This window comes from Macaca mulatta, chromosome 20, assembly GCF_049350105.2.
Source record: "Macaca mulatta isolate MMU2019108-1 chromosome 20, T2T-MMU8v2.0, whole genome shotgun sequence".
NCBI lineage: Eukaryota > Metazoa > Chordata > Mammalia > Primates > Cercopithecidae > Macaca > Macaca mulatta.
Window position 1 is genome coordinate 38,673,495 of NC_133425.1, and position 72,089 is coordinate 38,745,583.

The following is a 72,089-nucleotide window of genomic DNA, read 5'->3' on the forward strand; positions in this document are numbered from 1 at the left end:
TGTAACTCAGTGAGATGAATTAACAGAACACTAAGCAGTTTCTCAGAAAGCTTCTTTCCAGATTTCATCTGAGGATATTTCCTTTTTCACCATAGCCCTCTATGGGCTTCCAAATATCACTTTGCCAATTCCACCAGATCTGTCTTAGCGAAAGGCTTCTTGAGGGGAAAGCTGTAACTCTGTGAGATGATTTCACAGAACACAAAGAATTTTCTCAGAAAGCTTCTTTCTCTTTGTTATCGGAGGATATTTCCTTTGGCCCAATAGTCTCCAAAGGGATCCGAAATATCTGTTCTCAGATTCCACAGAAATAAGGCTAGCAAAGAGATCCACGAAATACAGATGTAACTCTGTGAGATGAATTAACAGAACACTGAGCAGTTTCTCAGAAAGCTTCTTTCCAGATTTCATCTGAGGATATTTCCTTTTTCACCATAGCCCTCTTTGGGCTTCCTAATATCACTTTGCCAATTCCACAAGAATTGTCTTTGAGAAAGGCTTCTGGAGGGGAAAGCTGTAAATCTGTGAGATGATTTCACAGAACACAAAGAAGTTTCTCAGAAAGCTTCTTTCTCTTTGTTATGGGAGGATATTTCCTTTGGCCCTATAGTCTCCAAAGGAATCCGAAATATCTGTTATCAGATTCCAAAGAAATAAGGCTAGCAAAGAGATCCAGGAAATACAGATGTAACTCAGTGGGATGAATTAACAGAACAATAAGCAGTTTCTCAGAAAGCTTCTTTCCAGATTTCATCTGAGGATATTTCCTTTTTCACCATAGCCCTCTATGGGCTTCCTAATATCACTTTGTTAATTCCACAAGAACTGTCTTAGCGAAAGGCTTCTTGAGGGGATAGCTGTAACTCTGTGAGATGATATCACAGAACAGAAAGAATTTTCTCAGAAAGCTTCTTTCTCTTTGTTATCGGAGGATATTTCCTTTGGCCCTATAGTCTCCAAAGGGATCCGAAATATCTGTAATCAGATTCCACAGAAATAAGGCTAGCAAAGAGATCCACGAAATACAGATGTAACTCTGTGAGATGAATTAACAGAACACTAAGCAGTTTCTCAGAAAGCTTCTTTCCAGATTTCATCTGAGGATATTTCCTTTTTCACCATAGGCCTCCAAGGGCTTCCAAATATCACTTTGCCAATTCCACAAGAACTGTCTTAGCGAAAGGCTTCTTGAGGGGAAAGCTGTAACTCTGTGAGATGATTTCACAGAACACAAAGAAGTTTCTCAGAAAGCTTCTTTCTCTTTGTTATCGGAGGATATTTCCTTTGGCCCTATAGTCTCCAAAGGGAACCGAAATATCTGTTATCAGATTCCACAGAAATAAGGCTACAAAAGAGATCCACGAAATACAGATGTAACTCAGTGGGATGAATTAACAGAACAATAAGCAGTTTCTCAGAAAGCTTCTTTCCAGATTTCATGTGAGGATATTTCCTTTTTCACCATAGCCCTCTATGGGCTTCCAAATATCACTTTGCCAATTCCACAAGAACTGTCTTAGCGAAAGGCTTCTTGAGGGGAAAGCTGTAACTCTGTGAGATGATTTCACAGAACACAAAGAAGTTTCTCAGAAAGCTTCTTTCTCTTTGTTATCGAAGGATATTTCCTTTGGCCCTATAGTCTCCAAAGGGATCCGAAATATCTGTTCTCAGATTCCACAGAAATAAGGCTAGCAAAGAGATCCACGAAATACAGATGTAACTCTGTGAGATGAATTAACAGAACACTAAGCAGTTTCTCAGAAAGCTTCTTTCCAGATTTCATCTGAGGATATTTCCTTTTTCACCATAGCCCTCTATGGGCTTCCAAATATCACTTTGCCAATTCCACAAGAACTGTCTTAGCGAAAGGCTTCTTGAGGGGAAAGCTGTAACTCTGTGAGATGATTTCACAGAACACAAAGAAGTTTCTCAGAAAGCTTCTTTCTCTTTGTTATCGGAGGATATTTCCTTTGGCCCTATAGTCTCCAAAGGGAACCGAAATATCTGTTCTCACATTACACAGAAATAAGGCTAGCAAAGAGATCCACGAAACAGATGTAACTCTGTGAGATGAATTAACAGAACACTAAGCAGTTTCCCAGAAAGCTTCTTTCCAGATTTCATCTGAGGATATTTCCTTTTTCACCATAGCCCTCTATGGGCTTCCAAATATCACTTTGCCAATTCCACAAGAACTGTCTTAGCGAAAGGCTTCTTGAGGGGAAAGCTGTAACTCTGTGAGATGATTTCACAGAACACAAAGAAGTTTCTCAGAAAGCTTCTTTCTCTTTGTTATCGGAGGATATTTCCTTTGGCCCTTTAGGCTCCAAAGGGAACCGAAATATCTGTTCTCAGATTCCACAGAAATAAGGCTAGCAAAGAGATCCACGAAATACAGATGTAACTCTGTGAGATGAATTAACAGAACACTAAGCAGTTTCTCAGAAAGCTTCTTTCCAGATTTCATCTGAGGATATTTCCTTTTTCACCATAGCCGTCTATGGGCTTCCAAATATCACTTTGCCAATTCCACAAGAACTGTCTTAGAGAAAGGCTTCTTGAGGGGAAAGCTGTAACTCTGTGAGATGATTTCACAGAACACAAAGAAGATTCTCAGAAAGCTTCTTTCTCTTTGTTATCGGAGGATATTTCCTTTGGCCCTATAGTCTCCAAAGAGATCCGAAATATCTGTTCTAACATTCCACAGAAATAAGGCTAGCAAACAGATCGACGAAATACAGATGTAACTCTGTGAGATGAATTAACAGAACACTAAGCAGTTTCTCAGAAAGCTTCTTTCCAGATTTCATCTGAGGATATTTCCTTTTTCACCATAGCCCTCTAAGGGCTTCCAAATATCACTTTGCCAATTCCACCAGATCTGTCTTAGCGAAAGGCTTCTTGAGGGGAAAGCTGTAACTCTGTGAGATGATTTCACAGAACACAAAGAATTTTCTCAGAAAGCTTCTTTCTCTTTGTTATCGGAGGATATTTCCTTTGGCCCAATAGTCTCCAAAGGGATCCGAAATATCTGTTCTCAGATTCCACAGAAATAAGGCTAGCAAAGAGATCCACGAAATACAGATGTAACTCTGTGAGATGAATTAACAGAACACTAAGCAGTTTCTCAGAAAGCTTCTTTCCAGATTTCATCTGAGGATATTTCCTTTTTCACTATAGCCCTCTATGGGCTTCCTAATATCAATTTGCCAATTCCACAAGAACTGTCTTTGAGAAAGGCTTTTTGAGGGGAAAGCTGTAAATCTGTGAGATGATTTCACAGAACACAAAGAAGTTTCTCAGAAAGCTTCTTTCTCTTTGTTATGGGAGGATATTTCCTTTGGCCCTATAGTCTCCAAAGGGATCCGAAATATCTGTTATCAGATTCCACAGAAATAAGGCTAGCAAAGAGATCCAGGAAATACAGATGTAACTCTGTGAGATGAATTAACAGAACACTAAGCAGTTTCTCAGAAAGCTTCTTTCCAGATTTCATCTGAGGATATTTCCTTTTTCACCATAGCCCTCTATGGGCTTCCTAATATCACTTTGCCAATTCCACAAGAACTGTCTTTGAGAAAGGCTTCTTGAGGGGAAAGCTGTAACTCTGTGAGATGATTTCACAGAACACAAAGAAGTTTCTCAGAAAGCTTCTTTCTCTTTGTTATCGGAGGATATTTCCTTTGGCCCTATAGTCTCCAAAGGGATCCGAAATATCTGTTATCAGATTCCACAGAAATAAGGCTACAAAAGAGATCCACGAAATACAGATGTAACTCAGTGGGCTGAATTAACAGAACAATAAGCAGTTTCTCAGAAAGCTTCTTTCCAGATTTCATCTGAGGATATTTCCTTTTTCACCATAGCCCTCTATGGGCTTCCAAATATCACTTTGCCAATTCCACCAGAACTGTCTTAGCGAAAGGCTTCTTGAGGGGAAAGCTGTAACTCTGTGAGATGATATCACAGAACACAAAGAAGTTTCTCAGAAAGCTTCTTTCTCTTTGTTATCGAAGGATATTTCCTTTGGCCATATAGTCTCCACAGGGATCCGAAATATCTGTTCTCAGATTCCACAGAAATAAGGCTAGCAAAGAGATCCACGAAATACAGATGTAACTCTGTGAGATGAATTAACAGAACACTAAGCAGTTTCTCAGAAAGCTTCTTTCCAGATTTCATCTGAGGATATTTCCTTTTTCACCATAGCCCTCTATGGGCTTCCAAATATCACTTTGCCAATTCCACAAGAACTGTCTTAGCGAAAGGCTTCTTGAGGGGAAAGCTGTAACTCTGTGAGATGATTTCACAGAACACAAAGAAGTTTCTCAGAAAGCTTCTTTCTCTTTGTTATCGGAGGATATTTCCTTTGGCCCTATATTCTCCAAAGGGATCCGAAATATCTGTTCTCAGATTCCACAGAAATAAGGCTAGTAAAGAGATCCACGAAATACAGATGTAACTCTGTGAGATGAATTAACAGAACACTAAGCAGTTTCTCAGGAAGCGTCTTTCCAGATTTCATCTCAGGATATTTCCTTTTTCACCATAGCCCTCTACGGGCTTCCAAATATCACTTTGCCAATTCCACCAGAACTGTCTTAGCGAAAGGCTTCTTGAAGGGAAAGCTGTAACTCTGTGAGATGATTTCACGGAACACAAAGAATTTTCTCAGAAAGCTTCTTTCTCTTTGTTATCAGAGGATATTTCCTTGGCCCTATAGTCTCCAAAGGGATCCGAAATATCTGTTCTCAGATTCCACAGAAATAAGGCTAGCAAAGAGATCCACGAAATACAGATGTAACTCTGTGAGATGAATTAACAGAACACTAAGCAGTTTCTTAGAAAGCTTCTTTCCAGATTTCATCTGAGGATATTTCCTTTCTCACCATAGCCCTCTATGGGCTTCCAAATATCACTTTGCCAATTCCACAAGAACTGTCTTAGCGAAAGGCTTCTTGAGGGGAAAGCTGTAACTCTGTGAGATGATTTCAGAGAACACAAAGAAGTTTCTCAGAAAGCTTCTTTCTCTTTGTTATCGGAGGATATTTCCTTTGGCCCTAGAGTCTCCAAAGGGAACCGAAATATCTGTTCTCACATTCCACAGAAATAAGGCTAGCAAAGAGATCCACGAAATACAGATGTAACTCTTTGAGATGAATTAACAGAACACTAAGCAGTTTCTCAGAAAGCTTCTTTCCAGATTTCATCTGAGGATATTTCCTTTTTCACCATAGCCCTCTATGGGCTTCCAAATATCACTTTGCCAAATCTACAAGAACTGTCTTAGCGAAAGGCTTCTTGAGGGGAAAGCTGTAATTCTGTGAGATGATTTCACAGAACACAAAGAAGTTTCTCAGAAAGCTTCTTTCTCTTTGTTATCGGAGTATATTTCCTTTTGCCATATAGTCTCCACAGAGATCCGAAATTTCTGTTCTCAGATTCCACAGAAATAAGGCTAGCAAAGAGATCCACGAAATACAGATGTAACTCTGTGAGATGAATTAACAGAACACTAAGCAGTTTCTCAGAAAACTTCTTTCCAGATTTCATCTGAGGATATTTCCTTTTTCACCATAGCCCTCTATGGGCTTCCAAATATCACTTTGCCAAATCTACAAGAACTGTCTTAGCGAAAGGCTTCTTGAGGGGAAAGCTGTAACTCTGTGAGATGATTTCACAGAACACAAAGAATTTTCTCAGAAAGCTTCTTTCTCTTTGTTATCGGAGGATATTTCCTTTGGCCCTATAGTCTCCAAAGGGATCCGAAATATCTGTTCTCAGATTCCACAGAAATAAGGCTAGCAAAGAGATCCACGAAATACAGATGTAACTCTGTGAGATGAATTAACAGAACACTAAGCAGTTTCTCAGAAAGCTTCTTTCCAGATTTCATCTGAGGATATTTCCTTTTTCACCATAGCCCTCTATGGGCTTCCTAATATCACTTTGCCAATTCCACAAGAACTGTCTTTGAGAAAGGCTTCTTGAGGTGAAAGCTGTAACTCTGTGAGATGATTTCACAGAACACAAAGAAGATTCTCAGAAAGCTTCTTTCTCTTTGTTATGGGAGGATATTTCCTTTGGCCCTATAGTCTCCAAAGGGATCCGAAATATCTGTTATCAGATTCCACAGAAATAAGGCTAGCAAAGAGATCCACGAAATACAGATGTAACTCAGTGGGATGAATTAACAGAACAATAAGCAGTTTCTCAGAAAGCTTCTTTCCAGATTTCATCTGAGGATATTTCCTTTTTCACCATAGCCCTCTAAGGGCTTCCAAATATCACTTTGCCAATTCCACCAGAACTGTCTTAGCGAAAGGCTTCTTGAGGGGAAAGCTGTAACTCTGTGAGATGATTTCACAGAACACAAAGAATTTTCTCAGAAAGCTTCTTTCTCTTTGTTATCAGAGGATATTTCCTTGGCCCTATAGTCTCCAAAGGGATCCGAAATATCTGTTCTCAGATTCCACAGAAATAAGGCTAGCAAAGAGATCCACGAAATACAGATGTAACTCTGTGAGATGAATTAAAAGAGCACTAAGCAGTTTCTCAGAAAGCTTCTTTCCAGATTTCATCTGAGGATATTTCCTTTCTCACCATAGCCCTCTATGGGCTTCCAAATATCACTTTGCCAATTCCACAAGAACTGTCTTAGCGAAAGGCTTCTTGAAGGGAAAGCTGTAACTCTGTGAGATGATTTCACAGAACACAAAGAAGTTTCTCAGAAAGCTTCTTTCTCTTTGTTATCGGAGTATATTTCCTTTGGCCATATAGTCTCCACAGAGATCCGAAATTTCTGTTCTCAGATTCCACAGCAACAAGGCTAGCAAAGAGATCCACGAAATACAGATGTAACTCTGTGAGATGAATTAACAGAACACTAAGCAGTTTCTCAGAAAGCTTCTTTCCAGATTTCATCTGAGGATATTTCCTTTTTCACCATAGCCCTCTATGGGCTTCCTAATATCACTTTGCCAATTCCACAAGAACTGTCTTTGAGAAAGGCTTCTTGAGGGGAAAGCTGTAACTCTGTGAGATGATTTCACAGAACACAAAGAAGTTTCTCAGAAAGCTTCTTTCTCTTTGTTATCGGAGGATATTTCCTTTGGCCCTATAGTCTCCAAAGGGATCCGAAATATCTGTTATCAGATTCCACAGAAATAAGGCTACAAAAGAGATCCACGAAATACAGATGTAACTCAGTGGGCTGAATTAACAGAACAATAAGCAGTTTCTCAGAAAGCTTCTTTCCAGATTTCATCTGAGGATATTTCCTTTTTCACCATAGCCCTCTATGGGCTTCCAAATATCACTTTGCCAATTCCACCAGAACTGTCTTAGCGAAAGGCTTCTTGAGGGGAAAGCTGTAACTCTGTGAGATGATATCACAGAACACAAAGAATTTTCTCAGAAAGCTTCTTTCTCTTTGTTATCGGAGGATATTTCCTTTGGCCCTATAGTCTCCAAAGGGATCCGAAATATCTGTTCTCAGATTCCACAGAAATAAGGCTAGCAAAGAGAACCAAGAAATACAGATGTAACTCTGTGAGATGAATTAACAGAACACTAAGCAGTTTCTCAGAAAGCTTCTTTCCAGATTTCATCTGAGGATATTTCCTTTTTCACCATAGCCCTCTATAGGCTTCCAAATATCACTTTGCCAATTCCACAAGAACTGTCTTAGCGAAAGTCTTCTTGAGGGGAAAGCTGTAACTCTGTGAGATGATTTCACAGAACACAAAGAAGTTTCTCAGAAAGCTTCTTTCTCTTTGTTATCGAAGGATATTTCCTTTGGCCATATAGTCTCCACAGGGATCCGAAATATCTGTTCTCAGATTCCACAGAAATAAGGCTAGCAAAGAGATCCACGAAATACAGATGTAACTCTGTGAGATGAATTAACAGAACACTAAGCAGTTTCTCAGAAAGCTTCTTTCCAGATTTCATCTGAGGATATTTCCTTTTTCACCATAGCCCTCTATGGGCTTCCAAATATCACTTTGCCAATTCCACAAGAACTGTCTTAGCGAAAGGCTTCTTGAGGGGAAAGCTGTAACTCTGTGAGATGATTTCACAGAACACAAAGAAGTTTCTCAGAAAGCTTCTTTCTCTTTGTTATCGGAGGATATTTCCTTTGGCCCTATATTCTCCAAAGGGATCCGAAATATCTGTTCTCAGATTCCACAGAAATAAGGCTAGTAAAGAGATCCACGAAATACAGATGTAACTCTGTGAGATGAATTAACAGAACACTAAGCAGTTTCTCAGGAAGCGTCTTTCCAGATTTCATCTCAGGATATTTCCTTTTTCACCATAGCCCTCTACGGGCTTCCAAATATCACTTTGCCAATTCCACCAGAACTGTCTTAGCGAAAGGCTTCTTGAGGGGAAAGCTGTAACTCTGTGAGATGATTTCACGGAACACAAAGAATTTTCTCAGAAAGCTTCTTTCTCTTTGTTATCAGAGGATATTTCCTTGGCCCTATAGTCTCCAAAGGGATCCGAAATATCTGTTCTCAGATTCCACAGAAATAAGGCTAGCAAAGAGATCCACGAAATACAGATGTAACTCTGTGAGATGAATTAACAGAACACTAAGCAGTTTCTCAGAAAGCTTCTTTCCAGATTTCATCTGAGGATATTTCCTTTTTCACCATAGCCCTCTATGGGCTTCCAAATATCACTTTGCCAAATCTACAAGAACTGTCTTAGCGAAAGGCTTCTTGAGGGGAAAGCTGTAATTCTGTGAGATGATTTCACAGAACACAAAGAAGTTTCTCAGAAAGCTTCTTTCTCTTTGTTATCGGAGTATATTTCCTTTTGCCATATAGTCTCCACAGAGATCCGAAATTTCTGTTCTCAGATTCCACAGAAATAAGGCTAGCAAAGAGATCCACGAAATACAGATGTAACTCTGTGAGATGAATTAACAGAACACTAAGCAGTTTCTCAGAAAGCTTCTTTCCAGATTTCATCTGAGGATATTTCCTTTTTCACCATAGCCCTCTATGGGCTTCCAAATATCACTTTGCCAATTCCACAAGAACTGTCTTAGCGAAAGGCTTCTTGAAGGGAAAGCTGTAACTCTGTGGGATGATTTCACAGAACACAGAGAAGTTTCTCAGAAAGCTTCTTTCTCTTTGTTATCGGAGGATATTTCCTTTGGCCCTGTAGTCTCCAAAGGGAACAGAAATATCTGTTCTCAGATTCCACAAAAATAAGGCTAGCAAAGAGATCCACGAAATACAGATGTAACTCAGTGAGATGAATTAACAGAACACTAAGCAGTTTCTCAGAAAGCTTCTTTCCAGATTTCATCTGAGGATATTTCCTTTTTCACCATAGCCCTCTATGGGCTTCCAAATATCACTTTGCCAATTCCACAAGAACTGTCTTAGCGAAAGGCTTCTTGAGGGGAAAGGTGTAACTCTGTGAGATGATTTCACAGAACACAAAGAAGTTTCTCAGAAAGCTTCTTTCTCTTTGTTATCGGAGGATATTTCCTTTGGCCCTATAGGCTCCAAAGGGAACCGAAATATCTGTTCTCAGATTCCACAGAAATAAGGCTAGCAAAGAGATCCACGAAATACAGATGTAACTCTGTGAGATGAATTAACAGAACACTAAGCAGTTTCTCAGAAAGCTTCTTTCCAGATTTCATCTGAGGATATTTCCTTTTTCACCATAGCCGTCTATGGGCTTCCAAATATCACTTTGCCAATTCCACAAGAACTGTCTTAGCGAAAGTCTTCTTGAGGGGAAAGCTGTAACTCTGTGAGATGATTTCACAGAACACAAAGAAGATTCTCAGAAAGCTTCTTTCTCTTTGTTATCGGAGGATATTTCCTTTGGCCCTATAGTCTCCAAAGAGATCCGAAATATCTGTTCTAAGATTCCACAGAAATAAGGCTAGCAAACAGATCGACTAAATACAGATGTAACTCTGTGAGATGAATTAACAGAACACTAAGCAGTTTCTCAGAAAGCTTCTTTCCAGATTTCATCTGAGGATATTTCCTTTTTCACCATAGCCCTCTATGGGCTTCCAAATATCACTTTGCCAATTCCACCAGAACTGTCTTAGCGAAAGGCTTCTTGAGGGGAAAGCTGTAACTCTGTGAGATGATTTCACAGAACACAAAGAAGTTTCTCAGAAAGCTTCTTTCTCTTAATTATGGGAGGATATTTCCTTTGGCCCTATAGTCTCCAAAGGGATCCGAAATATCTGTTCTCAGATTCCACAGAAATAAGGCTAGCAAAGAGATCCACGAAATACAGATGTAACTCAGTGGGATGAATTAACAGAACAATAAGCAGTTTCTCAGAAAGCTTCTTTCCAGATTTCATCTGAGGATATTTCCTTTTTCACCATAGCCCTCTATGGGCTTCCTAATATCACTTTGTCAATTCCACAAGAACTGTCTTAGCGAAAGGATTCTTGAGGGGAAAGCTGTAACTCTGTGAGATGATATCACAGAACACAAAGAATTTTCTCAGAAAGCTTCTTTCTCTTTGTTATCGGAGGATATTTCCTTTGGCCCTATAGTCTCCAAAGGGATCCGAAATATCTGTTCTCAGATTCCACAGAAATAAGGCTAGCAAAGAGATCCACGAAATACAGATGTAACTCTGTGAGATGAATTAACAGAACACTAAGCAGTTTCTCAGAAAGCTTCTTTCCACATTTCATCTGAGGATATTTCCTTTTTCACCATAGCCCTCTATGGGCTTATAAATATCACTTTGCCAATTCCACAAGAACTGTCTTAGCGAAAGGCTTCTTGAGGGGAAAGCTGTAACTCTGTGGGATGATTTCACAGAACACAAAGAAGTTTCTCAGAAAGCTTCTTTCTCTTTGTTATCGGAGGATATTTCCTTTGGCCCTATAGTCTCCAAAGGGAACCGAAATATCTGTTCTCACATTCCACAGAAATAAGGCTAGCAAAGAGATCCACGAAATACAGATGTAACTCTGTGAGATGAATGAACAGAACACTAAGCAGTTTCTCAGAAAGCTTCTTTCCAGATTGCATCTGAGGATATTTCCTTTTTCACCATAGCCCTCTATGGGCTTCCAAATATCACTTTGCCAATTCCACCAGAACTGTCTTAGCGAAAGGCTTCTTGAGGGGAAAGCTGTAACTCTGTGAGATGATTTCACAGAACACAAAGAATTTTCTCAGACAGCTTCTTTCTCTTTGTTATCGGAGGATATTTCCTTTGGCCCTATAGTCTCCAAAGGGATCCGAAATATCTGTTCTCAGATTCCACAGAAATAAGGCTAGCAAAGAGATCCACGAAATACAGATGTAACTCTGTGAGATGAATTAACAGAACACTAAGCAGTTTCTCAGAAAGCTTCTTTCCAGATTTCATCTGAGGATATTTCCTTTTTCACCATAGCCCTCTATGGGCTTCCAAATATCACTTTGCCAAATCTACAAGAACTGTCTTAGCGAAAGGCTTCTTGAGGGGAAAGCTGTAACTCTGTGAGATGATTTCACAGAACACAAAGAAGTTTCTCAGAAAGCTTCTTTCTCTTTTTTATCGGAGTATATTTCCTTTGGCCATATAGTCTCCACAGGGATCCGAAATTTCTGTTCTCAGATTCCACAGAAATAAGGCTAGCAAAGAGATCCACGAAATACAGATGTAACTCTGTGAGATGAATTAACAGAACACTAAGCAGTTTCTCAGAAAGCTTCTTTCCAGATTTCATCTGAGGATATTTCCTTTTTCACCATAGCCCTCTATGGGCTTCCAAATATCACTTTGCCAATTCCACAAGAACTGTCTTAGCGAAAGGCTTCTTGAGGGGAAAGCTGTAACTCTGTGAGATGATTTCACAGAACACAAAGAAGTTTCTCAGAAAGCTTCTTTCTCTTTGTTATCAGACGATATTTCCTTTGGCCCTGTAGTCTCCAAAGGGTACAGAAATATCTGTTCTCAGATTCCACAAAAATAAGGCTAGCAAAGAGATCCACGAAATACAGATGTAACTCAGTGAGATGAATTAACAGAACACTAAGCAGTTTCTCAGAAAGCTTCTTTCCAGATTTCATCTGAGGATATTTCCTTTTTCACCATAGCCCTCTATGGGCTTCCAAATATCACTTTGCCAATTCCACAAGAACTGTCTTAGCGAAAGGCTTCTTGAGGGGAAAGGTGTAACTCTGTGAGATGATTTCACAGAACACAAAGAAGTTTCTCAGAAAGCTTCTTTCTCTTTGTTATCGGAGGATATTTCCTTTGGCCCTATAGGCTCCAAAGGGAACCGAAATATCTGTTCTCAGATTCCACAGAAATAAGGCTACCAAAGAGATCCACGAAATACAGATGTAACTCTGTCAGATGAATTAACAGAACACTAAGCAGTTTCTCAGAAAGCTTCTTTCCAGATTTCATCTGAGGATATTTCCTTTTTCACCATAGCCGTCTATGGGCTTCCAAATATCACTTTGCCAATTCCACAAGAACTGTCTTAGCGAAAGTCTTCTTGAGGGGAAAGCTGTAACTCTGTGAGATGATTTCACAGAACACAAAGAAGATTCTCAGAAAGCTTCTTTCTCTTTGTTATCGGAGGATATTTCCTTTGGCCCTATAGTCTCCAAAGAGATCCGAAATATCTGTTCTAAGATTCCACAGAAATAAGGCTAGCAAACAGATCGACTAAATACAGATGTAACTCTGTGAGATGAATTAACAGAACACTAAGCAGTTTCTCAGAAAGCTTCTTTCCAGATTTCATCTGAGGATATTTCCTTTTTCACCATAGCCCTCTATGGGCTTCCAAATATCACTTTGCCAATTCCACCAGAACTGTCTTAGCGAAAGGCTCCTTGAGGGGAAAGCTGTAACTCTGTGAGATGATTTCACAGAACACAAAGAAGTTTCTCAGAAAGCTTCTTTCTCTTTATTATGGGAGGATATTTCCTTTGGCCCTATAGTCTCCAAAGGGATCCGAAATATCTGTTCTCAGATTCCACAGAAATAAGGCTAGCAAAGAGATCCACGAAATACAGATGTAACTCAGTGGGATGAATTAACAGAACAATAAGCAGTTTCTCAGAAAGCTTCTTTCCAGATTTCATCTGAGGATATTTCCTTTTTCACCATATCCCTCTATGGGCTTCCTAATATCACTTTGTCAATTCCACAAGAACTGTCTTAGCGAAAGGATTCTTGAGGGGAAAGCTGTAACTCTGTGAGATGATATCACAGAACACAAAGAATTTTCTCAGAAAGCTTCTTTCTCTTTGTTATCGGAGGATATTTCCTTTGGCCCTATAGTCTCCAAAGGGATCCGAAATATCTGTTCTCAGATTCCACAGAAATAAGGCTAGCAAAGAGATCCACGAAATACAGATGTAACTCTGTGAGATGAATTAACAGAACACTAAGCAGTTTCTCAGAAAGCTTCTTTCCAGATTTCATCTGAGGATATTTCCTTTTTCACCATAGCCCTCTATGGGCTTATAAATATCACTTTGCCAATTCCACAAGAACTGTCTTAGCGAAAGGCTTCTTGAGGGGAAAGCTGTAACTCTGTGGGATGATTTCACAGAACACAAAGAAGTTTCTCAGAAAGCTTCTTTCTCTTTGTTATCAGAGGATATTTCCTTTGGCCCTATAGTCTCCAAAGGGAACCGAAATATCTGTTCTCACATTCCACAGAAATAAGGCTAGCAAAGAGATCCACGAAATACAGATGTAACTCTGTGAGATGAATGAACAGAACACTAAGCAGTTTCTCAGAAAGCTTCTTTCCAGATTGCATCTGAGGATATTTCCTTTTTCACCATAGCCCTCTATGGGCTTCCAAATATCACTTTGCCAAATCTACAAGAACTGTCTTAGCGAAAGGCTTCTTGAGGGGAAAGCTGTAACTCTGTGAGATGATTTCACAGAACACAAAGAAGTTTCTCAGAAAGCTTCTTTCTCTTTTTTATCGGAGTATATTTCCTTTGGCCATATAGTCTCCACAGGGAACAGAAATATCTGTTCTCAGATTCCACAAAAATAAGGCTAGCAAAGAGATCCACGAAATACAGATGTAACTCTGTGAGATGAATTAACAGAACACTAAGCAGTTTCTCAGAAAGCTTCTTTCCAGATTTCATCTGAGGATATTTCCTTTTTCACCATAGCCCTCTATGGGCTTCCAAATATCACTTTGCCAATTCCACAAGAACTGTCTTAGCGAAAGTCTTCTTGAGGGGAAAGCTGTAACTCTGTGAGATGATTTCACAGAACACAAAGAAGATTCTCAGAAAGCTTCTTTCTCTTTGTTATCGGAGGATATTTCCTTTGGCCCTATAGTCTCCAAAGAGATCCGAAATATCTGTTCTAAGATTCCACAGAAATAAGGCTAGCAAACAGATCGACTAAATACAGATGTAACTCTGTGAGATGAATTAACAGAACACTAAGCAGTTTCTCAGAAAGCTTCTTTCCAGATTTCATCTGAGGATATTTCCTTTTTCACCATAGCCCTCTATGGGCTTCCAAATATCACTTTGCCAATTCCACCAGAACTGTCTTAGCGAAAGGCTTCTTGAGGGGAAAGCTGTAACTCTGTGAGATGATTTCACAGAACACAAAGAAGTTTCTCAGAAAGCTTCTTTCTCTTTATTATGGGAGGATATTTCCTTTGGCCCTATAGTCTCCAAAGGGATCCGAAATATCTGTTCTCAGATTCCACAGAAATAAGGCTAGCAAAGAGATCCACGAAATACAGATGTAACTCAGTGGGATGAATTAACAGAACAATAAGCAGTTTCTCAGAAAGCTTCTTTCCAGATTTCATCTGAGGATATTTCCTTTTTCACCATAGCCCTCTATGGGCTTCCTAATATCACTTTGTCAATTCCACAAGAACTGTCTTAGCGAAAGGATTCTTGAGGGGAAAGCTGTAACTCTGTGAGATGATATCACAGAACACAAAGAATTTTCTCAGAAAGCTTATTTCTCTTTGTTATCGGAGGATATTTCCTTTGGCCCTATAGTCTCCAAAGGGATCCGAAATATCTGTTCTCAGATTCCACAGAAATAAGGCTAGCAAAGAGATCCACGAAATACAGATGTAACTCTGTGAGATGAATTAACAGAACACTAAGCAGTTTCTCAGAAAGCTTCTTTCCAGATTTCATCTGAGGATATTTCCTTTTTCACCATAGCCCTCTATGGGCTTCCAAATATCACTTTGCCAATTCCACAAGAACTGTCTTAGCGAAAGGCTTCTTGAGGGGAAAGCTGTAACTCTGTGAGATGATTTCACAGAACACAAAGAAGTTTCTCAGAAAGCTTCTTTGTCTTTGTTATCGGAGGATATTTCCTTTGGCCCTATAGTCTCCAAAGGGAACCGAAATATCTGTTCTCACATTCCACAGAAATAAGGCTAGCAAAGAGATCCACGAAATACAGATGTAACTCTGTGAGATGAATGAACAGAACACTAAGCAGTTTCTCAGAAAGCTTCTTTCCAGATTGCATCTGAGGATATTTCCTTTTTCACCATAGCCCTCTATGGGCTTCCAAATATCACTTTGCCAATTCCACCAGAACTGTCTTAGCGAAAGGCTTCTTGAGGGGAAAGCTGTAACTCTGTGAGATGATTTCACAGAACACAAAGAATTTTCTCAGAAAGCTTCTTTCTCTTTGTTATCGGAGGATATTTCCTTTGGCCCTATAGTCTCCAAAGGGATCCGAAATATCTGTTCTCAGATTCCACAGAAATAAGGCTAGCAAAGAGATCCACGAAATACAGATGTAACTCTGTGAGATGAATTAACAGTACACTAAGCAGTTTCTCAGAAAGCTTCTTTCCAGATTTCATCTGAGGATATTTCCTTTTTCACCATAGCCCTCTATGGGCTTCCAAATATCACTTTGCCAAATCTACAAGAACTGTCTTAGCGAAAGGCTTCTTGAGGGGAAAGCTGTAACTCTGTGAGATGATTTCACAGAACACAAAGAAGTTTCTCAGAAAGCTTCTTTCTCTTTTTTATCGGAGTATATTTCCTTTGGCCATATAGTCTCCACAGGGATCCGAAATTTCTGTTCTCAGATTCCACAGAAATAAGGCTAGCAAAGAGATCCACGAAATACAGATGTAACTCTGTGAGATGAATTAACAGAACACTAAGCAGTTTCTCAGAAAGCTTCTTTCCAGATTTCATCTGAGGATATTTCCTTTTTCACCTTAGCCCTCTATGGGCTTCCAAATATCACTTTGCCAATTCCACAAGAACTGTCTTAGCGAAAGGCTTCTTGAGGGGAAAGCTGTAACTCTATGAGATGATTTCACAGAACACAAAGAAGTTTCTCAGAAAGCTTCTTTCTCTTTGTTATCAGACGATATTTCCTTTGGCCCTGTAGTCTCCAAAGGGAACAGAAATATCTGTTCTCAGATTCCACAAAAATAAGGCTAGCAAAGAGATCCACGAAATACAGATGTAACTCTGTGAGATGAATTAACAGAACACTAAGCAGTTTCTCAGAAAGCTTCTTTCCAGATTTCATCTGAGGATATTTCCTTTTTCACCATAGCCGTCTATGGGCTTCCAAATATCACTTTGCCAATTCCACAAGAACTGTCTTAGCGAAAGTCTTCTTGAGGGGAAAGCTGTAACTCTGTGAGATGATTTCACAGAACACAAAGAAGATTCTCAGAAAGCTTCTTTCTCTTTGTTATCGGAGGATATTTCCTTTGGCCCTATAGTCTCCAAAGAGATCCGAAATATCTGTTCTAAGATTCCACAGAAATAAGGCTAGCAAACAGATCGACTAAATACAGATGTAACTCTGTGAGATGAATTAACAGAACACTAAGCAGTTTCTCAGAAAGCTTCTTTCCAGATTTCATCTGAGGATATTTCCTTTTTCACCATAGCCCTCTAAGGGCTTCCAAATATCACTTTGCCAATTCCACCAGAACTGTCTTAGCGAAAGGCTTCTTGAGAGGAAAGCTGTAACTCTGTGAGATGATTTCACAGAACACAAAGAAGTTTCTCAGAAAGCTTCTTTCTCTTTATTATGGGAGGATATTTCCTTTGGCCCTATAGTCTCCAAAGGGATCCGAAATATCTGTTCTCAGATTCCACAGAAATAAGGCTAGCAAAGAGATCCACGAAATACAGATGTAACTCAGTGGGATGAATTAACAGAACAATAAGCAGTTTCTCAGAAAGCTTCTTTCCAGATTTCATCTGAGGATATTTCCTTTTTCACCATAGCCCTCTATGGGCTTCCTAATATCACTTTGTCAATTCCACAAGAACTGTCTTAGCGAAAGGCTTCTTGAGGGGAAAGCTGTAACTCTGTGGGATGATTTCACAGAACACAAAGAAGTTTCTCAGAAAGCTTCTTTCTCTTTGTTATCGGAGGATATTTCCTTTGGCCCTATAGTCTCCAAAGGGAACCGAAATATCTGTTCTCACATTCCACAGAAATAAGGCTAGCAAAGAGATCCACGAAATACAGATGTAACTCTGTGAGATGAATGAACAGAACACTAAGCAGTTTCTCAGAAAGCTTCTTTCCAGATTGCATCTGAGGATATTTCCTTTTTCACCATAGCCCTCTATGGGCTTCCAAATATCACTTTGCCAATTCCACCAGAACTGTCTTAGCGAAAGGCTTCTTGAGGGGAAAGCTGTAACTCTGTGAGATGATTTCACAGAACACAAAGAATTTTCTCAGACAGCTTCTTTCTCTTTGTTATCGGAGGATATTTCCTTTGGCCCTATAGTCTCCAAAGGGATCCGAAATATCTGTTCTCAGATTCCACAGAAATAAGGCTAGCAAAGAGATCCACGAAATACAGATGTAACTCTGTGAGATGAATTAACAGAACACTAAGCAGTTTCTCAGAAAGCTTCTTTCCAGATTTCATCTGAGGATATTTCCTTTTTCACCATAGCCCTCTATGGGCTTCCAAATATCACTTTGCCAAATCTACAAGAACTGTCTTAGCGAAAGGCTTCTTGAGGGGAAAGCTGTAACTCTGTGAGATGATTTCACAGAACACAAAGAAGTTTCTCAGAAAGCTTCTTTCTCTTTTTTATCGGAGTATATTTCCTTTGGCCATATAGTCTCCACAGGGATCCGAAATTTCTGTTCTCAGATTCCACAGAAATAAGGCTAGCAAAGAGATCCACGAAATACAGATGTAACTCTGTGAGATGAATTAACAGAACACTAAGCAGTTTCTCAGAAAGCTTCTTTCCAGATTTCATCTGAGGATATTTCCTTTTTCACCATAGCCCTCTATGGGCTTCCAAATATCACTTTGCCAATTCCACAAGAACTGTCTTAGCGAAAGGCTTCTTGAGGGGAAAGCTGTAACTCTGTGAGATGATTTCACAGAACACAAAGAAGTTTCTCAGAAAGCTTCTTTCTCTTTGTTATCAGACGATATTTCCTTTGGCCCAGTAGTCTCCAAAGGGTACAGAAATATCTGTTATCAGATTCCACAAAAATAAGGCTAGCAAAGAGATCCACGAAATACAGATGTAACTCAGTGAGATGAATTAACAGAACACTAAGCAGTTTCTCAGAAAGCTTCTTTCCAGATTTCATCTGAGGATATTTCCTTTTTCACCATAGCCCTCTATGGGCTTCCAAATATCACTTTGCCAATTCCACAAGAACTGTCTTAGCGAAAGGCTTCTTGAGGGGAAAGGTGTAACTCTGTGAGATGATTTCACAGAACACAAAGAAGTTTCTCAGAAAGCTTCTTTCTCTTTGTTATCGGAGGATATTTCCTTTGGCCCTATAGGCTCCAAAGGGAACCGAAATATCTGTTCTCAGATTCCACAGAAATAAGGCTAGCAAAGAGATCCACGAAATACAGATGTAACTCTGTGAGATGAATTAACAGAACACTAAGCAGTTTCTCAGAAAGCTTCTTTCCAGATTTCATCTGAGGATATTTCCTTTTTCACCATAGCCGTCTATGGGCTTCCAAATATCACTTTGCCAATTCCACAAGAACTGTCTTAGCGAAAGTCTTCTTGAGGGGAAAGCTGTAACTCTGTGAGATGATTTCACAGAACACAAAGAAGATTCTCAGAAAGCTTCTTTCTCTTTGTTATCGGAGGATATTTCCTTTGGCCCTATAGTCTCCAAAGAGATCCGAAATATCTGTTCTAAGATTCCACAGAAATAAGGCTAGCAAACAGATCGACTAAATACAGATGTAACTCTGTGAGATGAATTAACAGAACACTAAGCAGTTTCTCAGAAAGCTTCTTTCCAGATTTCATCTGAGGATATTTCCTTTTTCACCATAGCCCTCTATGGGCTTCCAAATATCACTTTGCCAATTCCACCAGAACTGTCTTAGCGAAAGGCTCCTTGAGGGGAAAGCTGTAACTCTGTGAGATGATTTCACAGAACACAAAGAAGTTTCTCAGAAAGCTTCTTTCTCTTTATTATGGGAGGATATTTCCTTTGGCCCTATAGTCTCCAAAGGGATCCGAAATATCTGTTCTCAGATTCCACAGAAATAAGGCTAGCAAAGAGATCCACGAAATACAGATGTAACTCAGTGGGATGAATTAACAGAACAATAAGCAGTTTCTCAGAAAGCTTCTTTCCAGATTTCATCTGAGGATATTTCCTTTTTCACCATAGCCCTCTATGGGCTTCCTAATATCACTTTGTCAATTCCACAAGAACTGTCTTAGCGAAAGGATTCTTGAGGGGAAAGCTGTAACTCTGTGAGATGATATCACAGAACACAAAGAATTTTCTCAGAAAGCTTCTTTCTCTTTGTTATCGGAGGATATTTCCTTTGGCCCTATAGTCTCCAAAGGGATCCGAAATATCTGTTCTCAGATTCCACAGAAATAAGGCTAGCAAAGAGATCCACGAAATACAGATGTAACTCTGTGAGATGAATTAACAGAACACTAAGCAGTTTCTCAGAAAGCTTCTTTCCAGATTTCATCTGAGGATATTTCCTTTTTCACCATAGCCCTCTATGGGCTTATAAATATCACTTTGCCAATTCCACAAGAACTGTCTTAGCGAAAGGCTTCTTGAGGGGAAAGCTGTAACTCTGTGGGATGATTTCACAGAACACAAAGAAGTTTCTCAGAAAGCTTCTTTCTCTTTGTTATCAGAGGATACTTCCTTTGGCCCTATAGTCTCCAAAGGGAACCGAAATATCTGTTCTCACATTCCACAGAAATAAGGCTAGCAAAGAGATCCACGAAATACAGATATAACTCTGTGAGATGAATGAACAGAACACTAAGCAGTTTCTCAGAAAGCTTCTTTCCAGATTGCATCTGAGGATATTTCCTTTTTCACCATAACCCTCTATGGGCTTCCAAATATCACTTTGCCAAATCTACAAGAACTGTCTTAGCGAAAGGCTTCTTGAGGGGAAAGCTGTAACTCTGTGAGATGATTTCACAGAACACAAAGAAGTTTCTCAGAAAGCTTCTTTCTCTTTTTTATCGGAGTATATTTCCTTTGGCCATATAGTCTCCACAGGGATCCGAAATTTCTGTTCTCAGATTCCACAGAAATAAGGCTAGCAAAGAGATCCACGAAATACAGATGTAACTCTGTGAGATGAATTAACAGAACACTAAGCAGTTTCTCAGAAAGATTCTTTCCAGATTTCATCTGAGGATATTTCCTTTTTCACCATAGCCCTCTATGGGCTTCCTAATATCACTTTGTCAATTCCACAAGAACTGTCTTAGCGAAAGGATTCTTGAGGGGAAAGCTGTAACTCTGTGAGATGATATCACAGAACACAAAGAATTTTCTCAGAAAGCTTCTTTCTCTTTGTTATCGGAGGATATTTCCTTTGGCCCTATAGTCTCCAAAGGGATCCGAAATATCTGTTCTCAGATTCCACAGAAATAAGGCTAGCAAAGAGATCCACGAAATACAGATGTAACTCTGTGAGATGAATTAACAGAACACTAAGCAGTTTCTCAGAAAGCTTCTTTCCAGATTTCATCTGAGGATATTTCCTTTTTCACCATAGCCCTCTATGGGCTTCCAAATATCACTTTGCCAATTCCACAAGAACTGTCTTAGCGAAAGGCTTCTTGAGGGGAAAGCTGTAACTCTGTGAGATGATTTCACAGAACACAAAGAAGTTTCTCAGAAAGCTTCTTTGTCTTTGTTATCGGAGGATATTTCCTTTGGCCCTATAGTCTCCAAAGGGAACCGAAATATCTGTTCTCACATTCCACAGAAATAAGGCTAGCAAAGAGATCCACGAAATACAGATGTAACTCTGTGAGATGAATGAACAGAACACTAAGCAGTTTCTCAGAAAGCTTCTTTCCAGATTGCATCTGAGGATATTTCCTTTTTCACCATAGCCCTCTATGGGCTTCCAAATATCACTTTGCCAATTCCACCAGAACTGTCTTAGCGAAAGGCTTCTTGAGGGGAAAGCTGTAACTCTGTGAGATGATTTCACAGAACACAAAGAATTTTCTCAGAAAGCTTCTTTCTCTTTGTTATCGGAGGATATTTCCTTTGGCCCTATAGTCTCCAAAGGGATCCGAAATATCTGTTCTCAGATTCCACAGAAATAAGGCTAGCAAAGAGATCCACGAAATACAGATGTAACTCTGTGAGATGAATTAACAGAACACTAAGCAGTTTCTCAGAAAGCTTCTTTCCAGATTTCATCTGAGGATATTTCCTTTTTCACCATAGCCCTCTATGGGCTTCCAAATATCACTTTGCCAAATCTACAAGAACTGTCTTAGCGAAAGGCTTCTTGAGGGGAAAGCTGTAACTCTGTGAGATGATTTCACAGAACACAAAGAAGTTTCTCAGAAAGCTTCTTTCTCTTTTTTATCGGAGTATATTTCCTTTGGCCATATAGTCTCCACAGGGATCCGAAATTTCTGTTCTCAGATTCCACAGAAATAAGGCTAGCAAAGAGATCCACGAAATACAGATGTAACTCTGTGAGATGAATTAACAGAACACTAAGCAGTTTCTCAGAAAGCTTCTTTCCAGATTTCATCTGAGGATATTTCCTTTTTCACCATAGCCCTCTATGGGCTTCCAAATATCACTTTGCCAATTCCACAAGAACTGTCTTAGCGAAAGGCTTCTTGAGGGGAAAGCTGTAACTCTGTGAGATGATTTCACAGAACACAAAGAAGTTTTTCAGAAAGCTTCTTTCTCTTTGTTATCAGACGATATTTCCTTTGGCCCTGTAGTCTCCAAAGGGAACAGAAATATCTGTTCTCAGATTCCACAAAAATAAGGCTAGCAAAGAGATCCACGAAATACAGATGTAACTCTGTGAGATGAATTAACAGAACACTAAGCAGTTTCTCAGAAAGCTTCTTTCCAGATTTCATCTGAGGATATTTCCTTTTTCACCATAGCCGTCTATGGGCTTCCAAATATCACTTTGCCAATTCCACAAGAACTGTCTTAGCGAAAGTCTTCTTGAGGGGAAAGCTGTAACTCTGTGAGATGATTTCACAGAACACAAAGAAGATTCTCAGAAAGCTTCTTTCTCTTTGTTATCGGAGGATATTTCCTTTGGCCCTATAGTCTCCAAAGAGATCCGAAATATCTGTTCTAAGATTCCACAGAAATAAGGCTAGCAAACAGATCGACTAAATACAGACGTAACTCTGTGAGATGATTTAACAGAACACTAAGCAGTTTCTCAGAAAGCTTCTTTCCAGATTTCATCTGAGGATATTTCTTTTTTCACCATAGCCCTCTAAGGGCTTCCAAATATCACTTTGCCAATTCCACCAGAACTGTCTTAGCGAAAGGCTTCTTGAGGGGAAAGCTGTAACTCTGTGAGATGATTTCACAGAACACAAAGAAGTTTCTCAGAAAGCTTCTTTCTCTTTATTATGGGAGGATATTTCCTTTGGCCCTATAGTCTCCAAAGGGATCCGAAATATCTGTTCTCAGATTCCACAGAAATAAGGCTAGCAAAGAGATCCACGAAATACAGATGTAACTCAGTGGGATGAATTAACAGAACAATAAGCAGTTTCTCAGAAAGCTTCTTTCCAGATTTCATCTGAGGATATTTCCTTTTTCACCATAGCCCTCTATGGGCTTCCTAATATCACTTTGTCAATTCCACAAGAACTGTCTTAGCGAAAGGATTCTTGAGGGGAAAGCTGTAACTCTGTGAGATGATATCACAGAACACAAAGAATTTTCTCAGAAAGCTTATTTCTCTTTGTTATCGGAGGATATTTCCTTTGGCCCTATAGTCTCCAAAGGGATCCGAAATATCTGTTCTCAGATTCCACAGAAATAAGGCTAGCAAAGAGATCCACGAAATACAGATGTAACTCTGTGAGATGAATTAACAGAACACTAAGCAGTTTCTCAGAAAGCTTCTTTCCAGATTTCATCTGAGGATATTTCCTTTTTCACCATAGCCCTCTATGGGCTTCCAAATATCACTTTGCCAATTCCACAAGAACTGTCTTAGCGAAAGGCTTCTTGAGGGGAAAGCTGTAACTCTGTGAGATGATTTCACAGAACACAAAGAAGTTTCTCAGAAAGCTTCTTTCTCTTTGTTATCGGAGGATATTTCCTTTGGCCCTATAGTCTCCAAAGGGAACCGAAATATCTGTTCTCACATTCCACAGAAATAAGGCTAGCAAAGAGATCCACGAAATACAGATGTAACTCTGTGAGATGAATGAACAGAACACTAAGCAGTTTCTCAGAAAGCTTCTTTCCAGATTGCATCTGAGGATATTTCCTTTTTCACCATAGCCCTCTATGGGCTTCCAAATATCACTTTGCCAATTCCACCAGAACTGTCTTAGCGAAAGGCTTCTTGAGGGGAAAGCTGTAACTCTGTGAGATGATTTCACAGAACACAAAGAATTTTCTCAGAAAGCTTCTTTCTCTTTGTTATCGGAGGATATTTCCTTTGGCCCTATAGTCTCCAAAGGGATCCGAAATATCTGTTCTCAGATTCCACAGAAATAAGGCTAGCAAAGAGATCCACGAAATACAGATGTAACTCTGTGAGATGAATTAACAGAACACTAAGCAGTTTCTCAGAAAGCTTCTTTCCAGATTTCATCTGAGGATATTTCCTTTTTCACCATAGCCCTCTATGGGCTTCCAAATATCACTTTGCCAAATCTACAAGAACTGTCTTAGCGAAAGGCTTCTTGAGGGGAAAGCTGTAACTCTGTGAGATGATTTCACAGAACACAAAGAAGTTTCTCAGAAAGCTTCTTTCTCTTTGTTATCGGAGTATATTTCCTTTGGCCATATAGTCTCCACAGGGATCCGAAATTTCTGTTCTCAGATTCCACAGAAATAAGGCTAGCAAAGAGATCCACGAAATACAGATGTAACTCTGTGAGATGAATTAACAGAACACTAAGCAGTTTCTCAGAAAGCTTCTTTCCAGATTTCATCTGAGGATATTTCCTTTTTCACCATAGCCCTCTATGGGCTTCCAAATATCACTTTGCCAATTCCACAAGAACTGTCTTAGCGAAAGGCTTCTTGAGGGGAAAGCTGTAACTCTGTGAGATGATTTCACAGAACACAAAGAAGTTTCTCAGAAAGCTTCTTTCTCTTTGTTATCAGACGATATTTCCTTTGGCCCTGTAGTCTCCAAAGGGAACAGAAATATCTGTTCTCAGATTCCACAAAAATAAGGCTAGCAAAGAGATCCACGAAATACAGATGTAACTCAGTGAGATGAATTAACAGAACACTAAGCAGTTTCCCAGAAAGCTTCTTTCCAGATTTCATCTGAGGATATTTCCTTTTTCACCATAGCCCTCTAGGGGTTCCAAATATCACTTTGCCAATTCCACAAGAACTGTCTTAGCGAAAGGCTTCTTGAGGGGAAAGGTGTAACACTGTGAGATGATTTCACAGAACACAAAGAAGTTTCTTAGAAAGCTTCTTTCTCTTTGTTATCGGAGGATATTTCCTTTGGCCCTATAGGCTCCAAAGGGAAACGAAATATCTGTTCTCAGATTCCACAGAAATAAGGCTAGCAAAGAGATCCACGAAATACAGATGTAACTCTGTGAGATGAATTAACAGAACACTAAGCAGTTTCTCAGAAAGCTTCTTTCCAGATTTCATCTGAGGATATTTCCTTTTTCACCATAGCCCTCTATGGGCTTCCAAATATCACTTTGTGAATTCCACAAGAACTGTCTTAGCGAAAGGCTTCTTGAGGGGAAAGCTGTAACTCTGTTGAGATGATATCACAGAACATAAAGAAGTTTCTCAGAAAGCTTCTTTCTCTTTTTTATCGGAGTTTATTTCCTTTGGCCATATAGTCTCCACAGAGATCCGAAATTTCTGTTCTCAGATTCCACAGAAATAATGCTAGCAAAGAGATCCACGAAATACAGATGTAACTCTGTGAGATGAATTAACAGAACACTAAGCAGTTTCTCAGAAAGCTTCTTTCCAGATTTCATCTGAGGATATTTCCTTTTTCACCATAGCCCTCTAGGGGCTTCCAAATATCACTTTGCCAATTCCACCAGAACTGTCTTAGCGAAAGGCTTCTTGAGGGGAAAGCTGTAACTCTGTGAGATGATTTCACAGAACACAAAGAAGTTTCTCAGAAAGCTTCTTTCTCTTTCTTATGGGAGGATATTTCCTTTGGCCCTATAGTCTCCAAAGGGATCCGAAATATCTGTTCTCAGATTCCACAGAAATAAGGCTAGCAAAGAGATCCACGAAATACAGATGTAACTCAGTGGGATGAATTAACAGAACAATAAGCAGTTTCTCAGAAAGCTTCTTTCCAGATTTCATCTGAGGATATTTCCTTTTTCACCATAGCCCTCTATGGGCTTCCTAATATCACTTTGTCAATTCCACAAGAACTGTCTTAGCGAAAGTCTTCTTGAGGGGAAAGCGGTAACTCTGTGAGATGATATCACAGAACACAAAGAATTTTCTCAGAAAGCTTCTTTCTCTTTGTTATCGGAGGATATTTCCTTTGGCCCTATAGTCTCCAAAGGGATCCGAAATATCTGTTCTCAGATTCCACAGAAATAAGGCTAGCAAAGAGATCCACGAAATACAGATGTAACTCTGTGAGATGAATTAACAGAACACTAAGCAGTTTCTCAGAAAGCTTCTTTCCAGATTTCATCTGAGGATATTTCCTTTTTCACCATAGCCCTCTATGGGCTTATAAATATCACTTTGCCAATTCCACAAGAACTGTCTTAGCGAAAGGCTTCTTGTGGGGAAAGCTGTAACTCTGTGGGATGATTTCACAGAACACAAAGAAGTTTCTCAGAAAGCTTCTTTCTCTTTGTTATCGGAGGATATTTCCTTTGGCCCTATAGTCTCCAAAGGGAACCGAAATATCTGTTCTCACATTCCACAGAAATAAGGCTAGCAAAGAGATCCACGAAATACAGATGTAACTCTGTGAGATGAATTAACAGAACACTAAGCAGTTTCTCAGAAAGCTTCTTTCCAGATTTCATCTGAGGATATTTCCTTTTTCACCATAGCCCTCTATGGGCTTCCAAATATCACTTTGCCAATTCCACCAGAACTGTCTTAGCGAAAGGCTTCTTGAGGGGAAAGCTGTAACTCTGTGAGATGATTTCACAGAACACAAAGAATTTTCTCAGAAAGCTTCTTTCTCTTTGTTATCGGAGGATATTTCCTTTGGCCCTATAGTCTCCAAAGGGATCCGAAATATCTGTTCTCAGATTCCACAGAAATAAGGCTAGCAAAGAGATCCACGAAATACAGATGTAACTCTGTGAGATGAATTAACAGAACACTAAGCAGTTTCTCTGAAAGCTTCTTTCCAGATTTCATCTGAGGATATTTCCTTTTTCACCATAGCCCTCTATGGGCTTCCAAATATCACTTTGCCAAATCTACAAGAACTGTCTTAGCGAAAGGCTTCTTGAGGGGAAAGCTGTAACTCTGTGAGATGATTTCACAGAACACAAAGAAGTTTCTCAGAAAGCTTCTTTCTCTTTTTTATCGGAGTATATTTCCTTTGGCCATATAGTCTCCACAGGGATCCGAAATTTCTGTTCTCAGATTCCACAGAAATAAGGCTAGCAAAGAGATCCACGAAATACAGATGTAACTCTGTGAGATGAATTAACAGAACACTAAGCAGTTTCTCAGAAAGCTTCTTTCCAGATTTCATCTGAGGATATTTCCTTTTTCACCATAGCCCTCTATGGGCTTCCAAATATCACTTTGCCAATTCCACAAGAACTGTCTTAGCGAAAGGCTTCTTGAGGGGAAAGCTGTAACTCTGTGAGATGATTTCACAGAACACAAAGAAGTTTCTCAGAAAGCTTCTTTCTCTTTGTTATCAGACGATATTTCCTTTGGCCCTGTAGTCTCCAAAGGGAACAGAAATATCTGTTCTCAGATTCCACAAAAATAAGGCTAGCAAAGAGATCCACGAAATACAGATATAACTCTGTGAGATGAATTAACAGAACACTAAGCAGTTTCTCAGAAAGCTTCTTTCCAGATTTCATCTGAGGATATTTCCTTTTTCACCATAGCCCTCTATGGGCTTCCAAATATCACTTTGCCAATTCCACAAGAACTGTCTTAGCGAAAGGCTTCTTGAAGGGAAAGCTGTAACTCTGTGAGATGATTTCACAGAACACAAAGAAGTTTCTCAGAAAGCTTCTTTCTCTTTGTTATGGGAGGATATTTCCTTTGGCCATATAGTCTCCAAAGGGATCCGAAATATCTGTTATCAGATTCCACAGATATAAGGCTAGCAAAGAGATCCACGAAATACAGATGTAACACAGTGGGATGAATTAACAGAACAATAAGCAGTTTCTCAGAAATCTTCTTTCCAGATTTCATCTGAGGATATTTCCTTTTTCACCATAGCCCTCTATGGGCTTCCAAATATCATTTTGTCAATTCCACAAGAACTGTCTTAGCGAAAGGCTTCTTGAGGGGAAAGCTGTAACTCTGTGAGATGATATCACAGAACACAAAGAAGTTTCTCAGAAAGCTTCTTTCTCTTTGTTATCGGAGGATATTTCCTTTGGTCCTATAGTCTCCAAAGGGAACCGAAATATCTGTTCTCAGATTCCACAGAAATAAGGCTAGCAAAGAGATCCACGAAATACAGATGTAACTCTGTGAGATGAATTAACAGAACACTAAGCAGTTTCTCAGAAAGCTTCTTTCCAGATTTCATCTGAGGATATTTCCTTTTTCACCATAGCCCTCTATGGGCTTCCAAATATCACTTTGCCAAATCTACAAGAACTGTGTTAGCGAAAGGCTTCTTGAGGGGAAAGCTGTAACTCTGTGAGATGATTTCACAGAACACAAAGAAGTTTCTCAGAAAGCTTCTTTCTCTTTGTTATCGGAGTATATTTCCTTTGGCCATATAGTCTCCACAGGGATCGGAAATTTCTGTTCTCAGATTCCACAGAAATATGGCTAGCAAAGAGATCCACGAAATACAGATGTAACTCTGTGAGATGAATTAACAGAACACTAAGCAGTTTCTCAGAAAGCTTCTTTCCAGATTTCATCTGAGGATATTTCCTTTTTCACCATAGCCCTCTGGGCTTCCAAATATCACTTTGCCAATTCCACAAGAACTGTCTTAGCGAAAGGCTTCTTGAAGGGAAAGCTGTAACTCTGTGAGATGATTTCACAGAACACAAAGAAGTTTCTCAGAAAGCTTCTTTCTCTTTGTTATCGGAGGATATTTCCTTTGGCCCTGTAGTCTCCAAAGGGAACAGAAATATCTGTTCTCAGATTCCACAAAAATAAGGCTAGCAAAGAGATCCACGAAATACAGATGTAACTCTGTGAGATGAATTAACAGAACACTAAGCAGTTTCTCAGAAAGCTTCTTTCCAGATTTCATCTGAGGATATTTCCTTTTTCACCATAGCCCTCTATGGGCTTCCAAATATCACTTTGCCAATTCCACAAGAACTGTCTTAGCGAAAGGCTTCTTGAGGGGAAAGGTGTAACTCTGTGAGATGATTTCACAGAACACAAAGAAGTTTTTCAGACAGCTTCTTTCTCTTTGTTATCGGAGGATATTTCCTTTGGCCCTATAGGCTCCAAAGGGAACCGAAATATCTGTTCTCAGATTCCACAGAAATAAGGCTAGCAAAGAGATCCACGAAATACAGATGTAACTCTGTGAGATGAATTAACAGAACACTAAGCAGTTTCTCAGAAAGCTTCTTTCCAGATTTCATCTCAGGATATTTCCTTTTTCACCATAGCCCTCTATGTGCTTCCTAATATCACTTTGCCAATTCCACAAGAACTGTCTTTGAGAAAGGCTTCTTGAGGGGAAAGCTGTAACTGTGTGAGATGATTTCACAGAACACAAAGAAGTTTCTCAGAAAGCTTCCTTCTCATTGTTATTGGAGGATATTTCCTTTGGCCATATAGTCTCCAAACGGATCCGAAATATCTGTTATCAGATTCCACAGAAATAAGGCTAGCAAAGAGATCCACGAAATACAGATGTAACTCAGTGGGATGAATTAACAGAACACTAAGCAGTTTCTCAGAAAGCTTCTTTCCAGATTTCATCTGAGGATATTTCCTTTTTCACCATGGCCCTCAATGGGCTTCCAAAAATCACTTTGTCAATTCCACAAGAACTGTCTTAGCGAAAGGCTTCTTGAGGGGAAAGCTGTAACTCTGTGAGATGATATCACAGAACACAAAGAAGTTTCTCAGAAAGCTTCTTTCTCTTTGTTATCGGAGGATATTTCCTTTGGCCCTATAGGCTCCAAAGGGAACCGAAATATCTGTTCTCAGATTCCACAGAAATAAGGCTAGCAAAGAGATCCACGAAATACAGATGTAACTCTGTGAGATGAATTAACAGAACACTAAGCAGTTTCTCAGAATGCTTCTTTCCAGATTTCATCTGAGGATATTTCCTTTTTCACCATAGCCCTCTATGGGCTTCCAAATATCACTTTGCCAATTCCACAAGAACTGTCTTAGCGAAAGGCTTCTTGAGGGGAAAGCTGTAACTCTGTGAGATGATTTCATAGAACACAAAGAAGTTTCTCAGAAAGCTTCTTTCTCTTTGTTATCGGAGGATATTTCCTTTGGCCCTATATTCTCCAAAGGGATCCGAAATATCTGTTCTCAGATTCCACAGAAATAAGGCTAGTAAAGAGATCCACGAAATACAGATGTAACTCTGTGAGATGAATTAACAGAACACTAAGCAGTTTCTCAGAAAGCTTCTTTCCAGATTTCATCTGAGGATATTTCCTTTTTCACCATAGCCCTCTATGGGCTTCCAAATATCACTTTGCCAATTCCACAATAACTGACTTAGCGAAAGGCTTCTTGACGGGAAAGCTGTAACTCTGTGACATGATTTCACAAAACACAAAGAAGTTTCTCAGAAAGCTTCTTTCTCTTTGTTATCGGAGGATATTTCCTTTGGCCCTATAGTCTCCAAAGGGAACCGAAATATCTGTTCTCACATTCCACAGAAATAAGGCTAGCAAAGAGATCCACGAAATACAGATGTAACTCTGTGAGATGAATTAACAGAACACTAAGCAGTTTCTCAGAAAGCTTCTTTCCAGATTTCATCTGAGGATATTTCCTTTTTCACCATAGCCCTCTATGGGCTTCCAAATATCACTTTGCCAATTCCACAAGAACTGTCTTAGCGAAAGGCTTCTTGAGAGGAAAGCTGTAACTCTGTGAGATGATTTCACAGAACACAAAGAAGTTTCTCAGAAAGCTTCTTTCTCTTTGTTATCGGAGGATATTTCCTTTGGCCCTATAGTCTCCAAAGGGATCCGAAATATCTGTTATCAGATTCCACAGAAATAAGGCTAGCAAAGAGATCCACGAAATACAGATGTAACTCAGTGGGATGAATTAACAGAACAATAAGCAGTTTCTCAGAAAGCTTCTTTCCAGATTTCATCTGAGGATATTTCTTTTTTCACCATAGCCCTCTATGGCCTTCCTAATATCACTTTGTCAATTCCACAAGAACTGTCTTAGCGAAAGGCTTCTTGAGGGGAAAGTTGTACCTCTGTGAGATGATATCACAGAACACAAAGAAGTTTCTCAGAAAGCTTCTTTCTCTTTGTTATCGGAGGATATTTCCTTTGGCCCTATAGTCTCCAAAGGGAACCGAAATATCTGTTCTCAGATTCCACAGAAATAAGGCTAGCAAAGAGATCCACGAAATACAGATGTAACTCTGTGAGATGAATTAACAGAACACTAAGCAGTTTCTCAGAAAGCTTCTTTCCAGATTTCATCTGAGGATATTTCCTTTTTCACCATAGCCCTCTATGGGCTTCCAAATATCACTTTGCCAATTCCACAAGAACCGTCTTAGAGAAAGGCTTCTTGAGGGGAAAGCTGTAACTCTGTGAGATGATTTCACAGAACACAAAGAAGTTTCTCAGAAAGCTTCTTTCTCTTTGTCATCGGAGGATATTTCCTTTGGCCCTATATTCTAGAAAGGGATCCGAAATATCTGTTCTCAGATTCCACAGAAATAAGGCTAGTAAAGAGATCCACGAAATACAGATGTAACTCTGTGAGATGAATTAACAGAACACTAAGCAGTTTCTCAGAAAGCTTCTTTCCAGATTTCATCTGAGGATACTTCCTTTTTCACCATAGCCCTCTATGGGCTTCCAAATATCACTTTGCCAATTCCACAAGAACTGTCTTAGCGAAAGGCTTCTTGAGGGGAAAGCTGTAACTCTGTGAGATGATTTCACAGAACACAAAGAATTTTCTCAGAAAGCTTCTTTCTCTTTGTTATCGGAGGATATTTCCTTTCGCCCTATAGTCTCCAAAGGGATCCGAAATATCTGTTCTCAGATTCCACAGAAATAAGGCAAGCAAAGAGATCCACGAAATACAGATGTAACTCTGTGAGATGAATTAACAGAACACTAAGCAGTTTCTGAGAAAGCTTCTTTCCAGATTTCATCTGAGGATATTTCCTTTTTCACCATAGCCCTCTATGGGCTTCCAAATATCACTTTGCCAATTCCACAAGAACTGTCTTACCGAAAGGCTTCTTGAGGGGAAAGCTGTAACTCTGTGAGATGATTTCACAGAACACAAAGAATTTTCTCAGAAAGCTTCTTTCTCTTTGTTATCGGAGGATATTTCCTTTGGCCCTATAGTCTCCAAAGGGATCGAAATATCTGTTCTCACATTCCACAGAAATAAGGCTAGCAAAGAGATCCACGAAATACAGATGTAACTCTGTGAGATGAATTAACAGAACACTAAGCAGTTTCTCAGAAAGCTTCTTTCCAGATTTCATCTGAGGATATTTCCTTTTTCACCATAGCCGTCTACGGGCTTCCAAATATCACTTTGCCAATTCCACCAGAACTGTCTTAGCGAAAGGCTTCTTGAGGGGAAAGCTGTAACTCTGTGAGATGATATCACAGAACACAAAGAATTTTCTCAGAAAGCTTCTTTCTCTTTGTTATCGGAGGATATTTCCTTTGGCCCTATAGTCTCCAAAGGGATCCGAAATATCTGTTCTCAGATTCCACAGAAATAAGGCTAGCAAAGAGATCCACGAAATACAGATGTAACTCTGTGAGATGAATTAACAGAACACTAAGCAGTTTCTCAGAAAGCTTCTTTCCAGATTTCATCTGAGGATATTTCCTTTTCACCATAGCCCTCTATGGGCTTCCTAATATCACTTTGCCAATTCGACAAGAACTGTCTTAGCGAAAGGCTTCTTGAGGGGAAAGCTGTAACTCTGTGAGATGATTTCACAGAACACAAAGAATTTTCTCAGAAAGCTTCTTTCTCTTTGTTATCGGAGGATATTTCCTTTGGCCCTATAGTCTCCAAAGGGATCCGAAATATCTGTTCTCAGATTCCACAGAAATAAGGCTAGCAAAGAGATCCACGAAATACAGATGTAACTCTGTGAGATGAATTAACAGAACACTAAGCAGTTTCTCAGAAAGCTTCTTTCCAGATTTCATCTGAGGATATTTCCTTTTTCACCATAGCCCTCTATGGGCTTCCAAATATCACTTTGCCAATTCCACCAGAACTGTCTTAGCGAAAGGCTTCTTGAGGGGAAAGCTGTAACTCTGTGAGATGATATCACAGAACACAAAGAATTTTCTCAGAAAGCTTCTTTCTCTTTGTTATCGGAGGATATTTCCTTTGGCCCTATAGTCTCCAAAGGGATCCGAAATATCTGTTCTCAGATTCCACAGAAATAAGGCTAGCAAAGAGATCCACGAAATACAGATGTAACTCTGTGAGATGAATTAACAGAACACTAAGCAGTTTCTCAGAAAGCTTCTTTCCAGATTTCATCTGAGGATATTTCCTTTTCACCATAGCCCTCTATGGGCTTCCTAATATCACTTTGCCAATTCCACAAGAACTGTCTTTGAGAAAGGCTTCTTGAGGGGAAAGCTGTAACTCTGTGAGATGATTTCACAGAACACAAAGAAGTTTCTCAGAAAGCTTCTTTCTCTTTGTTATGGGAGGATATTTCCTTTGGCCATATAGTCTCAAAAGGGATCCGAAATATCTGTTCTCAGATTCCACAGAAATAAGGCTAGCAAAGAGATCCACGAAATACAGATGTAACTCTGTGGGATGAATTAACAGAACACTAAGCAGTTTCTCAGAAAGCTTCTTTCCAGATTTCATCTGAGGATATTTCCTTTTTCACCATAGCCCTCTATGGGCTTCCAAATATCACTTTGCCAATTCCACAAGAATTGTCTTATTGAAAGGCTTCTTGAGGGGAAAGCTGTAACTCTGTGATATGATTTCACAGAATACAAAGAAGTTTCTCAGAAAGCTTCTTTCTCTTTGTTATCGGAGGATATTTCCTTTGGCCCTATAGTCTCCAAAGGGATCCGAAATATCTGTTCTCATATTCCACAGAAATAAGGCTAGCAAAGAGATCCACGAAATACAGATGTAACTCTGTGAGATGAATTAACAGAACACTAAGCAGTTTCTCAGAAAGCTTCTTTCCAGATTTCATGTGAGGATATTTCCTTTTTCACCATAGCCCTCTAAGGGCTTCCAAATATCACTTTGCCATTTCCACAAGAACTGTCTTAGCGAAAGGCTTCTTGAGGGGAAAGCTGTAACTCTGTGAGATGATTTCACAGAACACAAAGAAGTTTCTCAGAAAACTTCTTTCTCTTTGTTATCGGAGGATATTTCCTTTGGCCCTATAGTCTCCACAGGGATCCGAAATTTCTGTTCTCAGATTCCACAGAAATAAGGCTAGCAAAGAGATCCACGAAATACAGATGTAACTCTGTGAGATGAATTAACAGAACACTAAGCAGTTTTTCAAAATGCTTCTTTCCAGATTTCATCTCAGGATATTTCCTTTTTCACCATAGCCCTCTATGGGCTTCCAAATATCACTTTGCCAATTCCACAAGAACTGTCTTAGCGAAAGGCTTCTTGAGTGGAAAGCTGTAACTCTGTGAGATGATTTCACAGAACACAAAGAAGTTTCTCAGAAAGCTTCTTTCTCTTTGTTATGAGAGGATATTTCCTTTGGCCATATAGTCCCCAAAGGGATCCGAAATATCTGTTATCAGATTCCACAGAAATAAGGCTAGCAAAGAGATCCACGAAATACAGATGTAACTCCGTGTGATGAATTAACAGAAAACTAAGCAGTTTCTCAGAAAGCTTCTTTCCAGATTTTATCTGAGGATATTTCCTTTTTCACCATAGCCCGCTATTGGCTTCCAAATATCACTTTGCCAATTCCACAAGAACTGTCTTAGCGAAAGGCTTCTTGAGGGGAAAGCTGTAACTCTGTGATATGATTTCACAGAACACAAAGAAGTTTCTCAGAAAGCTTCTTTCTCTTTGTTATCGGAGGATATTTCCTTTGGCCCTATAGTCTCCAAAGGAATCCGAAATATCCGTTCTCAGATTCCACAGAAATAAGGCTAGCAAAGAGATCCACGAAATACAGATGTAACTCTGTGAGATGAATTAACAGAACACTAAGCAGTTTCTCAGAAAGCTTCTTTCCAGATTTCATCTGAGGATATTTCCTTTTTCACCATAGCCCTCTATGGGCTTCCAAATATCACTTTGCCAATTCCACCAGAACTGTCTTAGCGAAAGGCTTCTTGAGGGGAAAGCTGTAACTCTGTGAGATGATATCACAGAACACAAAGAATTTTCTCAGAAAGCTTCTTTCTCTTTGTTATCGGAGGATATTTCCTTTGGCCCTATAGTCTCCAAAGGGATCCGAAATATCTGTTCTCAGATTCCACAGAAATAAGGCTAGCAAAGAGATCCACGAAATACAGATGTAACTCTGTGAGATGAATTAACAGAACACTAAGCAGTTTCTCAGAAAGCTTCTTTCCAGATTTCATCTGAGGATATTTCCTTTTCACCATAGCCCTCTATGGGCTTCCTAATATCACTTTGCCAATTCCACAAGAACTGTCTTTGAGAAAGGCTTCTTGAGGGGAAAGCTGTAACTCTGTGAGATGATTTCACAGAACACAAAGAAGTTTCTCAGAAACCTTCTTTCTCTTTGTTATGGGAGGATATTTCCTTTGGCCATATAGTCCCCAAAGGGATCCGAAATATCTGTTATCAGATTCCACAGAAATAAGGCTAGCAAAGAGATCCACGAAATACAGATGTAACTCTGTGGGATGAATTAACAGAACACTAAGCAGTTTCTCAGAAAGCTTCTTTCCAGATTTCATCTGAGGATATTTCCTTTTTCACCATAGCCCTCTATGGGCTTCCAAATATCACTTTGCCAATTCCACAAGAATTGTCTTATTGAAAGGCTTCTTGAGGGGAAAGCTGTAACTCTGTGATATGATTTCACAGAATACAAAGAAGTTTCTCAGAAAGCTTCTTTCTCTTTGTTATGAGAGGATATTTCCTTTGGCCATATAGTCCCCAAAGGGATCCGAAATATCTGTTATCAGATTCCACAGAAATAAGGCTAGCAAAGAGATCCACGAAATACAGATGTAACTCCGTGTGATGAATTAACAGAAAACTAAGCAGTTTCTCAGAAAGCTTCTTTCCAGATTTTATCTGAGGATATTTCCTTTTTCACCATAGCCCGCTATTGGCTTCCAAATATCACTTTGCCAATTCCACAAGAACTGTCTTAGCGAAAGGCTTCTTGAGGGGAAAGCTGTAACTCTGTGATATGATTTCACAGAACACAAAGAAGTTTCTCAGAAAGCTTCTTTCTCTTTGTTATCGGAGGATATTTCCTTTGGCCCTATAGTCTCCAAAGGAATCCGAAATATCCGTTCTCAGATTCCACAGAAATAAGGCTAGCAAAGAGATCCACGAAATACAGATGTAACTCTGTGAGATGAATTAACAGAACACTAAGCAGTTTCTCAGAAAGCTTCTTTCCAGATTTCGTCTGAGGATATTTCCTTTTTCACCATAGCCCTCTATGGGCTTCCAAATATCACTTTGCCAATTCCACAAGAACTGTCTTAGCGAAAGGCTTCTTGAGGGGAAATCTGTAACTCTGTGAGATGATTTCACAGAACACAAAGAAGTTTCTCAGAAAGCTTCTTTCTCTTTGTTATGGGAGGATATTTCCTTTGGCCATATAGTCTCCAAAGGGATCCGAAATATCTGTTATCAGATTCCACAGAAATAAGGCTAGCAAAGAGATCCACGAAATACAGATGTAACTCTGTGGGATGAATTAACAGAACACTAAGCAGTTTCTCAGAAAGCTTCTTTCCAGATTTCATCTGAGGATATTTCCTTTTTCACCTTAGCCCTCTATGGGCTTCCAAATATCACTTTGCCAATTCCACAAGAATTGTCTTAACGAAAGGCTTCTTGAGGGGAAAGCTGTAACTCTGTGATATGATTTCACAGAACACAAAGAAGTTTCTCAGAAAGCTTCTTTGTCTTTGTTATCGGAGGATATTTCCTTTGGCCCTATAGTCTCCAAAGGGATCCGAAATATCTGTTCTCAGATTCCACAGAAATAATGCTAGCAAAGAGATCCACGAAATACAGATGTAACTCTGTGAGATGAATTAACAGAACACTAAGCAGTTTCTCAGAAAGCTTCTTTCCAGATTTCATCTGAGGATATTTCCTTTTTCACCATAGCCCTCTATGGGCTTCCAAATATCACTTTGTCAATTCCACAAGAACTGTCTTAGCGAAAGGCTTCTTGAGGGGAAAGCTGTAACACTGTGAGATGATTTCACAGAACACAAAGAAGTTTCTCAGAAAGCTTCTTTCTCTTTGTTATCGGAGGATATTTCCTTTGGCCCTATAGTCTCCAAAGGGATCCGAAATATCTGTTCTCAGATTCCACAGAAATAAGGCTAGCAAAGAGATCCACGAAATACAGATGTAACTCTGTGAGATGAATTAACAGAACACTAAGCAGTTTCTCAGAAAGCTTCTTTCCAGATTTCATCTGAGGATATTTCCTTTTTCAACACAGCCCTCTATGGGCTTCCAAATATCACTTTGTCAATTCCACAAGAACTGTCTTAGCGAAAGGCTTCTTGAGGGGAAAGCTGTAACTCTGTGAGATGATATCACAGAACACAAAGAAGTTTCTCAGAAAGCTTCTTTGTCTTTGTTATCGGAGGATATTTCCTTTGGCCCTATAGTCTCCAAAGGGAACCGAAATATCTGTTCTCAGATTCCACAGAAATAAGGCTAGCAAAGAGATCCACGAAATACAGATGTAACTCTGTGGGATGAATTAACAGAACACTAAGCAGTTTCTCAGAAAGCTTCTTTCCAGATTTCATCTGAGGATATTTCCTTTTTCACCATAGCCCTCTATGGGCTTCCAAATATCACTTTGCCAATTCCACAAGAACTGTCTTAGCGAAAGGCTTCTTGAGGGGAAAGCTGTAACTCTGTGAGATGATTTCACAGAACACAAAGAAGTTTCTCAGAAAGCTTCTTTCTCTTTGTTATCGGAGGATATTTCCTTTGGCCATATAGTCCCCAAAGGGATCCGAAATATCTGTTATCAGATTCCACAGAAATAAGGCTAGCAAAGAGATCCACGAAATACAGATGTAACTCTGTGGGATGAATTAACAGAACACTAAGCAGTTTCTCAGAAAGCTTCTTTCCAGATTTCATCTGAGGATATTTCCTGTTTCACCATAGCCCTCTATGGGCTTCCAAATATCACTTTGCCAATTCCACAAGAACTGTCTTAGTGAAAGGCTTCTTGAGGGGAAAGCTGTAACTCTGTGATATGATTTCACAGAATACAAAGAAGTTTCTCAGAAAGCTTCTTTCTCTTTGTTATCGGAGGATATTTCCTTTGGCCCTATAGTCTCCAAAGGGATCCGAAATATCTGTTCTCAGATTCCACAGAAATAAGGCTAGCAAAGAGATCCACGAAATACAGATGTAACTCTGTGAGATGAATTAACAGAACACTAAGCAGTTTCTCAGAAAACTTCTTTCCAGATTTCATCTGAGGATATTTCCTTTTTCACCATAGCCCTCTAAGGGCTTCCAAATATCACTTTGCCAATTCCACAAGAACTGTCTTAGCGAAAGGCTTCTTGAGGGGAAAGCTGTAACTCTGTGAGATGATTTCACAGAACACAAAGAAGTTTCTCAGAAAGCTTCTTTCTCTTTGTTATCGGAGGATATTTCCTTTGGCCCTATAGTCTCCACAGGGATCCGAAATATCTGTTCTCAGCTTCTACAGAAATAAGGCTAGCAAAGAGATCCACGAAATACAGATGTAACTCTGTGATATGAATTAACAGAACACTAAGCAGTTTCTCAGAAAGCTTCTTTCCAGATTTCATCTGAGGATATTTCCTTTTTCAGCATAGCCCTCTATGGGCTTCCAAATATCACTTTGCCAATTCCACAAGAACTGTCTTAGCGAAAGGCTTCTTGAGGGGAAATCTGTAACTCTGTGAGATGATTTCACAGAACACAAAGAAGTTTCTCAGAAAGCTTCTTTCTCTTTGTTATCGGAGGATATTTTTTTTGGCCATATAGTCTCCAAAGGGATCCGAAATATCTGTTATCAGATTCCACAGAAATAAGGCTAGCAAAGAGATCCACGAAATACAGATGTAACTCTGTGGGATGAATTAACAGAACACTAAGCAGTTTCTCAGAAAGCTTCTTTCCAGATTTCATCTGAGGATATGTCCTTTTTCACCTTAGCCCTCTAGGGGCTTCCAAATATCACTTTGCCAATTCCACAAGAAGTGTCTTAGCGAAAGGCTTCTTGAGGGGAAAGCTGTAACTCTGTGAGATGATTTCACAGAACACAAAGAAGTTTCTCAGAAAGCTTCTTTCTCTTTGTTATCGGAGGATATTTCCTTTGGCCCTATAGTCTCCAAAGGGATCCGAAATATCTGTTCTCAGATTCCACAGAAATAATGCTAGCAAAGAGATCCACGAAATACAGATGTAACTCTGTGAGATGAATTAACAGAACACTAAGCAGTTTCTCAGAAAGCTTCTTTCCAGATTTCATCTGAGGATATTTCCTTTTTCACCATAGCCCTCTATGGGCTTCCAAATATCACTTTGTCAATTCCACAAGAACTGTCTTAGCGAAAGGCTTCTTGAGGGGAAAGCTGTAACTCTGTGAGATGATTTCACAGAACACAAAGAAGTTTCTCAGAAAGCTTCTTTCTCTTTGTTATCGGAGGATATTTCCTTTGGCCCTATAGTCTCCAAAGGGATCCGAAATATCTGTTATCAGATTCCACAGAAATAAGGCTAGCAAAGAGATCCACGAAATACAGATGTAACTCTGTGAGATGAATTAACAGAACACTAAGCAGTTTCTCAGAAAGCTTCTTTCCAGATTTCATCTGAGGATATTTCCTTTTTCACCATAGCCCTCTATGGGCTTCCAAATATCACTTTGTCAATTCCACAAGAACTGTCTTAGCGAAAGGCTTCTTGAGGGGAAAGCTGTAACTCTGTGAGATGATATCACAGAACACAAAGAAGTTTCTCAGAAAGCTTCTTTGTCTTTGTTATCGGAGGATATTTCCTTTGGCCCTATAGTCTCCAAAGGGAACCGAAATATCTGTTCTCAGATTCCACAGAAATAAGGCTAGCAAAGAGATCCACGAAATACAGATGTAACTCTGTGAGATGAATTAACAGAACACTAAGCAGTTTCTCAGAAAGCTTCTTTCCAGATTTCATCTGAGGATATTTCCTTTTTCACCATAGCCCTCTATGGGCTTCCAAATATCACTTTGCCATTTCCACAAGAACTGTCTTAGCGAAAGGCTTCTTGAGGGGAAAGCTGTAACTCTGTGAGATGATATCACAGAACACAAAGAATTTTCTCAGAAAGCTTCTTTCTCTTTGTTATCCGAGGATATTTCCTTTGGCCCTATAGTCTCCAAAGGGATCCGAAATATCTGTTCTCAGATTCCACAGAAATAAGGCTAGCAAAGAGATCCACGAAATACAGATGTAACTCTGTGAGATGAATTAACAGAACACTAAGCAGTTTCTCAGAAAGCTTCTTTCCAGATTTCATCTGAGGATATTTCCTTTTCACCATAGCCCTCTATGGGCTTCCTAATATCACTTTGCCAATTCCACAAGAACTGTCTTAGCGAAAGGCTTCTTGAGGGGAAAGCTGTAACTCTGTGAGATGATTTCACAGAACACAAAGAATTTTCTCAGAAAGCTTCTTTCTCTTTGTTATCGGAGGATATTTCCTTTGGCCCTATAGTCTCCAAAGGGATCCGAAATATCTGTTCTCAGATTCCACAGAAATAAGGCTAGCAAAGAGATCCACGAAATACAGATGTAACTCTGTGAGATGAATTAACAGAACACTAAGCAGTTTCTGAGAAAGCTTCTTTCCAGATTTCATCTGAGGATATTTCCTTTTTCACCATAGCCCTCTATGGGCTTCCAAATATCACTTTGCCAATTCCACAAGAACTGTCTTAGCGAAAGGCTTCTTGAGGGGAAAGCTGTAACTCTGTGAGATGATTTCACAGAACACAAAGAATTTTCTCAGAAAGCTTCTTTCTCTTTGTTATCGGAGGATATTTCCTTTGGCCCTATAGTCTCCAAAGGGATCGAAATATCTGTTCTCACATTCCACAGAAATAAGGCTAGCAAAGAGCTCCACGAAATACAGATGTAACTCTGTGAGATGAATTAACAGAACACTAAGCAGTTTCTCAGAAAGCTTCTTTCCAGATTTCATCTGAGGATATTTCCTTTTTCACCATAGCCCTCTATGGGCTTCCAAATATCACTTTGCCAATTCCACCAGAACTGTCTTAGCGAAAGGCTTCTTGAGGGGAAATCTGTAACTCTGTGAGATGATTTCACAGAACACAAAGAAGTTTCTCAGAAAGCTTCTTTGTCTTTGTTATCGGAGGATATTTCCTTTGGCCCTATAGTCTCCAAAGGGAACCGAAATATCTGTTCTCAGATTCCACAGAAATAAGGCTAGCAAAGAGATCCACGAAATACAGATGTAACTCTTTGAGATGAATTAACAGAACACTTAGCAGTTTCTCAGAAAGCTTCTTTCCAGATTTCATCTGAGGATATTTCCTTTTTCACCATAGCCCTCTATGGGCTTCCAAATATCACTTTGCCAATTCCACAAAAACTGTCTTAGCGAAAGGCTTCTTGAGGGGAAAGCTGTAACTCTGTGAGATGATTTCACAGAACACAAAGAAGTTTCTCAGAAAGCTTCTTTCTCTTTGTTATCGGAGGATATTTCCTTTGGCCCTATAGTCTCCAAAGGGATCCGAAATATCTGTTCTCAGATTCCACAGAAATAAGGCTAGCAAAGAGATCCACGAAATACAGATGTAACTCTGTGAGATGAATTAACGGAACACTAAGCAGTTTCTCAGAAAGCTTCTTTCCAGTTTTCATCTGAGGATATTTCCTTTTTCAACATAGCCCTCTAGGGGCTTCCAAATATCACTTTGCCAATTCCAGAAGAACTGTCTTAGCGAAAGGCTTCTTGAGGGGAAAGCTGTAACTGTGTGAGATGATTTCACAGAACACAAAGAAGTTTCTCAGAAAGCTTCTTTCTCTTTATTATCGGAGGATATTTCCTTTGGCCCTATAGTCTCCAAAGGGAACCGAAATATCTGTTCTCAGATTCCACAGAAATGAGGCTAGCAAAGAGATCGACGAAATACAGATGTAACTCTGTGAGATGAATTAACAGAACACTAAGCAGTTTCTCAGAAAGCTTCTTTCCAGATTTCATCTGAGGATATTTCCTTTTTCACCATAGCCCTCTATGGGCTTCCAAATATCACTTTCCCAATTCCACAAGAACTGTCTTAGCGAAAGGCTTCTTGAGGGGAAAGCTGTAACTCTGTGAGATGATTTCACAGAACACAAAGAAGTTTCTCAGAAAGCTTCTTTCTCTTTGTTATCGGAGCATATTTCCTTTGGCCCTATAGTCTCCAAAGGGAACCGAAATATCTTTTCTCAGATTCTACAGAAATAAGGCTAGCAAAGACATCCACGAAATACAGATGTAACTCTGTGAGATGAATTAACAGAACACTAAGCAGTTTCTCAGAAAGCTTCTTTCCAGATTTCATCTGAGGATATTTCCTTTTTCACCGTAGCCCTCTATGGGCTTCCAAATATCACTTTGCCAATTCCACAAGAACTGTCTTAGCGAAAGGCTTCTTGAGGGGAAAGCTGTAACTCTGTGAGATGACTTCACAGGACACAAAGAAGTTTCTCAGAAAGCTTCTTTCTCTTTGTTATCGGAGGATATTTCCTTTGGCCCTATAGTCTCCAAAGGGAACCGAAATATCTGTTCTCAGATGCCACAGAAATGAGGCTAGCAAAGAGATCCAGGAAATACAGATGTAACTCTGTGAGATGAATTAACAGAACACTAAGCAGTTTCTCAGAAAGCTTCTTTCCAGATTTCATCTGAGGATAATTCCTTTTTCACCATAGCCCTCTATGGGCTTCCAAATATCACTTTGCCAATTCCACAAAAACTGTCTTAGCGAAAGGCTTCTTGAGGGGAACGCTGTAACTCTGTGAGATGATTTCACAGAACACAAAGAAGTTTCTCAGAAAGCTTCTTTCTCTTTGTTATCGGAGGATATTTCCTTTGGCCCTATAGTCTCCAAAGGGAACCGAAATATCTGTTCTCAGATTCCACAGAAATAAGGCTAGCAAAGAGATCCACGAAATACAGATGTAACTCTGTGAGATGAATTAACAGAACACTAAGCAGTTTCTCAGAAAGCCTCTTTCCAGATTTCATCTGAGGATATTTCCTTTTTCACCATAGCCCTCTATGGGCTTCCAAATATCACTTTGCCAAATCTAGAAGAACTGTCTTAGCGAAAGGATTCTTGAGGGGAAAGCTGTAACTCTGTGAGATGATTTCACAGAACACAAAGAAGTTTCTCAGAAAGCTTCTTTCTCTTTGTTATCGGACGATATTTCCTTTGGCCCTATAGTCTCCAAAGGGATCCGAAATATCTGTTCTCAGATTCCACAGAAATAAGGCTAGCAAAGAGATCCACGAAATACAGATGTAACCCTGTGAGATGAATTAACAGAACACTAAGCAGTTTCTCAGAAAGCTTCTTTCCAGATTTCATCTGAGGATATTTCCTTTTTCACCATAGCCCTCTATGGGCTTCCATATATCAATTTGCCAAATCTACAAGAACTGTCTTAGTGAAAGGCTTCTTGAGGGGAAAGCTGTAACTCTGTGAGATGATTTCACAGAACACAAAGTAGTTTCTCAGAAAGCTTCTTTCTCTTTGTTATCGGAGTATATTTCCTTTGGACATATAGTCTCCACAGGGATCCGAAATATCTGTTCTCAGATTCCACAGAAATAAGGCTAGCAAAGAGATCCACGAAATACAGATGTAACTCTGTGAGATGAATTAAGAGAACACTAAGCAATTTCTCAGAAAGCTTCTTTCCAGATTTCATCTGAGGATATTTCCTTTTTCACCATAGCCCTCTATGGGCTTCCAAATATCACTTTGCCAATTCCACAAGAACTGTCTTAGCGAAAGGCTTCTTGAGTGGAAAGCTGTAACTCTGTGAGATGATTTCACAGAACACAAAGATGTTTCTCGGAAAGCTTCTTTCTCTTTGTTATCGGAGGATATTTCCTTTGGCCCTGTAGTCTCCAAAGGGAACAGAAATATCTGTTCTCAGATTCCACAAAAATAAGGGGAGCAAAGAGATCCACGAAATACAGATGTAACTCTGTGAGATGAATTAACAGAACACTAAGCAGTTTCTCAGAAAGCTTCTTTCCAGATTTCATCTGAGGATATTTCCTTTTTCACCATAGCTCTCTATGGGCTTCCAAATATCACTTTGCCAATTCCACAAGAACTGTCTTAGCGAAAGGCTTCTTGAGGGGAAAGCTGTAACTCTGTGAGATGATTTCACAGAACACAAAGAAGTTTCTCAGAAAGCGTCTTTCTCTTTGTTATCGGAGGATATTTCCTTTGGCCCTATAGTCTCCAAAGGGAACCGAAATATCTGTTCTCAGATTCCACAGAAATAAGGCTAGCAAAGAGATCCACGAAATACAGATGTAACTCTGTGAGATGAATTAACAGAACACTAAGCAGTTTCTCAGAAAGCTTCTTTCCAGATTTCATCTGAGGATATTTCCTTTTTCACCATAGCCCTCTATGGGCTTCCAAATATCACTTTGCCAAATCTACAAGAAATGTCTTAGCGAAAGGCTTCTTTAGGGGAAAGCTGTAACTCTGTGAGATGATTTCACAGAACACAAAGAAGTTTCTCAGAAAGCTTCTTTCTCTTTCTTATCGGAGGATATTTCCTTTGGCCATATAGTCTCCACAGGGATCCGAAATATCTGTTCTCAGATTCCACAGAAATAAGGCTAGCAAACAGATCCACGAAATACAGATGTAACTCTGTGAGATGAATTAACAGAACACTAAGCAGTTTCTCAGAAAGCTTCTTTCCAGATTTCATCTGAGGATATTTCCTTTTTCACCATAGCCCTCTATGGGCTTCCAAATATCACTTTGCCAATTCCACAAGAACTGTCTTAGCGAAAGGCTTCTTGAGGGGAAAGCTGTAACTCTGTGAGATGATTTCACAGAACACAAAGAAGTTTCTCAGAAAGCTTCTTTCTCTTTGTTATCGGAGGATATTTCCTTTGGCCCTGTAGTCTCCAAAGGGAACAGAAATATCTGTTCTCAGATTCCACAAAAATAAGGGTAGCAAAGAGATCCACGAAATACAGATGTAACTCTGTGAGATGAATTAACAGAACACTTAGCAGTTTCTCAGAAAGCTTCTTTCCAGATTTCATCTGAGGATATTTCCTTTTTCACCATAGCCCTCTATGGGCTTCCAAATATCACTTTGCCAAATCTACAAGAACTGTCTTAGCGAAAGGCTTCTTGAGGGGAAAGCTGTAACTCTGTGAGATGATTTCACAGAACACAAAGTAGTTTCTCAGAAAGCTTCTTTCTCTTTGTTATCGGAGGATATTTCCTTTGGCCATATAGTCCCCAAAGGGATCCGAAATATCTGTTATCAGATTCCACAGAAATAAGGCTAGCAAAGAGATCCACGAAATACAGATGTAACTCTGTGGGATGAATTAACAGAACATTAAGCAGTTTCTCAGAAAGCTTCTTTCCAGATTTCATCTGAGGATATTTCCTGTTTCACCATAGCCCTCTATGGGCTTCCAAATATCACTTTGCCAATTCCACAAGAACTGTCTTAGTGATGGGCTTCTTGAGGGGAAAGCTGTACCTCTGTGATATGATTTCACAGAATACAAAGAATTTTCTCAGAAAGCTTCTTTCTCTTTGTTATCGGAGGATATTTCCTTTGGCCCTATAGTCTCCAAAGGGATCCGAAATATCTGTTCTCAGATTCCACAGAAATAAGGCTAGCAAAGAGATCCACGAAATACAGATGTAACTCTGTGAGATGAATTAACAGAACACTAAGCAGTTTCTCAGAAAGCTTCTTTCCAGATTTCATGTGAGGTTATTTCCTTTTTCACCATAGCCCTCTAAGGGCTTCCAAATATCACTTTGCCAATTCCACAAGAACTGTCTTAGCGAAAGGCTTCTTGAGGGGAAAGCTGTAACTCTGTGAGATGATTTCACAGAACACAAAGAAGTTTCTCAGAAAGCTTCTTTCTCTTTGTTATCGGAGGATATTTCCTTTGGCCCTATAGTCTCCACAGGGATCCGAAATATCTGTTCTCAGATTCCACAGAAATAAGGCTAGCAAAGAGATCCACGAAATACAGATGTAACTCTGTGAGATGAATTAACAGAACACTAAGCAGTTTCTCAGAAAGCTTCTTTCCAGATTTCATCTGAGGATATTTCCTTTTTCAGCATAGCCCTCTATTGGCTTCCAAATATCATTTTGCCAATTCCACAAGAACTGTCTTAGCGAAAGGCTTCTTGAGGGGAAAGCTGTAACTCTGTGAGATGATATCACAGAACACAAAGAAGTTTCTCAGAAAGCTTCTTTGTCTTTGTTATCGGAGGATATTTCCTTTGGCCCTATAGTCTCCAAAGGGAACCGAAATATCTGTTCTCAGATTCCACAGAAATAAGGCTAGCAAAGAGATCCACGAAATACAGATGTAACTCTGTGGGATGAATTAACAGAACACTAAGCAGTTTCTCAGAAAGCTTCTTTCCAGATTTCATCTGAGGATATTTCCTTTTTCACCATAGCCCTCTATGGGCTTCCAAATATCACTTTGCCAATTCCACAAGAACTGTCTTAGCGAAAGGCTTCTTGAGGGGAAAGCTGTAAATCTGTGAGATGATTTCACAGAACACAAAGAAGTTTCTCAGAAAGCTTCTTTCTCTTTGTTATCGGAGGATATTTCCTTTGGCCCTATAGGCTCCAAAGGGAACCGAAATATCTGTTCTCAGATTCCACAGAAATAAGGCTAGCAAAGAGATCCACGAAATACAGATGTAACTCTGTGAGATGAATGAACAGAACACTTAGCAGTTTCTCAGAAAGCTTCTTTCCAGATTTCATCTGAGGATATTTCCTTTTTCACCATAGCCCTCTATGGGCTTCCAAATATCACTTTGCCAATTCCACAAGAACTGTCTTAGCGAAAGGCTTCTTGAGGGGAAAGCTGTAACTCTGTGAGATGATTTCACAGAACACAAAGAAGTTTCTCAGAAAGCTTCTTTCTCTTTGTTATCGGAGGATATTTCCTTTGGCCCTATAGTCTCCAAAGGGATCCGAAATATCTGTTCTCAGATTCCACAGAAATAAGGCTAGCAAAGAGATCCACGAAATACAGATGTAACTCTGTGAGATGAATTAACAGAACACTAAGCAGTTTCTCAGAAAGCTTCTTTCCAGATTTCATCTGAGGATATTTCCTTTTTCACCATAGCCCTCTAGGGACTTCCAAATATCACTTTGCCAATTCCAGAAGAACTGTCTTAGCGAAAGGCTTCTTGAGGGGAAAGCTGTAACTCTGTGAGATGATTTCACAGAACACAAAGAAGTTTCTCAGAAAGCTTCTTTCTCTTTGTTATCGGAGGATATTTCCTTTGGCCCTATAGTCTCCAAAGGGATCCGAAATATCTGTTCTCAGATTCCACAGAAATAAGGCTAGCAAAGAGATCCACGAAATACAGATGTAACTCTGTGAGATGAATTAACGGAACACTAAGCAGTTTCTCAGAAAGCTTCTCTCCAGATTTCATCTGAGGATATTTCCTTTTTCACCATAGCCCTCTAGGGGCTTCCAAATATCACTTTGCCAATTCCAGAAGAACTGTCTTAGCGAAAGGCTTCTTGAGGGGAAAGCTGTAACTGTGTGAGATGATTTCACAGAACACAAAGAAGTTTCTCAGAAAGCTTCTTTCCCTTTGTTATCGGAGGATATTTCCTTTGGCCCTATAGTCTCCAAAGGGAACCGAAATATCTGTTCTCAGATTCCACAGAAATGAGGCTAGCAAAGAGATCGACGAAATACAGATGTAACTCTGTGAGATGAATTAACAGAACACTAAGCAGTTTCTCAGAAAGCTTCTTTCCAGATTTCATCTGAGGATATTTCCTTTTTCACCATAGCCCTCTATGGGCTTCCAAATATCACTTTCCCAATTCCACAAGAACTGTCTTAGCGAAAGGCTTCTTGAGGGGAAAGCTGTAACTCTGTGAGATGATTCCACAGAACACAAAGAAGTTTCTCAGAAAGCTTCTTTCTCTTTGTTATCGGAGCATATTTCCTTTGGCCCTATAGTCTCCAAAGGGAACCGAAATATCTTTTCTCAGATTCTACAGAAATAAGGCTGGCAAAGACATCCACGAAATACAGATGTAACTCTGTGAGATGAATTAACAGAACACTAAGCAGTTTCTCAGAAAGCTTCTTTCCAGATTTCATCTGAGGATATTTCCTTTTTCACCGTAGCCCTCTATGGGCTTCCAAATATCACTTTGCCAATTCCACAAGAACTGTCTTAGCGAAAGGCTTCTTGAGGGGAAAGCTGTAACTCTGTGAGATGATTTCACAGGACACAAAGAAGTTTCTCAGAAAGCTTCTTTCTCTTTGTTATCGGAGGATATTTCCTTTGGCCCTATAGTCTCCAAAGGGAACCGAAATATCTGTTCTCAGATGCCACAGAAATGAGGCTAGCAAAGAGATCCAGGAAATACAGATGTAACTCTGTGAGATGAATTAACAGAACACTAAGCAGTTTCTCAGAAAGCTTCTTTCCAGATTTCATCTGAGGATATTTCCTTTTTCACCATAGCCCTCTATGGGCTTCCAAATATCACTTTGCCAATTCCACAAAAACTGTCTTAGCGAAAGGCTTCTTGAGGGGAACGCTGTAACTCTGTGAGATGATTTCACAGAACACAAAGAAGTTTCTCAGAAAGCTTCTTTCTCTTTGTTATCGGAGGATATTTCCTTTGGCCCTATAGTCTCCAAAGGGAACCGAAATATCTGTTCTCAGATTCCACAGAAATAAGGCTAGCAAAGAGATCCACGAAATACAGATGTAACTCTGTGAGATGAATTAACAGAACACTAAGCAGTTTCTCAGAAAGCTTCTTTCCAGATTTCATCTGAGGATATTTCCTTTTTCACCATAGCCCTCTATGGGCTTCAAAATATCACTTTGCCAAATCTAGAAGAACTGTCTTAGCGAAAGGATTCTTGAGGGGAAAGCTGTAACTCTGTGAGATGATTTCACAGAACACAAAGAAGTTTCTCAGAAAGCTTCTTTCTCTTTGTTATCGGACGATATTTCCTTTGGCCCTATAGTCTCCAAAGGGATCCGAAATATCTGTTCTCAGATTCCACAGAAATAAGGCTAGCAAAGAGATCCACGAAATACAGATGTAACCCTGTGAGATGAATTAACAGAACACTAAGCAGTTTCTCAGAAAGCTTCTTTCCAGATTTCATCTGAGGATATTTCCTTTTTCACCATAGCCCTCTATGGGCTTCCATATATCAATTTGCCAAATCTACAAGAACTGTCTTAGTGAAAGGCTTCTTGAGGGGAAAGCTGTAACTCTGTGAGATGATTTCACAGAACACAAAGAAGTTTCTCAGAAAGCTTCTTTCTCTTTGTTATCGGAGTATATTTCCTTTGGACATATAGTCTCCACAGGGATCCGAAATATCTGTTCTCAGATTCCACAGAAATAAGGCTAGCAAAGAGATCCACGATATACAGATGTAACTCTGTGAGATGAATTAACAGAACACTAAGCAATTTCTCAGAAAGCTTCTTTCCAGATTTCATCTGAGGATATTTCCTTTTTCACCATAGCCCTCTATGGGCTTCCAAATATCACTTTGCCAATTCCACAAGAACTGTCTTAGCGAAAGGCTTCTTGATTGGAAAGCTGTAACTCTGTGAGATGATTTCACAGAACACAAAGATGTTTCTCGGAAAGCTTCTTTCTCTTTGTTATCGGAGGATATTTCCTTTGGCCCTGTAGTCTCCAAAGGGAACAGAAATATCTGTTCTCAGATTCCACAAAAATAAGGGTAGCAAAGAGATCCACGAAATACAGATGTAACTCTGTGAGATGAATTAACAGAACACTAAGCAGTTTCTCAGAAAGCTTCTTTCCAGATTTCATCTGAGGATATTTCCTTTTTCACCATAGCCCTCTATGGGCTTCCAAATATCACTTTGCCAAATCTACAACAACTGTCTTAGCGAAAGGCTTCTTTAGGGGAAAGCTGTAACTCTGTGATATGATTTCACAGAACACAAAGAAGTTTCTCAGAAAGCTTCTTTCTCTTTGTTATCGGAGGATATTTCCTTTGGCCCTGTAGTCTCCAAAGGGAACAGAAATATCTGTTCTCAGATTCCACAAAAATAAGGGTAGCAAAGAGATCCACGAAATACAGATGTAACTCTGTGAGATGAATTAACAGAACACTTAGCAGTTTCTCAGAAAGCTTCTTTCCAGATTTCATCTGAGGATATTTCCTTTTTCACCATAGCCCTCTATGGGCTTCCAAATATCACTTTGCCAAATCTACAAGAACTGTCTTAGCGAAAGGCTTCTTGAGGGGAAAGCTGTAACTCTGTGAGATGATTTCACAGAACACAAAGTAGTTTCTCAGAAAGCTTCTTTCTCTTTGTTATCGGAGGATATTTCCTTTAGCCCTGTAGTCTCCAAAGGGATCCGAAATATCTGTTCTCAGATTCCACAGAAATAAGGCTAGCAAAGAGATCCACGAAATACAGATGTAACTCTGTGAGATGAATTAACAGAACACTAAGCAGTTTCTCAGAAAGCTTCTTTCCAGATTTCATCTGAGGATATTTCCTTTTTCACCATAGCCCTCTATGGGCTTCCAAATATCACTTTGCCAAATCTACAAGAACTGTCTTAGTGAAAGGCTTCTTGAGGGGAAAGCTGTAACTCTGTGAGATGATTTCACAGAACACAAAGAAGTTTCTCAGAAAGCTTCTTTCTCTTTGTTATCGGAGGATATTTCCTTTGGCCATATAGTCTCCACAGGGATCCGAAATATCTGTTCTCAGATTCCACAGAAATAAGGCTAGCAAAGAGATCCACGAAATACAGATGTACCTCTGTGAGATGAATTAACAGAACACTAAGCAGTTTCTCAGAAAGCTTCTTTCCAGATTTCATCTGAGGATATTTCCTTTTTCACCATAGCCCTCTATGGGCTTCCAAATATCACTTTGCCAAATCTACAAGAACTGTCTTAGTGAAAGGCTTCTTGAGGGGAAAGCTGTAACTCTGTGAGATGATTTCACAGAACACAAAGAAGTTTCTCAGAAAGCTTCTTTCTCTTTGTTATCGGAGTATATTTCCTTTGGCCATATAGTCTCCACTGGGATCCGAAATATCTGTTCTCAGATTCCACAGAAATAAGGCTAGCAAAGAGGTCCACGAAATACAGATGTACCTCTGTGAGATGAATTAACAGAACACTAAGCAGTTTCTCAGAAAGCTTCTTTCCAGATTTCATCTGAGGATATTTCCTTTTTCACCATAGCCCTCTACGGGCTTCCAAATATCACTTTGCCAAATCTACAAGAACTGTCTTAGTGAAAGGCTTCTTGAGGGGAAAGCTGTAACTCTGTGAGATGATTTCACAGAACACAAAGAAGTTTCTCAGAGAGCTTCTTTCTCTTTGTTATCGGAGTATATTTCCTTTGGCCATATAGTCTCGACTGGGATCCGAAATATCTGTTCTCAGATTCCACAGAAATAAGGCTAGCAAAGAGATCCAAGAAATACAGATGTAACTCTGTGAGATGAATTAACAGAACACTAAGCAGTTTCTCAGAAAGCTTCTTTCCAGATTTCATCTGAGGATATTTCCTTTTTCACCATAGCCCTCTATGGGCTTCCAAATATCACTTTGCCAAATCTACAAGAAATGTCTTAGCGAAAGGCTTCTTGAGGGGAAAGCTGTAACTCTGTGAGATGATTTCACAGAACACAAAGAAGTTTCTCAGAAAGCTTCTTTCTCTTTGTTATCGGAGGATATTTCCTTTGGCCATATAGTCTCCACAGGGATCCGAAATATCTGTTCTCAGATTCCACAGAAATAAGGCTAGCAAACAGATCCACGAAATACAGATGTAACTCTGTGAGATGAATTAACAGAACACTAAGCAGTTTCTCAGAAAGGTTCTTTCCAGATTTCATCTGAGGATATTTCCTTTTTCACCATAGCCCTCTATGGGCTTCCAAATATCACTTTGCCAATTCCACAAGAACTGTCTTAGCGAAAGGCTTCTTGAGGGGAAAGCTGTAACTCTGTGAGATGATTTCACAGAACACAAAGAAGTTTCTCAGAAAGCTTCTTTCTCTTTGTTATCGGAGGATATTTCCTTTGGCCCTGTAGTCTCCAAAGGGAACAGAAATATCTGTTCTCAGATTCCACAAAAATAAGGGTAGCAAAGAGATCCACGAAATACAGATGTAACTCTGTGAGATGAATTAACATAACACTTAGCAGTTTCTCAGAAGGCTTCTTTCCAGATTTCATCTGAGGATATTTCCTTTTTCACCATAGCCCTCTATGGGCTTCCAAATATCACTTTGCCAATTCCACAAGAACTGTCTTAGCGAAAGGCTTCTTGAGGGGAAAGCTGTAACTCTGTGAGATGATTTCACAGAACACAAAGTAGTTTCTCAGAAAGCTTCTTTCTCTTTGTTATCTTAGGATATTTCCTTTGGCCCTGTAGTCTCCAAAGGGATCCGAAATATCTGTTCTCAGATTCCACAGAAATAAGGCTAGCAAAGAGATCCACGAAATACAGATGTAACTCTGTGAGATGAATTAACAGAACACTAAGCAGTTTCTCAGAAAGCTTCTTTCCAGATTTCATCTGAGGATATTTCCTTTTTCACCATAGCCCTCTATGGGCTTCCAAATATCACTTTGCCAAATCTACAAGAACGGTCTTAGTGAAAGGCTTCTTGAGGGGAAAGCTGTAACTCTGTGAGATGATTTCACAGAACACAAAGAAGTTTCTCAGAAAGCTTCTTTCTCTTTGTTATCGGAGGATATTTCCTTTGGCCATATAGTCTCCACAGGGATCCGAAATATCTGTTCTCAGATTCCACAGAAATAAGGCTAGCAAAGAGATCCACGAAATACAGATGTAACTCTGTGAGATGAATTAACAGAACACTAAGCAGTTTCTCAGAAAGCTTTTTCCAGATTTCATCTGAGGATATTTCCTTTTTCACCATAGCCCTCTATGGGCTTCCAAATATCACTTTGCCAAATCTACAAGAACTGTCTTAGTGAAAGGCTTCTTGAGGGGAAAGCTGTAACTCTGTGAGATGATTTCACAGAACACAAAGAAGTTTCTCAGAAAGCTTCTTTCTCTTTGTTATCGGAGGATATTTCCTTTGGCCCTATAGTCTCCAAAGGGATCCGAAATATCTGTTCTCAGATTCCACAGAAATAAGGCTAGCAAAGAGATCCACGAAATACAGATGTAACTCTGTGAGATGAATTAACAGAACACTAAGCAGTTTCTCAGAAAGCTTCTTTCCAGATTTCATCTGAGGATATTTCCTTTTTCACCATAGCCCTCTATGGGCTTCCAAATATCACTTTGCCAAATCTACAAGAACTTTCTTAGTGAAAGGCATCTTGAGGGGAAAGCTGTAACTCTGTGAGATGATTTCACAGAACACAAAGAAGTTTCTCAGAAAGTTTCTTTCTCTTTGTTATCGGAGTATATTTCCTTTGGCCATATAGTCTCCACAGGGATTCGAAATATCTGTTCTCAGATTCCACAGAAATAAGGCTAGCAAAGAGATCCACGAAATACAGATGTAACTCTGTGAGATGAATTAACAGAACACTAAGCAGTTTCTCAGAAAGCTTCTTTCCAGATTTCATCTGAGGATATTTCCTTTTTCACCATAGCCCTCTATGGGTTTCCAAATATCACTTTGCCAAATCCACAAGAACTGTCTTAGCGAAAGGCTTCTTGAGGGGAAAGCTGTAACTCTGTGAGATGATTTCACAGAACACAAAGAAGTTTCTCAGAAAGCTTCTTTGTCTTTGTTATCGGAGGATATTTCCTTTGGCCCTATAGTCTCCAAAGGGAACCGAAATATCTGTTCTCAGATTCCACAGAAATAAGGCTAGCAAAGAGATCCACGAAATACAGATGTAACTCTGTGAGATGAATTAACAGAACACTAAGCAGTTTCTCAGAAAGCTTCTTTCCAGATTTCATCTGAGGATATTTCCTTTTTCACCATAGCCCTCTATGGGCTTCCAAATATCACTTTGCCAAATCTACAAGAACTGTCTTAGCGAAAGGCTTCTTGAGGGGAAAGCTGTAAGTCTGTGAGATGATTTCACAGAACACAAAGAAGTTTCTCAGAAAGCTTCTTTCTCTTTGTTATCGGAGGATATTTCCTTTGGCCCTATAGTCTCCAAAGGGATCCGAAATATCTGTTCTCAGATTCCACAGAAATAAGGCTAGCAAAGAGATCCACGAAATACAGATGTAACTCTGTGAGATGAATTAACAGAACACTAAGCAGTTTCTCAGAAAGCTTCTTTCCAGATTTCATCTGAGGATATTTCCTTTTTCACCATAGCCCTCTATGGGCTTCCAAATATCACTTTGCCAAATCTACAAGAACTGTATTAGCGAAAGGCTTCTTGAGGGGAAAGCTGTAACTCTGTGAGATGATTTCACAGAACACAAAGAAGTTTCTCAGAAAGCTTCTTTCTCTTTGTTATCGGAGGATATTTCCTTTGGCCATATAGTCTCCAAAGGGAACCGAAATATCTGTTCTCAGATTCCACAGAAATAAGGCTAGCAAAGAGATCCACGAAATACAGATGTAACTCTGTGAGATGAATTAACAGAACACTAAGCAGTTTCTCAGAAAGCTTCTTTCCAGCTTTCATCTGAGGATATTTCCTTTTTCACCATAGCCCTCTATGGGCTTCCAAATATCACTTTGCCAAATCTACAAGAACTGTCTTAGCGAAAGGCTTCTTGAGGGGAAAGCTGTAACTCTGTGAGATGATTTCACAGAACACAAAGAAGTTTCTCAGAAAGCTTCTTTCTCTTTGTTATCGGAGGATATTTCCTTTGGCCCTATAGTCTCCAAAGGGATCCGAAATATCTGTTCTCAGATTCCACAGAAATAAGGCTAGCAAAGAGATCCACGAAATACAGATGTAACTCTGTGAGATGAATTAACAGAACACTAAGCAGTTTCTCAGAAAGCTTCTTTCCAGATTTCATCTGAGGATATTTCCTTTTTCACCATAGCCCTCTATGGGCTTCCAAATATCACTTTGCCAAATCTCCAAGAACTTTCTTAGTGAAAGGCATCTTGAGGGGAAAGCTGTAACTCTGTGAGATGATTTCACAGAACACAAAGAAGTTTCTCAGAAAGTTTCTTTCTCTTTGTTATCGGAGTATATTTCCTTTGGCCATATAGTCTCCACAGGGGTTCGAAATATCTGTTCTCAGATTCCACAGAAATAAGGCTAGCAAAGAGATCCACGAAATACAGATGTAACTCTGTGAGATGAATTAACAGAACACTAAGCAGTTTCTCAGAAAGCTTCTTTCCAGATTTCATCTGAGGATATTTCCTTTTTCACCATAGCCCTCTATGGGTTTCCAAATATCACTTTGCCAAATCCACAAGAACTGTCTTAGCGAAAGGCTTCTTGAGGGGAAAGCTGTAACTCTGTGAGATGATTTCACAGAACACAAAGAAGTTTCTCAGAAAGCTTCTTTCTCTTTGTTATCGGAGGATATTTCCTTTGGCCCTATAGTCTCCAAAGGGAACCGAAATATCTGTTCTCAGATTCCACAGAAATAAGGCTAGCAAAGAGATCCACGAAATACAGATGTAACTCTGTGAGATGAATATCCAGAAGACTAAGCAGGTTCTCAGAAAGCTTCTTTCCAGATTTCATCTGAGGATATTTCCTTTTTCACCGTAGCCCTCTATGGGCTTCCAAATATCACTTTGCCAAATCTACAAGAACTGTCTTAGCGAAAGGCTTCTTGAGGGGAAAGCTGTAAATCTGTGAGATGATTTCACAGAACACAAAGAAGTTTCTCAGAAAGCTTCTTTCTCTTTGTTATCGGAGGATATTTCCTTTGGCCCTATAGTCTCCAAAGGGATCCGAAATATCTGTTCTCAGATTCCACAGAAATAAGGCTAGCAAAGAGATCCACGAAATACAGATGTAACTCTGTGAGATGAATTAACAGAACACTAAGCAGTTTCTCAGAAAGCTTCTTTCCAGATTTCATCTGAGGATATTTCCTTTTTCACCATAGCCCTCTATGGGCTTCCAAATATCACTTTGCCAAATCTACAAGAACTGTCTTAGCGAAAGGCTTCTTGAGGGGAAAGCTGTAACTCTGTGAGATGATTTCACAGAACACAAAGAAGTTTCTCAGAAAGCTTCTTTCTCTTTGTTATCGGAGGATATTTCCTTTGGCCATATAGTCTCCAAAGGGAACCGAAATATCTGTTCTCAGATTCCACAGAAATAAGGCTAGCAAAGAGATCCACGAAATACAGATGTAACTCTGTGGGATGAATTAACAGAACACTAAGCAGTTTCTCAGAAAGCTTCTTTCCAGATTTCATCTGAGGATATTTCCTTTTTCACCATAGCCCTCTATGGGCTTCCAAATATCACTTTGCCAATTCCAAAAGAACTGTCTTAGCGAAAGGCTTCTTGAGGGGAAAGCTGTAAATCTGTGAGATGATTTCACAGAACACAAAGAAGTTTCTCAGAAAGCTTCTTTCTCTTTGTTATTGGAGGATATTTCCTTTGGCCCTATAGGCTCCAAAGGGAACCGAAATATCTGTTCTCAGATTCCACAGAAATAAGGCTAGCAAAGAGATCCACGAAATACAGATGTAACTCTGTGAGATGAATTAACAGAACACTTAGCAGTTTCTCAGAAAGCTTCTTTCCAGATTTCATCTGAGGATATTTCCTTTTTCACCATAGCACTCTATGGGCTTCCAAATATCACTTTGCCAATTCCACAAGAACTGTCTTAGCGAAAGGCTTCTTGAGGGGAAAGCTGTAACTCTGTGAGATGATTTCACAGAACACAAAGAAGTTTCTCAGAAAGCTTCTTTCTCTTTGTTATCGGAGGATATTTCCTTTGGCCCTATAGTCTCCAAAGGGATCCGAAATATCTGTTCTCAGATTCCACAGAAATAAGGCTAGCAAAGAGATCCACGAAATACAGATGTAACTCTGTGAGATGAATTAACGGAACACTAAGCAGTTTCTCAGAAAGCTTCTTTCCAGATTTCATCTGAGGATATTTCCTTTTTCACCATAGCCCTCTATGGGCTTCCAAATATCACTTTGCCAATTCCACAAGAACTGTCTTAGCGAAAGGCTTCTTGAGGGGAAAGCTGTAACTCTGTGAGATGATTTCACAGAACACAAAGAAGTTTCTCAGAAAGCTTCTTTCTCTTTGTTATCGGAGGATATTTCCTTTGGCCCTATAGTCTCCAAAGGGAACCGAAATATCTGTTCTCAGATTCCACAGAAATGAGGCTAGCAAAGAGATCGACGAAATACAGATGTAACTCTGTGAGATGAATTAACAGAACACTAAGCAGTTTCTCAGAAAGCTTCTTTCCAGATTTCATCTGAGGATATTTCCTTTTTCACCATAGCCCTCTATGGGCTTCCAAATATCACTTTCCCAATTCCACAAGAACTGTCTTAGCGAAAGGCTTCTTGAGGGGAAAGCTGTAACTCTGTGAGATGATTTCACAGAACACAAAGAAGTTTCTCAGAAAGCTTCTTTCTCTTTGTTATCGGAGCATATTTCCTTTGGCCCTATAGTCTCCAAAGGGAATCGAAATATCTTTTCTCAGATTCTACAGAAATAAGGCTAGCAAAGACATCCACGAAATACAGATGTAACTCTGTGAGATGAATTAACAGAACACTAAGCAGTTTCTCAGAAAGCTTCTTTCCAGATTTCATCTGAGGATATTTCCTTTTTCACCGTAGCCCTCTATGGGCTTCCAAATATCACTTTGCCAATTCCACAAGAACTGTCTTAGCGAAAGGCTTCTTGAGGGGAAAGCTGTAACTCTGTGAGATGATTTCACAGGACACAAAGAAGTTTCTCAGAAAGCTTCTTTCTCTTTGTTATCGGAGGATATTTCCTTTGGCCCTATAGTCTCCAAAGGGAACCGAAATATCTGTTCTCAGATTCCACAGAAATAAGGCTAGCAAAGAGATCCACGAAATACAGATGTAACTCTGTGAGATGAATTAACAGAACACTAAGCAGTTTCTCAGAAAGCTTCTTTCCAGATTTCATCTGAGGATATTTCCTTTTTCACCATAGCCCACTATGGGCTTCCAAATATCACTTTGCCAATTCCACAAGAACTGTCTTAGCGAAAGGCTTCTTGAGGGGAAAGCTGTAAATCTGTGAGATGATTTCACAGAACACAAAGAAGTTTCTCAGAAAGCTTGTTTCTCTTTGTTATCGGAGGATATTTCCTTTGGCCCTATAGTCTCCAAAGGGATCCGAAATATCTGTTCTCAGATTCCACAGAAATAAGGCTATCAAAGAGATCCACGAAATACGGATGTAACTCTGTGAGATGAATTAACAGAACACTAAGCAGTTTCTCAGAAAGCTTCTTTCCAGATTTCATCTGAGGATATTTCCTTTTTCACCATAGCCCTCTATGGGCTTCCAAATATCACTTTGCCAATTCCACAAGAACTGTCTTAGCGAAAGGCTTCTTGAGGGGAAAGCTGTAACTCTGTGAGATGATTTCACAGAACACAAAGAAGTTTCTCAGAAAGCTTCTTTCTCTTTGTTATCGGAGGATATTTCCTTTGGCCCTATAGTCTCCAAAGGGAACCGAAATATCTGTTCTCAGATGCCACAGAAATGAGGCTAGCAAAGAGATCCAGGAAATACAGATGTAACTCTGTGAGATGAATTAACAGAACACTAAGCAGTTTCTCAGAAAGCTTCTTTCAAGATTTCATCTGAGGATATTTCCTTTTTCACCATAGCCCTCTATGGGCTTCCAAATATCACTTTGCCAATTCCACAAAAACTGTCTTAGCGAAAGGCTTCTTGAGGGGAACGCTGTAACTCTGTGAGATGATTTCACAGAACACAAAGAAGTTTCTCAGAAAGCTTCTTTCTCTTTGTTATCGGACGATATTTCCTTTGGCCCTATAGTCTCCAAAGGGATCCGAAATATCTGTTCTCAGATTCCACAGAAATAAGGCTAGCAAAGAGATCCACGAAATACAGATGTAACCCTGTGAGATGAATTAACAGAACACTAAGCAGTTTCTCAGAAAGCTTCTTTCCAGATTTCATCTGAGGATATTTCCTTTTTCACCATAGCCCTCTATGGGCTTCCATATATCAATTTGCCAAATCTACAAGAACTGTCTTAGCGAAAGGCTTCTTGAGGGGAAAGCTGTAACTCTGTGAGATGATTTCACAGAACACAAAGAAGTTTCTCAGAAAGCTTCTTTCTCTTTGTTATCGGAGTATATTTCCTTTGGACATATAGTCTCCACAGGGATCCGAAATATCTGTTCTCAGATTCCCCAGAAATAAGGCTAGCAAAGAGATCCACGAAATACAGATGTAACTCTGTGAGATGAATTAACAGAACACTAAGCAGTTTCTCAGAAAGCTTCTTTCCAGATTTCATCTGAGGATATTTCCTTTTTCACCATAGCCCTCTATGGGCTTCCAAATATCACTTTGCCAAATCTACAAGAAATGTCTTAGCGAAAGGCTTCTTTAGGGGAAAGCTGTAACTCTGTGAGATGATTTCACAGAACACAAAGAAGTTTCTCAGAAATCTTCTTTCTCTTTCTTATCGGAGGATATTTCCTTTGGCCATATAGTCTCCACAGGGATCCGAAATATCTGTTCTCAGATTCCACAGAAATAAGGCTAGCAAACAGATCCACGAAATACAGATGTAACTCTGTGAGATGAATTAACAGAACACTAAGCAGTTTCTCAGAAAGGTTCTTTCCAGATTTCATCTGAGGATATTTCCTTTTTCACCATAGCCCTCTATGGGCTTCCAAATATCACTTTGCCAATTCCACAAGAACTGTCTTAGCGAAAGGCTTCTTGAGGGGAAAGCTGTAACTCTGTGAGATGATTTCACAGAACACAAAGAAGTTTCTCAGAAAGCTTCTTTCTCTTTGTTATCGGAGGATATTTCCTTTGGCCCTGTAGTCTCCAAAGGGAACAGAAATATCTGTTCTCAGATTCCACAAAAATAAGGCTAGCAAAGAGATCCACGAAATACAGATGTAACTCTGTGAGATGAATTAACAGAACACTTAGCAGTTTCTCAGAAAGCTTCTTTCCAGATTTCATCTGAGGATATTTCCTTTTTCACCATAGCCCTCTATGGGCTTCCAAATATCACTTTGCCAAATCTACAAGAACTGTCTTAGCGAAAGGCTTCTTGAGGGGAAAGCTGTAACTCTGTGAGATGATTTCACAGAACACAAAGTAGTTTCTCAGAAAGCTTCTTTCTCTTTGTTATCGGAGGATATTTCCTTTGGCCCTGTAGTCTCCAAAGGGATCCGAAATATCTGTTCTCAGATTCCACAGAAATAAGGCTAGCAAAGAGATCCACGAAATACAGATGTAACTCTGTGAGATGAATTAACAGAACACTAAGCAGTTTCTCAGAAAGCTTCTTTCCAGATTTCATCTGAGGATATTTCCTTTTTCACCATAGCCCTCTATGGGCTTCCAAATATCACTTTGCCAAATCTACAAGAACTGTCTTAGTGAAAGGCTTCTTGAGGGGAAAGCTGTAACTCTGTGAGATGATTTCACAGAACACAAAGAAGTTTCTCAGAAAGCTTCTTTCTCTTTGTTATCGGAGGATATTTCCTTTGGCCATATAGTCTCCACAGGGATCCGAAATATCTGTTCTCAGATTCCACAGAAATAAGGCTAGCAAAGAGATCCACGAAATACAGATGTAACTCTGTGAGATGAATTAACAGAACACTAAGCAGTTTCTCAGAAAGCTTCTTTCCAGATTTCATCTGAGGATATTTCCTTTTTCACCATAGCCCTCTATGGGCTTCCAAATATCACTTTGCCAAATCTACAAGAACTTTCTTAGTGAAAGGCATCTTGAGGGGAAAGCTGTAACTCTGTGAGATGATTTCACAGAACACAAAGAAGTTTCTCAGAAAGTTTCTTTCTCTTTGTTATCGGAGTATATTTCCTTTGGCCACATAGTCTCCACAGGGATTCGAAATATCTGTTCCCAGATTCCACAGAAATAAGGCTAGCAAAGAGATCCACGAAATACAGATGTAACTCTGTGAGATGAATTAACAGAACACTAAGCAGTTTCTCAGAAAGCTTCTTTCCAGATTTCATCTGAGGATATTTCCTTTTTCACCATAGCCCTCTATGGGTTTCCAAATATCACTTTGCCAAATCCACAAGAACTGTCTTAGCGAAAGGCTTCTTGAGGGGAAAGCTGTAACTCTGTGAGATGATTTCACAGAACACAAAGAAGTTTCTCAGAAAGCTTCTTTCTCTTTGTTATCGGAGGATATTTCCTTTGGCCCTATAGTCTCCAAAGGGAACCGAAATATCTGTTCTCAGATTCCACAGAAATAAGGCTAGCAAAGAGATCCACGAAATACAGATGTAACTCTGTGAGATGAATTAACAGAACACTAAGCAGGTTCTCAGAAAGCTTCTTTCCAGATTTCATCTGAGGATATTTCCTTTTTCACCATAGCCCTCTATGGGCTTCCAAATATCACTTTGCCAAATCTACAAGAACTGTCTTAGCGAAAGGCTTCTTGAGGGGAAAGCTGTAAATCTGTGAGATGATTTCACAGAACACAAAGAAGTTTCTCAGAAAGCTTCTTTCTCTTTGTTATCGGAGGATATTTCCTTTGGCCCTATAGTCTCCAAAGGGATCCGAAATATCTGTTCTCAGATTCCACAGAAATAAGGCTAGCAAAGAGATCCACGAAATACAGATGTAACTCTGTGAGATGAATTAACAGAACACTAAGCAGTTTCTCAGAAAGCTTCTTTCCAGATTTCATCTGAGGATATTTCCTTTTTCACCATAGCCCTCTATGGGCTTCCAAATATCACTTTGCCAAATCTACAAGAACTGTCTTAGCGAAAGGCTTCTTGAGGGGAAAGCTGTAACTCTGTGAGATGATTTCACAGAACACAAAGAAGTTTCTCAGAAAGCTTCTTTCTCTTTGTTATCGGAGGATATTTCCTTTGGCCATATAGTCTCCAAAGGGAACCGAAATATCTGTTCTCAGATTCCACAGAAATAAGGGTAGCAAAGAGATCCACGAAATACAGATGTAACTCTGTGGGATGAATTAACAGAACACTAAGCAGTTTCTCAGAAAGCTTCTTTCCAGATTTCATCTGAGGATATTTCCTTTTTCACCATAGCCCTCTATGGGCTTCCAAATATCACTTTGCCAATTCCACAAGAACTGTCTTAGCGAAAGGCTTCTTGAGGGGAAAGCTGTAACTCTGTGAGATGATTTCACAGAACACAAAGAAGTTTCTCAGAAAGCTTCTTTCTCTTTGTTATCGGAGGATATTTCCTTTGGCCCTATAGGCTCCAAAGGGAACCGAAATATCTGTTCTCAGATTCCACAGAAATAAGGCTAGCAAAGAGATCCACGAAATACAGATGTAACTCTGTGAGATGAATTAACAGAACACTTAGCAGTTTCTCGGAAAGCTTCTTTCCAGATTTCATCTGAGGATATTTCCTTTTTCACCATAGCCCTCTATGGGCTTCCAAATATCACTTTGCCAATTCCACAAGAACTGTCTTAGCGAAAGGCTTCTTGAGGGGAAAGCTGTAACTCTGTGAGATGATTTCACAGAACACAAAGAAGTTTCTCAGAAAGCTTCTTTCTCTTTGTTATCGGAGGATATTTCCTTTGGCCCTATAGTCTCCAAAGGGATCCGAAATATCTGTTCTCAGATTCCACAGAAATAAGGCTACCAAAGAGATCCACGAAATACAGATGTAACTCTGTGAGATGAATTAACGGAACACTAAGCAGTTTCTCAGAAAGCTTCTTTCCAGATTTCATCTGAGGATATTTCCTTTTTCACCATAGCCCTCTATGGGCTTCCAAATATCACTTTGCCAATTCCACAAGAACTGTCTTAGCGAAAGGCTTCTTGAGGGGAAAGCTGTAACTCTGTGAGATGATTTCACAGAACACAAAGAAGTTTCTCAGAAAGCTTCTTTCTCTTTGTTATCGGAGGATATTTCCTTTGGCCGTATAGTCTCAAAGGGAACCGAAATATCTGTTCTCAGATTCCACAGAAATGAGGCTAGCAAAGAGATCGACGAAATACAGATGTAACTCTGTGAGATGAATTAACAGAACACTAAGCAGTTTCTCAGAAAGCTTCTTTCCAGATTTCATCTGAGGATATTTCCTTTTTCACCATAGCCCTCTATGGGCTTCCAAATATCACTTTCCCAATTCCACAAGAACTGTCTTAGCGAAAGGCTTCTTGAGGGGAAAGCTGTAACTCTGTGAGATGATTTCACAGAACACAAAGAAGTTTCTCAGAAAGCTTCTTTCTCTTTGTTATCGGAGCATATTTCCTTTGGCCCTATAGTCTCCAAAGGGAATCGAAATATCTTTTCTGAGATTCTACAGAAATAAGGCTAGCAAAGACATCCACGAAATACAGATGTAACTCTGTGAGATGAATTAACAGAACACTAAGCAGTTTCTCAGAAAGCTTCTTTCCAGATTTCATCTGAGGATATTTCCTTTTTCACCGTAGCCCTCTATGGGCTTCCAAATATCACTTTGCCAATTCCACAAGAACTGTCTTAGCGAAAGGCTTCTTGAGGGGAAAGCTGTAACTCTGTGAGATGATTTCACAGGACACAAAGAAGTTTCTCAGAAAGCTTCTTTCTCTTTGTTATCGGAGGATATTTCCTTTGGCCCTATAGTCTCCAAAGGGAACCGAAATATCTGTTCTCAGATTCCACAGAAATAAGGCTAGCAAAGAGATCCACGAAATACAGATGTAACACTGTGAGATGAATTAACAGAACACTAAGCAGTTTCTCAGAAAGCTTCTTTCCAGATTTCATCTGAGGATATTTCCTTTTTCACCATGGCCCACTATGGGCTTCCAAATATCACTTTGCCAATTCCACAAGAACTGTCTTAGCGAAAGGCTTCTTGAGGGGAAAGCTGTAAATCTGTGAGATGATTTCACAGAACACAAAGAAGTTTCTCAGAAAGCTTGTTTCTCTTTGTTATCGGAGGATATTTCCTTTGGCCCTATAGTCTCCAAAGGGATCCGAAATATCTGTTCTCAGATTCCACAGAAATAAGGCTATCAAAGAGATCCACGAAATACGGATGTAACTCTGTGAGATGAATTAACAGAACACTAAGCAGTTTCTCAGAAAGCTTCTTTCCAGATTTCATCTGAGGATATTTCCTTTTTCACCATAGCCCTCTATGGGCTTCCAAATATCACTTTGCCAAATCTAGAAGAACTGTCTTAGCGAAAGGATTCTTGAGGGGAAAGCTGTAACTCTGTGAGATGATTTCACAGAACACAAAGAAGTTTCTCAGAAAGCTTCTTTCTCTTTGTTATCGGACGATATTTCCTTTGGCCCTATAGTCTCCAAAGGGATCCGAAATATCTGTTCTCAGATTCCACAGAAATAAGGCTAGCAAAGAGATCCACGAAATACAGATGTAACCCTGTGAGATGAATTAACAGAACACTAAGCAGTTTCTCAGAAAGCTTCTTTCCAGATTTCATCTGAGGATATTTCCTTTTTCACCATAGCCCTCTATGGGCTTCCAAATATCACTTTGCCAATTCCACAAGAACTGTCTTAGCGAAAGGCTTCTTGAGGGGAAAGCTGTAACTCTGTGAGATGATTTCACAGAACACAAAGAAGTTTCTCAGAAAGCTTCTTTCTCTTTGTTATCGGAGGATATTTCCTTTGGCCCTGTAGTCTCCAAAGGGAACAGAAATATCTGTTCTCAGATTCCACAAAAATAAGGCTAGCAAAGAGATCCACGAAATACAGATGTAACTCTGTGAGATGAATTAACAGAACACTTAGCAGTTTCTCAGAAAGCTTCTTTCCAGATTTCATCTGAGGATATTTCCTTTTTCACCATAGCCCTCTATGGGCTTCCAAATATCACTTTGCCAAATCTACAAGAACTGTCTTAGCGAAAGGCTTCTTGAGGGGAAAGCTGTAACTCTGTGAGATGATTTCACAGAACACAAAGTAGTTTCTCAGAAAGCTTCTTTCTCTTTGTTATCGGAGGATATGTCCTTTGGCCCTGTAGTCTCCAAAGGGATCCGAAATATCTGTTCTCAGATTCCACAGAAATAAGGCTAGCAAAGAGATCCACGAAATACAGATGTAACTCTGTGAGATGAATTAACAGAACACTAAGCAGTTTCTCAGAAAGCTTCTTTCCAGATTTCATCTGAGGATATTTCCTTTTTCACCATAGCCCTCTATGGGCTTCCAAATATCACTTTGCCAATTCCACAAGAACTGTCTTAGCGAAAGGCTTCTTGAGGGGAAAGCTGTAACTCCGTGAGATGATTTCACAGAACACAAAGAAGTTTCTCAGAAAGCTTCTTTCTCTTTGTTATCGGAGGATATTTCCTTTGGCCCTATAGTCTCCAAAGGGAACCGAAATATCTGTTCTCAGATGCCACAGAAATAAGGCTAGCAAAGAGATCCAGGAAATACATATGTAACTCTGTGAGATGAATTAAAAGAACACTAAGCAGTTTCTCAGAAAGCTTCTTTCCAGATTTCATCTGAGGATATTTCCTTTTTCACCATAGCCCTCTATGGGCTTCCAAATATCACTTTGCCAAATCTACAAGAACTGTCTTAGTGAAAGGCTTCTTGAGGGGAAAGCTGTAACTCTGTGAGATGATTTCACAGAACACAAAGAAGTTTCTCAGAAAGCTTCTTTCTCTTTGTTATGGGAGGATATTTCCTTTGGCCATATAGTCTCCACAGGGATCCGAAATATCTGTTCTCAGATTCCACAGAAATAAGGCTAGCAAAGAGATCCACGAAATACAGATGTAACTCTGTGAGATGAATTAACAGAACACTAAGCAGTTTCTCAGAAAGCTTCTTTCCAGATTTCATCTGAGGATATTTCCTTTTTCACCATAGCCGTCTATGGGCTTCCAAATATCACTTTCCCAATTCCACAAGAACTGTCTTAGCGAAAGGCTTCTTGAGGGGAAAGCTGTAACTCTGTGAGATGATTTCACAGAACAGAAAGAAGTTTCTCAGAAAGCTTCTTTCTCTTTGTTATCGGAGCATATTTCCTTTGGCCCTATAGTCTCCAAAGGGAACCGAAATATCTTTTCTCAGATTCTACAGAAATAAGGCTAGCAAAGACATTCACGAAATACAGATGTAACTCTGTGAGATGAATTAACAGAACACTAAGCAGTTTCTCAGAAAGCTTCTTTCCAGATTTCATCTGAGGATATTTCCTTTTTCACCGTAGCCCTCTATGGGCTTCCAAATATCACTTTGCCAATTCCACAAGAACTGTCTTAGCGAAAGGCTTCTTGAGGGGAAAGCTGTAACTCTGTGAGATGATTTCACAGGACACAAAGAAGTTTCTCAGAAAGCTTCTTTCTCTTTGTTATCGGAGGATATTTCCTTTGGCCCTATAGTCTCCAAAGGGAACCGAAATATCTGTTCTCAGATTCCACAGAAATAAGGCTAGCAAAGAGATCCACGAAATACAGATGTAACTCTGTGAGATGAATTAGCAGAACACTAAGCAGTTTCTCAGAAAGCTTCTTTCCAGATTTCATCTGAGGATATTTCCTTTTTCACCATAGCCCTCTATGGGCTTCCTAATATCACTTTGCCAATTCCACAAGAACTGTCTTAGCGAAAGGCTTCTTGAGGGGAAAGCTGTAAATCTGTGAGATGATTTCACAGAACACAAAGAAGTTTCTCAGAAAGCTTCTTTCTCTTTCTTATCGGAGGATATCTCCTTTGGCCATATAGTCTCCACAGGGATCCGAAATATCTGTTCTCAGATTCCACAGAAATAAGGCTAGCAAACAGATCCACGAAATACAGATGTAACTCTGTGAGATGAATTAACAGAACACTAAGCAGTTTCTCAGAAAGGTTCTTTCCAGATTTCATCTGAGGATATTTCCTTTTTCACCATAGCCCTCTATGGGCTTCCAAATATCACTTTGCCAATTCCACAAGAACTGTCTTAGCGAAAGGCTTCTTGAGGGGAAAGCTGTAACTCTGTGAGATGATTTCACAGAACACAAAGAAGTTTCTCAGAAAGCTTCTTTCTCTTTGTTATCGGAGGATATTTCCTTTGGCCCTGTAGTCTCCAAAGGGAACAGAAATATCTGTTCTCAGATTCCACAAAAATAAGGGTTGCAAAGAGATCCACGAAATACAGATGTAACTCTGTGAGATGAATTAACAGAACACTTAGCAGTTTCTCAGAAAGCTTCTTTCCAGATTTCATCTGAGGATATTTCCTTTTTCACCATAGCCCTCTATGGGCTTCCAAATATCACTTTGCCAAATCTACAAGAACTGTCTTAGAGAAAGGCTTCTTGAGGGGAAAGCTGTAACTCTGTGAGATGATTTCACAGAACACAAAGTAGTTTCTCAGAAAGCTTCTTTCTCTTTGTTATCGGAGGATATTTCCTTTGGCCCTGTAGTCTCCAAAGGGATCCGAAATATCTGTTCTCAGATTCCACAGAAATAAGGCTAGCAAAGAGATCCACGAAATACAGATGTAACTCTGTGAGATGAATTAACAGAACACTAAGCAGTTTCTCAGAAAGCTTCTTTCCAGATTTCATCTGAGGATATTTCCTTTTTCACCATAGCCCTCTATGGGCTTCCAAATATCACTTTGCCAAATCTACAAGAACTGTCTTAGTGAAAGGCTTCTTGAGGGGAAAGCTGTAACTCTGTGAGATGATTTCACAGAACACAAAGAAGTTTCTCAGAAAGCTTCTTTCTCTTTGTTATCGGAGGATATTTCCTTTGGCCATATAGTCTCCACAGGGATCCGAAATACCTGTTCTCAGATTCCACAGAAATAAGGCTAGCAAAGAGATCCACGAAATACCGATGTAACTCTGTGAGATGAATTAACAGAACACTAAGCAGTTTCTCAGAAAGCTTCTTTCCAGATTTCATCTGAGGATATTTCCTTTTTCACCATAGCCCTCTATGGGCTTCCAAATATCACTTTGCCAAATCTACAAGAACTGTCTTAGTGAAAGGCTTCTTGAGGGGAAAGCTGTAACTCTGTGAGATGATTTCACAGAACACAAAGAAGTTTCTCAGAAAGCTTCTTTCTCTTTGTTATCGGAGTATATTTCCTTTGGCCATATAGTCTCCACTGGGATCCGAAATATCTGATCTCAGATTCCACAGAAATAAGGCTAGCAAAGAGATCCACGAAATACAGATGTAACTCTGTGAGATGAATTAACAGAACACTAAGCAGTTTCTCAGAAAGCTTCTTTCCAGATTTCATCTGAGGATATTTCCTTTTTCACCATAGCCCTCTATGGGCTTCCAAATATCACTTTGCCAATTCCACAAGAACTGTCTTAGCGAAAGGCTTCTTGAGGGGAAAGCTGTAACTCTGTGAGATGATTTCACAGAACACAAAGAAGTTTCTCAGAAAGCTTCTTTCTCTTTGTTATCGGAGGATATTTCCTTTGGCCCTATAGTCTCCAAAGGGAACCGAAATATCTGTTCTCAGATTCCACAGAAATAAGGCTAGCAAAGAGATCCACGAAATACAGATGTAACTCTGTGAGATGAATTAAGAGAACACTAAGCAGTTTCTCAGAAAGCTTCTTTCCAGATTTCATCTGAGGATATTTCCTTTTTCACCATAGCCCTCTATGGGCTTCCAAATATCACTTTGCCAAATCTACAAGAACTGTCTTAGCGAAAGGCTTCTTGAGGGGAAAGCTGTAAATCTGTGAGATGATTTCACAGAACACAAAGAAGTTTCTCAGAAAGCTTCTTTCTCTTTGTTATCGGAGGATATTTCCTTCGGCCCTATAGTCTCCAAAGGGATCCGAAATATCTCTTCTCAGATTCCACAGAAATAAGGCTAGCAAAGAGATCCACGAAATACAGATGTAACTCTGTGAGATGAATTAACAGAACACTAAGCAGTTTCTCAGAAAGCTTCTTTCCAGATTTCATCTGAGGATATTTCCTTTTTCACCATAGCCCTCTAGGGGCTTCCAAATATCACTTTGCCAAATCTACAAGAACTGTCTTAGCGAAAGGCTTCTTGAGGGGAAAGCTGTAACTCTGTGAGATGATTTCACAGAACACAAAGAAGTTTCTCAGAAAGCTTCTTTCTCTTTGTTATCGGAGGATATTTCCTTTGGCCATATAGTCTCCACAGGGATCCGAAATATCTGTTCTCAGATTCCACAGAAATAAGGCTAGCAAAGAGATCCAGGAAATACAGATGTAACTCTGTGAGATGAATTAACAGAACACTAAGCAGTTTCTCAGAAAGCTTCTTTCCAGATTTCATCTGAGGATATTTCCTTTTTCACCATAGCCCTCTATGGGCTTCCAAATATCACTTTGCCAATTCCACAAGAACTGTCTTAGCGAAAGGCTTCTTGAGGGGAAAGCTGTAACTCTGTGAGATGATTTCACAGAACACAAAGAAGTTTCTCAGAAAGCTTCTTTCTCTTCGTTATCGGAGGATATTTCCTTTGGCCCTATAGTCTCCAAAGGGGACCGAAATATCTGTTCTCAGATTCCACAGAAATAAGGCTAGCAAAGAGATCCACGAAATACAGATGTAACTCTGTGAGATGAATTAACAGAACACTAAGCAGTTTCTCAGAAAGCTTCTTTCCAGATTTCATCTGAGGATATTTCCTTTTTCACCATAGCCCTCTATGGGCTTCCAAATATCACTTTGCCAATTCCACAAGAACTGTCTTAGCGAAAGGCTTCTTGAGGGGAAAGCTGTAACTCTGTGAGATGATTTCACAGAACACAAAGAAGTTTCTCAGAAAGCTTCTTTCTCTTTGTTATCGGAGGATATTTCCTTTGGCCCTATAGTCTCAAAAGGGATCCGAAATATCTGTTCTCAGATTCCACAGAAATAAGGCTAGCAAAGAGATCCACGAAATACAGATGTAACTCTGTGAGATGAATTAACAGAACACTAAGCAGTTTCTCAGAAAGCTTCTTTCCAGATTTCATCTGAGGATATTTCCTTTTTCACCATAGCCCTCTATGGGCTTCCAAATATCACTTTGCCAATTCCACAAGAACTGTCTTAGCGAAAGGCTTCTTGAGGGGAAAGCTGTAACTCTGTGAGATGATTTCACAGAACACAAAGAAGTTTCTCAGAAAGCTTCTTTCTCTTTGTTATCGGAGGATATTTCCTTTGGCCATATAGTCTCCACAGGGATCAGAAATATCTGTTCTCAGATTCCACAGAAATAAGGCTAGCAAAGAGATCCACGAAATACACATGTAACTCTGTGAGATGAATTAACAGAACACTAAGCAGTTTCTCAGAAAGCTTCTTTCCAGATTTCATCTGAGGATATTTCCTTTTTCACCATAGCCCTCTATGGGCTTCCAAATATCACTTTGCCAAATCCACAAGAACTGTCTTAGCGAAAGGCTTCTTGAGGGGAAAGCTGTAACTCTGTGAGATGATTTCACAGAACACAAAGAAGTTTCTCAGAAAGCTTCTTTCTCTTTGTTATCGGAGATTATTTCCTTTGGCCCTATAGTCTCCAAAGGGATCCGAAATATCTGTTCTCAGATTCCACAGAAATAAGGCTAGCAAAGAGATCCACGAAATACAGATGTAACTCTGTGAGATGAATTAACAGAACACTAAGCAGTTTCTCAGAAAGCTTCTTTCCAGATTTCATCTGAGGATATTTCCTTTTTCACCATAACCCTCTATGGGCTTCCAAATATCACTTTGCCAATTCCACAAGAACTGTCTTAGCGAAAGGCTTCTTGAGGGGAAAGCTGTAACTCTGTGAGATGATTTCACAGAACACAAAGAAGTTTCTCAGAAAGCTTCTTTCTCTTTGTTATCGGAGGATATTTCCTTTGGCCATATAGTCTCCACAGGGATCCGAAATATCTGTTCTCAGATTCCACAGAAATAAGGCTAGCAAAGAGATCCACGAAATACAGATGTAACTCTGTGAGATGAATTAACAGAACACTAAGCAGTTTCTCAGAAAGCTTCTTTCCAGATTTCATCTGAGGATATTTCCTTTTTCACCATAACCCTCTATGGGCTTCCAAATATCACTTTGCCAATTCCACAAGAACTGTCTTAGCGAAACGCTTCTTGAGGGGAAAGCTGTAACTCTGTGAGATGATTTCACAGAACACAAAGAAGTTTCTCAGAAAGCTTCTTTCTCTTTGTTATCGGAGGATATTTCCTTTGGCCCTGTAGTCTTCAAAGGGAACAGAAATATCTGTTCTCAGATTCCACAAAAATAAGGGTAGCAAAGAGATCCACGAAATACAGATGTAACTCTGTGAGATGAATTAACAGAACACTAAGCAGTTTCTCAGAAAGCTTCTTTCCAGATTTCATCTGAGGATATTTCCTTTTTCACCATAGCCCTCTATGGGCTTCCAAATATCACTTTGCCAATTCCACAAGAACTGTCTTAGCGAAAGGCTTCCTGAGGGGAAAGCTGTAACTCTGTGAGATGATTTCACAGAACACAAAGAAGTTTCTCAGAAAGCTTCTTTCTCTTTGTTATCGGAGGATATTTCCTTTGGCCCTATAGTCTCCAAAGGGAACCGAAATATCTGTTCTCAGATTCCACAGAAATAAGGCTAGCAAAGAGATCCACGAAATACAGATGTAACTCTGTGAGATGAATTAACAGAACACTAAGCAGTTTCTCAGAAAGCTTCTTTCCAGATTTCATCTGAGG